The sequence below is a fragment of the Rutidosis leptorrhynchoides genome, chromosome 7 (assembly GCF_046630445.1).
Source record: "Rutidosis leptorrhynchoides isolate AG116_Rl617_1_P2 chromosome 7, CSIRO_AGI_Rlap_v1, whole genome shotgun sequence".
In the NCBI taxonomy this organism is placed as follows: domain Eukaryota; kingdom Viridiplantae; phylum Streptophyta; class Magnoliopsida; order Asterales; family Asteraceae; genus Rutidosis; species Rutidosis leptorrhynchoides.
The window spans coordinates 281,487,701-281,559,789 of record NC_092339.1 but is presented as its reverse complement, the minus strand read 5'-3'; the positions used below and the strand labels follow the sequence as shown (position 1 = coordinate 281,559,789).

The 72,089-nt window shown below is 33.1% G+C and overlaps 1 protein-coding gene and 1 long non-coding RNA gene across 2 annotated transcripts; both read left to right on the top strand.

Annotated features, from left to right (window-relative positions):
- Nucleotides 1-29,310: 29,310 nt before the first annotated feature.
- LOC139860045 (uncharacterized) lies at nt 29,311-32,777 on the top strand (the record flags this gene model as incomplete). The annotated part of the gene is made up of 8 exons (XM_071848819.1): nt 29,311-29,733; nt 30,375-30,533; nt 30,624-30,955; nt 31,070-31,409; nt 31,826-31,974; nt 32,059-32,152; nt 32,319-32,390; nt 32,477-32,777. Coding segments are annotated over 8 exons (1,614 nt in total), but the record flags the coding sequence as incomplete, so codon positions are not given.
- Nucleotides 32,778-34,318: 1,541 nt separating this feature from the next.
- On the top strand, nt 34,319-35,553 carry LOC139857212 (uncharacterized). The gene is made up of 3 exons (XR_011762391.1): nt 34,319-34,501; nt 34,985-35,052; nt 35,429-35,553. It is a non-coding gene; the product is annotated as an uncharacterized lncRNA (long non-coding RNA).
- Nucleotides 35,554-72,089: the final 36,536 nt, after the last annotated feature.

The window sequence follows — 72,089 nt, the reverse complement described above, 5'->3', positions numbered from 1 at the left end:
TATATTAAACATATCTAATTTGTTTTATATGAATATTTATGTAAAAAAAATTGTTAATATAAAATATTCATACATATATGTAATATTACTTATAAGTATATTTTTATATATTTAATAATATAGTAATTAAAAGTTGTAATTGAATATAATGATAATATTAATAATAACATTACTTATAATAATAATTATAATAAGAATCATAGTAATAATAGTAGTGACATTTATAATATTTGTAGCAATATTGGTTTTACTGTTATGATAGTCATGATATTAATTTTAGTACTTACCTACTAATAATATTCGTGATAATAATATTACTTATGTCAATATTACCACTTATATTATTTATAAAAAGATATTAATGCTAATGTTTACAAAGATGATAGTAATTTATATTACTTTCTTAATAATAATGATAATAAACATATTCTTGCTAATAATATTATAGTTTTACATTTAATAGTAATATCATTTTTAATACATGTAATAATATTAATAATAGATGTAGTACTTTTTATTATCAATTCTTATAATAACAATAATAATAACTACAACAATAGTAATTATCATGATAATAATAATAGTAATAATAACAATAATAACAATAATAATAATAATAAATATTAAAACTACCTTCAAGAGGAAATTGGCCCAAAAAGAATAAACTGTCCCAACAGGGACTCGAACCCACAACCTCTTCGAAACCCGACATCCCTCACAAACCGTTCCTCCAATGATGTCTTTCTGTTTTAATCGACTGTTAATAAATATATAACCTGTGACGACCCAGAAATTTCCGACTAAATTTAAACTTTGTCTTTATATTATTCTGACACGATAAGCAATGTTTGTTAAGTTAAATCTCAAGGATTTTAAACTATGTTTATACATTCATTTAAACCTCGACCAAATTCCAATGATTCACGAACCATTAAATGAACATATATGAATATGTATGTATATGTGTATATGTTATAAATTGAAAATGTCAATAAAGTATTTAAAAGTATAATGCTTTATATGAATGTATTTGTTTCAATATGATTATCGACGAAATTAAAATATATATATATATATATATATATATATATATATATATATATATATATATATATTAAATGATTGAATTATCAGAAACATTGAATTATGATTACAAGTCTCTGTTGAGAGGTCCACTATGATTTGAGAAATCTATTCCTCTTAACGATATTCGGAATAATTTGTAAAGCTATTTATAAATAAAAATAAAAAGTGTCATTTACGAAAGTTAGACAAAAGCTATTGGAGAATTGGTTTCCATAATATTCTATTAATCTATTTTCAAATGTACAAAAACTTTTTCAGTTTAAAAAGAAATTTATTATTAAAACGTATATAACTTTTATAAATATCTAGAATCACTTTTGACAACTCATTACTTAACCAGTATAATAAATATAACGATATTTATATTTTATTTCATTAAATATATATAACGATTTAAATTAATATTATATATATTTATACACGTATTATACATACATAGTTTTTATATTTTTACTATACTTTAACTTTACATTTACTTTACTTTTACTTTACTTTAACTTTAATAATTCACTTTAATAATTCATACTTTAATAATTCACTTTAATAATTCATACTTTAATAATTCACTTTAATAATTCATACTTTAATAATTCATTTTAATAATTCATACTTTAATAATTCACTTTAATAATTCAAAAATCTATTATAAATAGAATTCAATAGGTTTCATTATTTCATAGAAACTTGAAAATATTTTTCTCTAAACTCTCTCAATCGATTTACATATATATATTTACTCCGTATTATTTCAAGATATTATTAGTATACATAAAATATTACGACGAAGTGCTGTCCGAGTGATTTCGAAATAGTTTTTTGAATGAGTCGAAGCTAAGGAAATTATGGGTTATAGCTATGGAGGTGATGGGTATGGTTCATGGGTATGCTCGTGAGGTCAATCTATTGTTTATCATCTCCGTTGCGTCTACGTACTTTCCTGCAATATTGAATCTCAATATTGATACGTTCGTGAATCCGAGGCCAACCTTGCACTTGTTAAATGACGTTATATGTATTTTTACTACGAAATACAGTATGGTGAGTTTCATTTGCTCCCTTTTATATATATTTTTGGGACTGAGAATACATGCGCTGTTTTTATAAATGTTTTACGAAATAGGCACAAGTACTAAAACTAATTCTACGTGGGTTTAAACCAGAAATATACCCTTAGCTTGGTAACATTAAACTACTTGTCTATGTACGGTAGGCGCGAATCCTAAAGATAGATCTATTGGGCCTGACAAACCCCATCCTGACTATGGGATGCTTTAGTACTTCGAGGTTATTTTAAACACACCTGATCTGGTGTACTTCAGAGGGTAAAACATGAACGTTAAGGCTTGTTACCGGGTGCCTACAACTTATAGAATACTTTTATACACTTGCGAGTGTACATATATTTATAAACAAAAATCTTGTGGTCTATTAATATATTGAAATGATTATTATGATAAACCTATGAACTCACCAACCTTTTGGTTGACACTTTAAAGCATGTTTATTCTCAGGTATTAAAGAAATCTTCTGCTGTGCATTAGCTCATTTTAAGGATATTACTTGGAGTCATTCATGGCATATTTTGAAAGACGTTGTATTCGAGTCATTGAGTTCATCAAGATTATTATTATGTCAATTATAGTTGGATGTATTATGAAATGGTGTGCATTCCGTCAACTTTCGTTGTAAAGAAAGTTTGTCTTTTAAAAACGAATGCAATGTTTGTAAAATGTATCATATAGGGGTCAAAATACCTCGCGATGTAATCAACTATTGTGAATCGTTTATAATGTATATGAACGGGTCCTTTCAGTTGGTATCAGAGCGGTGGTCTTAGCGAACCAGGTCTGCATTAGTGTGTCTGACTGATAGTCGTTAGGATGCATTAATGAGCCTGGACTTCGACCGTGTCTGCATGTCAAAAGTTTTGCTTATCATTTTTGTCGGAAATTGCCTGCTTATCATTCTTAGTCTAGACACGTCTTACTGCATTGATTGCATGAATAGTGTATAGACAAAATTCATATCTTAGTGTATATGCTAATCCATATCTTAGCGTATCTGTTACTGTAAACTTTGCCTGACATATCCCGTAATTTCCTCCGTAATCTACGAAATCTTTTGCGCTATATATATAGATATTCTATGTAATTAGAATACCACCCGCTAGCCGAAAAATCATTTCATATCGAAAAATTCTTTATTCAATCGAACGAAATGGAATTCGTCATTAGTTCAAGTCCCTCGAATTCCGATATGGAATCCCACTCAAGCTCCGAAAGCAGTGTGACCGGAATGGATCAACCAATTAGCCATCATCTATTATGAATGAATTGGGGATAGGTTCGTAGCCTCCTCAATAATTTGAGACAAGAAGAAGGTGATCCCTTCCATCCACCACATTGCCCTCTAGGCGATGAACCTGAAGCACTTACCGGCGAATCGGTCCAAAACACCATTTTCTCTCTCATTTTCAGAGTATCTCGTCACGATTATATACTACTTCAAATTCTAGATTTTATTTATCCACTCGTCCGAACCGACAATCACCCCGATGTAATAGAAGAAGTCAACGAGCTTCACGCTCGAGTAGTGGCTTTAGAGAATATGGTGCAAGGGTTACAAACACCAACAAATAACGAAGTATTAATTCATAATTTCAATTTTATTGAATAAATACTCCGTAAAAGTTATGTAATTTCTAAAGTCTTTAGGGATTATTCAGTTCTAGTTTCAACCGTAAATCAAATGAGTTTAATTTAATATTAACTCATTAAATCTATATTACATCTGAAGAAAATATGCACATATATATTTTCATAAAGACTGTAATAAAATTCTGTTGTACAAAATATTAATTGTGAAAATTTTTTTTTAACGGGTAGGTAATACCCGAGAGATATATAAATTCACAATTAATATATTACATTTTTCGAATCTGATTAAGCAAATCATCAACTATACTCCCAAAATCTCACAACAATATACATTCTTGTATAGAAATCAAAACAACCATTCTCACCCAAATTTGATTACGCATTCTGATTTTGACAAATCAAAATTCAAGTCATGATTTAACAGAAGACATCACTCTTAGATTCCTACATCTTTCAAAGCTATACTTTGACTTCAAAACCGTGTTAGAACATCATATGTATATTAACAATTACAAACTGTGTTCAAACTCTCCGAAGTTTTCGAAGACACTTCAAATAATGAACAATCGAGATGATGATCCAACCACATATTACCCACATTTTATGTACCTAAAAAGCTCTCGAAGCCAAAGTCATAGTTCGACGCGTATCCATGTCAGACCCTTTGGCATTTATTAGCTAAAATGACTTTTCAATTCCTTTTCAAAGTAGACAGTTTTGTCACAGCTCCAGCAAGTCAACTTCGACTTTTCAGTCGGACTAGTCTTATTATAATCTCGATAGATACGTTGCCCTTTCATCATCGTTACTGGGGACCTTTCATATCTCGCCACCTTAGTAATAAACTTACCAACAACTTCAATTATCTTTGACTTTTCGAAAAATCATTATATTTATTGAAATCACATCATTTACTCATTCGCATCTTGTAACGAGAATTGTCATACGAATCATCGAAAAATAGTAACCAGTATTTTGAAATCTCACAGCATGTCTACGCCAACAGTTATATGTGTACGTAAAACGTCTATCTCCTGGACTTATATACTTTGAATGTGAAGTTCTGAAAAATATTCTGAACTGCAAACTAGTTCTTGAAATGCTGACGAAGCATCAAAAACTGTAAACGATCTTAACAGTAAAAAATTTGATGACAAAGAATAGTAAGGTGGTAAAGCTGAGAAAAAGAGAAGGTTTGGAACTGGAAAACGGATTGAACAGACTATGAAGGAGGCTGTGGACAAATCACAAAAACTAAATCTGCCTTCAAAGAATCTAAATGATTCAGTGCCTGCTAAAGTCATTAACGAATACCTTACTCTTTATTCTAAACCTTTACAGACAAATCTTCATCATCATCCATCAATATTAGAAATTCTAAGATATTATCATATCTTTCATTATAAATATCCGCGATATTTCTGAAGATATTTTCACAACTAATCTTATCTGAAGTCATTTATCTCTTTGCGCTATCAGTGTTACATCATATAAGAAACTATTAGTTTCTATATTCTATAAACTTTCGAGTTTAAATTATGAATGTTTTGAAGTAGTGTTGGGAACTGAAGCATGAGTTAGTATAATATAATGACACTTGATCAACGTGATTATATTACAGTAAGTCATGCTGAGTTTCTAATGGGACATGACGATTCACAGACCATGCCGTTATCATGTTCCATGTTACACGACTCTTGTATTATATTTAATCTCTAAAAATATCAAGAATATATTTTCTTGATGATTCGGTCTTTTCAGGGTATTCTTGTAAATTAACAAATCAAGATCGTGCCATTACCATTTCCTTCTTAGAACATTAACTATGTTCATTCTGAAATTCATATCTGCGAATACTGGACCATTACAAACGTTGCTTAATCGCAAGAAGAAGAAACGAAAGGACAAAACTCCAAAATAGAAATTGGAGTATAAATCGCAGCAAATAGAAGGGAGCATTAACTTGGATGTCAATGATTATAGAAGACAAAAGCAGGGGCTTTGAAATATAAGAGAAGATATAAAACCCAACAACCACCCAAAAATTATAAACCGTATATATCGATGCATATAGCAATATAAAGACACGGAAGAACTAAAAACACTATAAAACCGAGAGTATAGTAGAAGTAAATAGATTCTTCCGGAGGCAGATGAAAAAGAAGAACGACAGATATGAAAGTGAGGAGTATATCGAGAATCAGTACTGGATGAAGCATATTGACAAATATTTTAAAATATGAGTTGAGGAAGAAAGAATAGAAGGTGTGAGTTGTAAGGAAACGAAGAAGGTGGATTTATAGTGAAATACCCGACAGAGAAATCAAGATGGATTATCGTATTAATTCGAAGAGAATCATAATCTCCTTAATCACCGAAGCATCAAATCCAACATAGATTACAAAGATTTTCTTTAAATTCAGAGATCAATTGTGATGACGTCAAAAGATATGACGAATCACTATAATCTTATTTCCTTCATTTACGATAACTTCCCTCATACGCTTTGAGTAATCGAATTATTTTATCCATACTTCTTAGACATGATAAAACTTCATAATCGTCATAATAACATTCTCATTGTTACCCATAACGACCTCTATCAAATTTCAGGGACGAAATTTCTTTAACGGGTAGGTACTGTGACGACCCGGAAATTTCCGACTAAATTTAAACTTTATCTTTATATTATTCTGACACGATAAGAAATGTTTGTTAAGTTAAATCTAAAGGATTTTAAACTATGTTTATACATTCATTTAAACCTCGACCAAATTCCAATGATTCACGAACCATTAAATGAACATATATGAATATGTATGTATATGTATGTATATGTTATAAATTAAAAATGTCAATAAAGTATTTAAAAGTATAATGCTTTATATGAATGTATTTGTTTCAATATGATTATCGACGAAATTAAAAAAAAAATATATATATATTAAATGATTGAATTATCAGAAACATTGAATTATGATTACAAGTCTCTGTTGAGAGGTCCACTATGATTTGAGAAATCTATTCCTCTTAACGATATTCGGAATAATTTGTAAAGCTATTTATAAATAAAAATAAAAAGTGTCATTTACGAAAGTTAGACAAAAGCTATTGGAGAATTGGTTTCCATAATATTCTATTAATCTATTTTCAAAAGTACAAAAACTTTTTCAGTTTAAAAAGAACTTTATTATTAAAACGTATATAACTTTTATAAATATCTAGAATCACTTTTGACAACTCATTACTTAACCAGTATAATAAATATAACGATATTTATATTTTATTTCATTAAATATATATAACGATTTAAATTAATATTATATATATTTATACACGTATTATACATACATAGTTTTTATATTTTTACTATACTTTAACTTTACCTTTACTTTACTTTTACTTTACTTTAACTTTAATAATTCACTTTAATAATTCATACTTTAATAATTCATACTTTAATAATTCACTTTAATAATTCATACTTTAATAATTCACTTTAATAATTCATACTTTAATAATTCACTTTAATAATTCATACTTTAATAATTCACTTTAATAATTCATACTTTAATAATTCACTTTAATAATTCATACTTTAATAATTCACTTTAATAATTCATACTTTAATAATTCACTTTAATAATTCAAAAATCTATTATAAATAGAATTCAATAGGTTTCATTATTTCATAGAAATTTGAAAATATATTTCTATAAACTCTCTCAATCGATATACATATATATATATATATATGCTCTATATTATTTCAAGATATTATTAGTATACATAAAATATTACGACGGAGTGATGTCCGAGTGATTTCAAAATAGTTTTTTGAATGAGTCGAAGCTAAGGAAATTATGGGTTATAGCTATGGAGGTGATGGGTATGGTTCATGGGTATGCTCGTGAGGTCAATCTAGTGTTTATCATCTTCGTTACGTCTACGTACTTTCCTGCAATATTGAATCTCAATATTGATACGTTCGTGAATCCGAGGCCAACCTTGCACTTGTTAAATGACGTTATATGTATTTTTACTACGAAATACAGTATGGTGAGTTTCATTTGCTCCCTTTTATATATATTTTTGGGACTGAGAATACATGCGCTGTTTTTATAAATGTTTTACGAAATAGGCACAAGTACTAAAACTAATTCTACGTGGGTTTAAACCAGAAATATACCCTTAGCTTGGTAACATTAAACTACTTGTCTATGTACGGTAGGCGTGAATCCTAAAGATAGATCTATTGGGCCTGACAAACCCCATCCTGACTATGGGATGCTTTAGTACTTCGAGGTTTTTTTAAACACACCTGATCTGGTGTACTTCAGAGGGTAAAACATGAACGTTAAGGCTTGTTACCGGGTGCCTACAACTTATAGAATACTTTTATACACTTGCGAGTGTACATATATTTATAAACAGAAATCTTGTGGTCTATTAATATATTGAAATGATTATTATGATAAACCTATGAACTCACCAACCTTTTGGTTGACACTTTAAAGCATGTTTATTCTCAGGTATTAAAGAAATCTTCCGCTGTGCATTAGCTCATTTTAAGGATATTACTTGGAGTCATTCATGGCATATTTTGAAAGACGTTGTATTCGAGTCATTGAGTTCATCAAGATTATTATTATGTCAATTATAGTTGGATGTATTATGAAATGGTGTGCATTCCGTCAACTTTCGTTGTAAAGAAAGTTTGTCTTTTAAAAACGAATGCAATGTTTGTAAAATGTATCATATAGGGGTCAAAATACCTCGCGATGTAATCAACTATTGTGAATCGTTTATAATGTATATGAACGGGTCCTTTCATAACCCGTAATTGATTTTATGCTCAACTTCATCTTCTTCAATAAACCATTCACTTGAATTCATACCATTCAATACAGTAATACACTGATTTGTTTTAGATATGGAAAACGAACTATCAATAATAAGTAACAAGTCCGAATTCAAAAAAAAAAAACAAAATAAATGATAAAAAAAATATAGAAACAGCTGTGATGCTCGACGAGTAAGAAAAAAAATGATTTTTGAGATCGACAGCGTTATAGACAAAAATCATAATACGAAATGTGTTTCAAATACCTCCTATAAACTATAGAAATTATCAATTTAAATGGAAATTACCTCTAAATCTTCAATTCGACCGAAGAACAAATGTTTGACCTTTTACTCACAAACTTTGACTCAAAAATTCAGTTTCGATAAAACGAATTGGATTCTGAAATTTAACAGGTAGTTTGAATGGACGATTTCTAACAATCTTGCATCTACAGATTTTAAAATTCATTTGAAACGAGTTTTTGAGTATTTGCTACAAGTACAGGGGTAAACGTCTGTTAAAAGAAAATTAATTAAATTAAATTTAGTAAAAACAGATCAGAGTGATAATTGATAATGAAGATGAAGGTCTGAATGAATTCATATTATTACAGAATAATTCGTTTTACTTATAGCCCAATTTAGTCGATCTGTAATTATTCTATCAGACAAAACAAGCAGAAAAAAATAAAAAAATAATAAAGTGAAACAGACATTTAACATAATCGTACAATTAACTGTTATTGAATATTGACCAATTCATACAAGAACAAAAAATTAAATATTGAATAAAAGGAACGTGTAACATCCTCCCAATAGGGTCTGGAAGGAACGTCACTAATATCAAAACATACCAACATATTATAATAAACGAGAACAATACTAAATGATGAATTTAACTTTAATGAGTACGCAGCGGAAAATGAAATATCGTTACAATGACAGGAATAACTGTAACGTCCTCCCAATAGGGTCTGGAAGAAACGTTACTAATATCAAATAAACCAACATATTATAATACGAGAACAATACTAAATGATAAAATTAACTGGAATGAGTACGCAGCGGAAAATGAAATGTCGTTACAAAAGAAATATGTAATTGTTTAAATGCAGTAGTAATAAATGCGATAATCTCTTGATCCTATGTCCAAGTAGCATCACATAAGCAGTAGATAGGAAAGCTTGAATTAAACATCACCTGAGACAAAACATGCTAAAGTGTCAACCAAAAAGGTTGAGTGAAGTTCATAGGTTTAACAAAAGTAGTTATCGTTGTTTTTAGACCACAAGATTTAGTTGTAAAGTTGATCTCCCGCAGGATCAAAAAGTAGATCTCGCAGATCCAAAAGTTATGCCAGTGCGTGATATTTAGACTAAACATTCAAGTTTGCCCCATAACAAGTTGTGTCTGTCCTTGTCGGTTTAATTTCATTATCAAGTAATACAAAGACTTAGTCAAATGTATCGGGGACGTTACTCCCGATAGGCCTACCCCCAATAAATAAGCATGCTGCAGCACTTAAAAATATCACTGTAGGGACTTAGTCGGACATAGCCGGGTATAGCATAGTTTTAACAGTTGGTACTTGTGTCTAAATTGTAAATAGTAAAAGCAGCATGTGTCTCACCCCAAAAAGTTAAATAAGTTTGCTAGCAATAAAGAGTGGGGCTATGAATTCACCTTAGTAAGTAGAGAGAGAGTTATTCCTCGGATTAAAGAGTTGAACGAGTGAGCAGGAAAGTCAACCTATTGACATTTAAGAGTAGTTAAGTGTTTTGCCCATGTTTAAGTTTAAGTATGTGTTTAAGTATAGTTTGTTTTACTAAGTTTCTATTCCTAGTAAGTTACTATTTTTATAAAGTTTCCATTTTTAGAAAGTTTCTTATTTTACTAAGTTTCTATGACTAGAGAGTTTCTACATTTATGAGTGTTTTCCATTTTAGGATACTTGCTGTATTAGATAAGCTTCCAATCACCCCTTTCCCTTCGAATGGCTAATTTAGATCTAGGGGCTTGAGCCATAGGACCCTTTAAATCGAAAATCCAAACCCTCTGCCTAGAATCTCGTAGAAACCATTCGTCAAGAAAGTTCGAAGATCTATACATCTCTAATACATATCCCAAAATGTTTTTGTGCTACAATATAAGTAGTAGGTTATAGGTGCTAGTAATAGTAATAGTGTATACATGTTAAGTACTAGTATAAGTAGTATTAGGGTTTAAGGTTTTAATATGTATATGTATATATAATTCGTATATATATGTATATATATATATAAAAATATATTTTTTTTACATGTATATATGTATATATAAATCTAGGTGTGTTTATGTATATACTTATGAATAACAAGTCTATAATATGAATATGAATTAACAAAGATTAAAGTTTATGTAAATAGTTTAGGGTTTATGTTATACCTTTGAAGATTCAAGATAATTAACAAAGAAAAGATGAACACGATGAAGATGGAAGATCAAAGCCTTGAAAATCTTGAAGAAATCCTTGAAGATTCTTGAAGAACACGAAGAACAAGCTTGAAGATCCGAATACCACAAGAGAGGGAGAGGGAGAGATTGTTTTTGAGAGAGGATTTTGGTGTGATTTGTGAATGAGAAACTAGGAGTCTAGGAGTATTTATATAGTGCAAGTATTAGAGTGTTAGTCAACATAAGGATGTTCTAATTAATGATTTTATTTTGTTTTATAATTTTTAGTCAACAAAAGGTGGTACTAGTTTATAATTAGTCAACATAAGGATGTACTAGTTTATACTTTATTTTTAGTCAACATAATGATGTAATTGTTTAAGATTCTTTAGTCTCATTATTATTACTATTATTATTATTATTATTATTATTATTATTATTATTATTATTATTATTTACATTTACTACATGATAAGTATTATTTTCTTTTTACTAATTCATGACTTGTATTTATTTTTATTTAGTTCCCAATTGTTTTATTATTTATATAAATGTCACTTTTTATTTATTACTTATAGATTAATAGTTATAAATAATATTACTGAAATGCATAAATTTTAATTAGCAGTGAGTGTCGAATAAAAATTTATTATTTGGTCAACGTTAAATTGATTATGTATATAACAACCCTTAAATAATTAATACGTATAATCAGACAGTAAACCCTAGGGTCATTTCAGTAATTTTAGAAGTCAAAAAGTGAGGGTTGTTATAGTACCTCCCCGTTACCTAAAACTTCGTCCCGAAGTTTTAGGTAGACTTCTCGGATGCATCAGCAGTTGAGAAGAGATGGGGATATTTCCGTTTCATATGGTCTTTGCATTCCCAGGTATATTTGGGGCCTCTACGCGAATTCCAACAGACTTTAATGATAGGTATGTTGCTTTTACGCGTTTGTTTGACCTCTCCTTCCATGATTTCTATAGGTTCTTCAACGAAGTGCATTTTATCATTAATGCGAAGATCATTCAAAATGATGATGTTATACAAGTCATTTCAGTAAATTGGATACATGAAATGTGTTATGAATAGTATTGAGCTCATTTAAAACCTTGAGCATTTTATGCCACGATATTAGGGCAGACAAACAGAGAAGAGTTCGTGAAAATCACAGTCATGAAATTTGATAGAGATCTTCATTATTTACAACAAGAATATTTTAATGATGAATATAAGTTGAAATATAAAGTTTTATCACTATTGGATAATATGGATAAAACGATTCGTTTATAGGAAGAGTATAAACGAAGTAATCATAAAAGAGTGAAATGAGAAAATTAAATATTCGCCTTAACTTTTGACGTAGTCACGATTGATTTCCGGAATTCAAGGAATTAAAGGAAATCTTCGTAATCTATAAGATTTGATTCTCCGGTAATTAAGGAATTTGAGATTTTGTTTGATTAAATGCGGTAGATTGTCTCGATTGTTGTGTTTGGAATTTTGCTATAAATTAGCTTCTTCCGTTTCATTATCTTCACCACTTCTATACTTTCTTCCTCAATTCAAACTTCCAAAAGATTAAGAAAATGCTTAATCCAGTTCTGATCCTGGTTATTATATTGACCATATATGCAGTCATTCTTCTTTTTCTTTTACCGCCAGAGGAATCTGTTTACTTCTACTATGCTCTTGGGGTTATAGTGTTTTTAATTATCCCGTGTCTTTATATTGCTATACGCATTGATATACACGGTTTGTAATTTCGGAGTCGTTATCGGGCTTTATATTTTCCCTTATATGTCGGAGCTTTATGCTTTTGTTTCTTCTTCTTGACTTCAAGTCAAGCGAGTAATGGTCCAGAATTCATAGGTATGAAGTTTAAAATGATCATAATATATAAAGTAGAAAGGAAAGGTAATAGCACGATTTGATTTGTCATATTACCAGAATATCCGGAAAAGACTGAATCATCAAGAAAAATATTTTCTTGATATGTTTAGAGGTTAAATAGAATGTAAGAGTCGTGTAACATGGCAAATGATGATTATAAAATCTATGAATCATCATCTTCCATTAAAAACTTAGCATGACTTACTGTAATATAATCACGTTGGCCTGACGTCATTATATTATACTAACTCATGCTTCAATTCCCAACACTTCTTCAAAGCATTTATAATTTAAACTCGAATTTTACAGAATATAGAAACTAAAACAGTTTCCTTTATAAAGATATCGCAAAGAGATACTTAATTGCGGACATGAATCGTTATGAAGATATCTTCCGAAATATAGAGGATATTTATGATGATATTTTGGAATTTCTAAGTTTGAAAGTTGATGAAGAAAAATTTTCCGCAAGCTTTTAACATGACTTCGGAGCAAGATATTCTCTAAAGATTTCACCGGATCCAGAATTACCTGGATTCTTTGAATATAGGGTTTGGCCCTTGTGTTTATCCTTGGTCTTCTCCATGGTTAGCTCAATCCGTTTTTCAGTTCAAAATTTTCTTTTGAGCTTTTCCAACGTACCATTCTTTATTATCAAACTGTTGGCCCTTAAGACCATCTACAATTTTTCTGTTTCCTCTGCATTTAATGCAGCCATATTTGAATCATCGGTTATCAATCCGAGATGGTTTCAAGAAATTTCATTTTTAGATGATTAAACGCTGATTGCGATCGTCAAGATTCAAAGGATGTTTTCAAGAATTTTGAATTTGAAGTGTTTAAGCGTAAGATGCATCCATCAATGGATCTAACGGTTGACGAAGAAATGTTGTGATTTTCAAAAGTAAGGAATGGTAAGTTCGGTGGTTTGATGTGATAATTCATCATAGAATACAAATGAATATAATTCATGAATGTAGTGATCTTTAGGAAGATAACACTTGCTAAAGCTTTACTTAAGTTCCGATATGTCAAAATCAGAATATGTAACTGAATTTGTATGAAAATGGTTGTTCTTTGGTGAACATATACATATATCATGTGAATGTAAGTAGTATAGTTAACAACTGCTGAATCAGAATGGAAGAATGTACAATGTAACATATTTATATGAGATATGAATATCTCTCGGGTTTTACCTACCCGTTAAAATATTTTTCACAATTACAAAAGAGAATATATACGTTCATATATGTATTCTTCAGATGTAATCATGGTTTTAATGAGTTAATATAATATTAAACTCATTTGATTTGCTGTTGAAACGAGAATAAATAATCTCCAAAACCTTTGAGATTTCATAATTGTCGTGAAATATTTCGCTAATGAAGTTATGAATCAATACTTCATCATTCATTATTATTGATATACTTCGGTATATGATGTTGGTGCTCGTGGAATTCTTGTGAAATTCATAAGGCACTAATGATGTTTTCTAGAAAGTTTCGAGTACATCGAAAATTAAAGTATACAATCAATCATGTATTTGAGTAATACACTTGGTTTATTACGAAATGGAGTTTATTGTGTTGAAGCAATGATTAACGATTGTTAAGTTATTAACAAAAGATGTACATCATAGCATATTATGATATGAATTAACCATGTAGTACATACTAGTTAAGATTCACACGTAATAGCTTAGTACGAAAAGATTTATTATTGTTCCAATCCATATATATAAAGTATACATATGTAATTCTTCAGGAAGAATGAGTCAATACATCTTAACTCATTATTACTAATATTCCTTGGTATCTATGGGGTGTATGATGTTGATGTTTGAGGTACTGAGTGTGATGTTGAGGCGTGGAATGCGGATGTTGTCGTTGGTGAAGCTGGTGATGTTGGTGGTGATGCCGATGGTACTGGTGGTACTGGTTATGCTGCTGGTGCTGCTGCTGGTGTTTGTAGGTTTCGCACCATATTCTCCAGAGCCACTACTCGAGCGCGAAGCTCGTTGACTTCTTCTATTATTCCGGGATGATTGGCGGTTCGGACAAGTGGATGAATAAGATCTAAAATTTTAGATATTATATATTCGTGACTGGATATCCTGGAAATGAGGGTGAAAATAGTGTTCCGAACGGGTTCGCCAGTAAGTGCTTCAGGTTCTTCACCAAGAGGTGAATTCGGTTGGTGGAAGGGATCACCTTCTTCTTGTCTCCATTGATTAAGTTTACTACGAACCCATCCCCAATTCATCCAAAATAGATGATAGCTGATTGGTTCATTCATTCCGGTTACGCTACCATTGGAGCTCGAAGAGTTCGAGGAATCCATATTATGTGTTTGGAATAGGGTTTTTGATATGAGATTAGTGTTGAATACTGGATGATATATTCGTCTCCTCGAATACGTGTATATAGCAAAAAGATTTCCGTAATTTACGGTGGGAATTTAGGAAAAGTGTTAGACAAAATCTATTGGGATAGATACGATAAGATATAATAAGATATGATATGTCTATACTTTAATAATGGCAGTATGACGTGTCGAGATCATAAAGTGATAAGTATTTAATCTAATAATCTTTTGATTAAAGACTTTTAATTCGTATACTGTGATAGCCCAATGACATTTTTCGATTCGCAAACCGATGCATGAAGGCATAAGGCATATAGGTACGTGATATAATAGGGAGTTATATACGTTTGATTGTGAGTAGTAACAATTATAAGAGTTTCAAAATCATGGATAATATTTCATGTAATACATATGTAATACACATAACCATGATAGATGACTTATGAATGTCAAGAATTTCTGAAATCATTGTGTCGCATTTAGATGTGGTGGTGTAATTGGATAGTACTCAAGAAAGTGAGCAGAGTTCTTAGATTAGCTCGGCATTCTAAGATAAGTAAAGTTTCTAAAGTATAGTGTAGCATTTAACAGTTAAAGGCAACAATTAAAGGCACTATGGTCAAGGAAAGTTGTAGTCCTACATTAGGAAAGAGACTTTGATTAGAATCTTTAAGTCAAGTTTGGTAAAACATGATTGTTAAGATTATAAGGCAATCCTAAGTGTTTTAAGTCTAAGGCAGGAAAGGTTATAGTTTCCTAGATTGCTAATGCACCCTAGCTAGCAAGTAAGGCACACATAAAAATGCAATCCTGGTTCTCTATAACAGCCTGGTTATGCTCTGATACCAATCTGTAACGTCCCAGGTAAAACGTTCCCCGTAGCATGATATTGTCCGCTTTGCAGAGATAGGGACGTACCCTTGTCTCCCCCGTAGGTTGCTCACGGATTTTTCTTGGCGACCAAACACGACGAGCACTTTCCCAGTAGGTTACCCATCCTGGTAGTGCTCTCGCCTGAGCACGCTTAACTGCAGAGTTCTCATGGGATCTGCTGCGCTTGTGGTCCCAAAACGCGTCATGCTAGGAAAGGTCTCCACACCCTTATAAGGCATGCTTCATTCCCCTCTCTAACCGATGTGGGACGGATGTAACACGGGTGTTACCTGTAACACCCCAGGTAAAACGTTCCCCGTAGCATGATATTGTCCGCTTTGCAGAGATAGGGACGTACCCTTGTCTCCCCCGTAGGTTGCTCACGGATTTTTCTTGGCGACCAAACATGACGAGCACTTTCCCAGTAGGTTACCCATCCTGGTAGTGCTCTCGCCTGAGCGCGCTTAACTGCAGAGTTCTCATGGGATCTGTTGCGCTTGTGGTCCCAAAACGCGTCATGCTAGGAAAGGTCTCCACACCCTTATAAGGCATGCTTCGTTCCCCTCTCCAACCGATGTGGGACGGATGTAACACGGGTGTTACAATCCTCCCCCCTAATGGGACACAGCGTCCTCGCTGTGCACGTTTGGTCCGGGGCCTGGCTCTGATACCAATCTGTAACGTCCTCCCAATAGGGTCTGGAAGAAAGGTTACTAATATCAAATAAACCAACATATTATAATACGAGAACAATACTAAATGATAAAATTAACTGGAATGAGTACGCAGCGGAAAATGAAATGTCGTTACAAAAGAAATATGTAATTGTTTAAATGCAGTAGTAATAAATGCGATAATCTCTTGATCCTATGTCCAAGTAGCATCACATAAGCAGTAGATAGGAAAGCTTGAATTAAACATCACCTGAGACAAAACATGCTAAAGTGTCAACCAAAAAGGTTGAGTGAAGTTCATAGGTTTAACAAAAGTAGTTATCGTTGTTTTTAGACCACAAGATTTAGTTGTAAAGTTGATCTCCCGCAGGATCAAAAAGTAGATCTCGCAGATCCAAAAGTTATGCCAGTGCGTGATATTTAGACTAAACATTCAAGTTTGCCCCATAACAAGTTGTGTCTGTCCTTGTCGGTTTAATTTCATTATCAAGTAATACAAAGACTTAGTCAAATGTATCGGGGACGTTACTCCCGATAGGCCTACCCCCAATAAATAAGCATGCCGCAGCACTTAAAAATATCACTGTAGGGACTTAGTCGGACATAGCCGGGTATAGCATAGTTTTAACAGTTGGTACTTGTGTCTAAATTGTAAATAGTAAAAGCAGCATGTGTCTCACCCCAAAAAGTTAAATAAGTTTGCTAGCAATAAAGAGTGGGGCTATGAATTCACCTTAGTAAGTAGAGAGAGAGTTATTCCTCGGAATAAAGAGTTGAACGAGTGAGCAGGAAAGTCAACCTATTGATATTTAAGAGTAGTTAAGTGTTTTGCCCATGTTTAAGTTTAAGTATGTGTTTAAGTATAGTTTGTTTTACTAAGTTTCTATTCCTAGTAAGTTACTATTTTTATAAAGTTTCCATTTTTAGAAAGTTTCTTATTTTACTAAGTTTCTATGACTAGAGAGTTTCTACTTTTATGTGTGTTTTCCATTTTAGGATACTTGCTGTATTAGATAAGCTTCCAATCACCCTTTTCTCTTCGAATGGCTAATTTAGATCTAGGGGCTTGAGCCATAGGACCCTTTAAATCGGAAATCCAAACCCTCTGCCTAGAATCTCGTAGAAACCATTCGTCAAGAAAGTTCGAAGATCTATACATCTCTAATACATATCCCAAAATGTTTTTGTGCTACAATATAAGTAGTAGGTTATAGGTGCTAGTAATAGTAATAGTGTATACATGTTAAGCACTAGTATAAGTAGTATTAGGGTTTAAGGTTTTAATATGTATATGTATATATAATTCGTATATATATGTATATATATATAAAAATATATTTTTTTTATATGTATATATAAATCTAGGTGTGTTTATGTATATACTTATGAATAACAAGTTTATAATATGAATATGAATTAACAAAGATTAAAGTTTATGTAAATAGTTTAGGGTTTATGTTATACCTTTGAAGATTCAAGATAATTAACAAAGAAAAGATGAACACGATAAAGATGGAAGATCAAAGCCTTGAAAATCTTGAAGAACTCCTTGAAGATTCTTGAAGAACACGAAGAACAAGCGTGAAGATCCGAATACCACAAGAGAGGGAGAGGGAGAGATTGTTTTTGAGAGAGGATTTTGGTGTGATTTGTGAATGAGAAACTAGGAGTCTAGGAGTGTTTATATAGTGCAAGTATTAGAGTGTTAGTCAACATAAGGATGTTCTAATTAATGATTTTATTTTGTTTTATAATTTTTAGTCAACAAAAGGTGGTACTAGTTTATAATTAATTAACATAAGGATGTACTAGTTTATACTTTATTTTTAGTCAACATAAGGATATAATTGTTTAAGATTCTTTAGTCTCATTATTATTACTATTATTATTATTATTATTATTATTATTATTATTATTATTATTATTATTATTATTATTATTATTATTATTATTATTATTATTATTATTATTATTATTATTATTATTATTATTATTATTATTATTATTAGTATTATTATTATTTACATTTACTACATGATAAGTATTATTTTCTTTTTACTAATTCATGACTTGTATTTATTTTTATTTAGTTCCCAATTGTTTTATTATTTATATAAATGTCACTTTTTATTTATTACTTATAGATTAATAGTTATAAATAATATTACTGAAATGCATAAATTTTAATTAGTAGTGAGTGTCAAATAAAAATTTATTATTTGGTCAACGTTAAATTGATTGTGTATATAACAACCCTTAAATAATTAATACGTATAGTCAGACAGTAAACCCTAGGGTCATTTCAGTAATTTCAGAAGTCAAAAAGTGAGTGTTGTTATAATAACAATATCGTAAATGTTCACATGCAGAAGTAATAAATGCGATATCTCTTGATCCTATGTCAAAGTAGCATCACATAAGCAGTAAGTATAAGAGCTTGAATCAAACAGTACCTGAGACAAAACATGCTAAAGTGTCAACCAAAAAGGTTGAGTGAAGTTCATAGGTTTAACAAAAAGTTTGTCGTTGTTTTAGACCACAAGATTTAGTTTGTAAAGTTGATCTCCCGCAGGATCAAAAAGTTATGCCAATGCGTGATATTTAGACTAAACGTTCAAGTTTGCCCCATGACAAGTTGTGTCTGTCCTTGTCGGTTTAATTTCATTATTAAGTAATACAATGACTTGGTCAAATGTATCGGGGACGTTACTCCCGATAGGCCTAACCCCAATAATTAAGCATGCCGCAGCAATTAAAAATATTACTGTAGGGACTTAGTCGGACATAGCCGGGTATAGCATAGTTTATCAGTTTGGTACTTGTGTCTAAAGTGTAATAAGTAAAAACAGCATGTGTCTCACCCCAAGTAAAAGTAAGTAAGTTTGCTAGCAATAAAGAGGGGCTATGAATTCACCTTAGTAAGTAGAGAGAGTGTTATTCCTCGAAATAAAGAGTTGAACGAGTGAGCAGGAAAGTCAACCTATTGACATTTAAGAGTAGTTAAGTGTTTTGCCCATGTTTAAGTTTAAGTATGTGTTTAAGTATAGTTTGTTTTACTAAGTTTCTATTCCTAGTAAGTTACTATTTTTATAAAGTTTCCATTTTTAGAAAGTTTCTTATTTTACTAAGTTTTTATGACTAGAGAGTTTCTACTTTTATCAGTGTTTTCCATTTTAGAATACTTGTCGTATTAGATAAGCTTCCAATCACCCATTTCCCTTCGAATGGCTAATTTAGATCTAGGGGCTTGAGCCATAGGACCCTTTAAATCGGAAATCCAAACCCTCTGCCTAGAATCTCATAGAAACCATTCGTCAAGAAAGTTCGAAGATCTATACATCTCTAATACATATCCCAAAATGTTTTTATGTTACAATATAAGTAGTAGGTTATAGGTGCTAGTAATAGTAATAGTGTATACATGTTATTTATTTTATTTTTAATTGCATATAATTTATAACATTATTTACATATTTCGATAAAAATAATAACCGAAGTAAAAAGTAAAAAGTAAAAAGTAAAAAGTGAAAAGTAAAAAAAATAAAAAGTAAGAAAAGAATACTTACTAGTAGTAATTCTTCAAAGAGAGAATGAGAGAAATTTTGGTGTGAGTTTGAATGAGAAATGAGGGGTATTTATACTTGAAAAAATCAGGTAAAAAGAATAAAATAATTAAAAGAAAAAGAAATATTTAATTCTTAATGGGATTTTAAAATTAAAAAAGTATTAAATGTTAGGTCATGGGATAATGCATAAAATAAAATAATAAAAGTAGTTTTTCCATTAAAATTTTTAATTAAAAAGTAATTTATTTATTTATTTTTTATTTATTTAAGGATTTTTTTTATGTAAATAAACAAATTTATTTAATGTTTTTCCAAGAATATTTGTCAATAATATTTTTTTTATTTTTTTTATTTTTGTTTTATTTAATTAATAAATACAAATTTTGCATAAAAATAATAAATAATTCGATATTTTGTATTTTTAATAATAATTATGATTTTAATTATTAAACTATAGTTTTAGTAAGTTTGTAAATATTATTACATTTATATATAATTGGATTTATTATATAGTTAAATATATAATACATTAACTAAATAATAAAAGTGATACAAAGTTTAGTTAAATTATGTCAAATTATATAAATTAATAATATATTATTTATTTAAGCGTACATTGTTGACTAAAAATTATAATTCGGTCAATATTTAATTGTATATAACAACCCTTAATACATATAGTCAGACATATAACCCTAGGGTTAATTCAGTAATTTAGAAGTCGAAAAGTGAGGGTTGTTACAGTACCTCCTCGTTAATAAAAACTTCGTCCCGAAGTTTTAGGTAGACTTCTCGGATGCATCAGCGGTTGAGAAGAGATGGGGATATTTCTGTTTCATTTGGTCTTCATGTTCCCAGGTATGTTCGGGGCCTTGCGTGTTTTCCAAAGGATAGAATATTGTTTTGTTTCAAGCGTTTATGTCATACAAACCATAATCTCTATAGGTTCTTCTACGAAGTGCATTTTATCATTAATGCAGAGATCATTCAAAATGATGATGTTATGCAAGTCATTTCAGTAAATTGGATACATGAAATGTGTTATGAATAATATTGAGCTCATTTAAAACCTTGAGCGTTTATGCTGCAATATTAGGCAGACAAAACAGAGAGGAGTTCATGAAAATCATAGTCATGAAATTTGATAGAGATCGTCATTCTTTATAACAAGAATGATGAATTAGAGTTTTATCGACATTAAATAATATGGATAAAGTAATTCGATTATAGAAAGAGTATAAACGAAGCTATCGTAAAAGTGTAAATGAGAAAATTAAATGTTTGCCTTAACTTTTGACGTAGTTACGATTGATTTCCGGATTTCAAGGAATTAAAGAAATCTTCGAAATCTTTATAAGATTTGATTTTCCGGTAATTACAGAAATTAGGATTTTCTTTAATTAAAGGCGGTGAATTGCCTCGATTGCTGTGTCTGGAATTTTTGCTATAAATTAGCTTCTTCCGTTTCATTATCTTCACCACTTATATACTTTCTTTCTCAATTCATACTTCCAAAAGTTTTGTTAATATGCTCAATCCAGTTCTTGTCTTTGACATTATATTGGTTATCACCACAATCATCCTTCTTTTCCAACTCCCACCAGAGGAGTCTGTTTACTTCTACTATGCTTTAGAATTTATTGTGTTTTTAGTTCTCCCGTGTCTTTATATTGCTATACGCATTGATATACACGGTTTGTAATTTCAGTGTTGTTATCGGGATTTATATTTTCCCTTATATGTCGAAGCTTCATACTTTTGTAAAGCAAGTAACGGTCCAGAATTCGTAGGTATGAAGTTTCGAATGATCAGGATATTCAAAGCAGAAGGAAAGGTAATAGCACGATTTGATTTGTCATATTACCAGAATATCCGGAAAAGACCGAATTATCAAGAAAAATATTTTCTTGATATGTTTAGAGTTTAAATAGATAAGAGTCGTGTAACATGGCAAATGATGATTATAAAGTCTATGAATCATCATCTTCCATTAAAAATTTAGCATGACTTACTGTAATATAATCACGTTGGCCTGACGTCATTATATTATACTAATTCATGCTTCAATTCCCAACACTACTTCAAATCATTCATAATTTAAACTTAAACTTTACAGAATATAGAAACTAAAACAGTTTCATTTATGATGTGATAAAGATATCGCAAAGAGATAATTAATTGCTGATAAGAATCGTTATAAAGATATCTTCAGAAATATAGATGATATTTATAACGAAAGATACAGTGATATCTCGGAATTTCTAAGTTCCAATGACGAGGAAAATTCTTTTGTTTCCTCTGCATTTAATGCTACCATATCTGAATCATTGGTTATCAATCCGAGATGGTTTCAAGATTTTTTTTTAGATGATTAAACGCTGATTGTAATCGTCAACGGATCTAATGGTTAACGAATAGGCGTTGTTGATGATAATTTTAGTGGTTTGATGTGATAATTCATCATAGAATACGAATGAATATAATTCATGAATGTAGTGATCTTTAGGAAGATAACACCTGCTAAAGCTTTACTTGAATTCTGGTATGTTAATTTCAGAATGTGTAATTAAATTTGTATGAAAATGATTGTGTATCACAGTGAAGGCAGTGAGTATAATTAATGATTTATGAATCGAAATTGAAGAATGTACAGTGTATTTATGTGAGATGTAAATATTTCTCGAGTATTACCTACCCGTTAAAATATTTTCACAATTAACAGTTTTTACAATCTTTATGAAGATATACGTTCATATATGTATTCTTCAGATATAATCATGGATTTAATGAGTTAATATATATTAAACTCATTTGATTTGCGGTTTGGAACGAGAGTAAATAATCTCCAAAATCTTAGAGATTTCATAATTGTTGCGAAATATTTCGCTAATGAAGTTATGAATCAATACATTCATCGTTATACTTGATTTATTATGAAATGGAGTTTATTGTGCTGAAGCAGTGATTAACAATTATTAAGTCATTAGCGAAGGGTGTACATCATAGCATATTAGTGATATGAATTAACCAAGTAGTACATACTAGTTGAGATTCTCACGTAATTGCTTAGTACGACAAGATTTATTATTGTTCCAAATCATATATATATAAGGTATACATATATAATTCTTCACGAAGAATGAGTCAATACATCTTAACTCTTTATTGCTAATATTCCTTGGTATCTATGGGGCGTATCATGTTGATGTTTGAGGTACTGAGTGTGTTGTTGAGGCGGGGGATGCGAATGTTGTTGTTGATGAAGCTGATGCTGTTAGTGGTGATGTTGATGGTACTGGTGGTGATGCTGGTTATGCTGCTGGTGCTGCTGCTGGTGTTCGTAGGTTTTGCACCAGATTTTCCAGAGCCACTACTCGAGCGCGAAGCTCGTTGACTTCTTCTATTATTCCGGGATGATTGGTGGTTGGAACAAGGGGGTGAATAAGATCTAGAATCTTCGATATTATATATTCGTGACGGGATACCCTGGAAAGAAGAGAGAAAATGGTGTTTCGGACTGGTTCGCCGGTAAGCGCTTCAGGTTCTTCGCCAAGAGGTGAATTCGGTTGGTGGAAGGGATCACCTTCTTCTTGTCTCCATTGATTGAGTCGGCTATGAACCCATCCCCAATTCATCCAGAATAGATGATGGCTGATTGGTTCGTTTGTTCCGGTTACGCTGCCGTGAGAGCTTGAAGAGTTTGAGAAATTCATATTATATATTTGGAATAGGGTTTGATATGAAATGGGTATTGAATACCGAATGATATATTCGTCTCCTTGAATATGTATTTATAGCAAAAAGATTTCCGTAATTTACGGAGGAAATTTAGGATAAGTGGTAGACAAAGTTTATAGACATGATAATATATGATAAGATATGATGTGTCATCCATTTATGTAATAATGGTGGTATGACGTGTTGAGATTTGTAACCAGATATTGATTAAAGAATTTCAATTCGTATACTGTGATAACCCAATAATATTTTCCGGTTCGCAAACCGATGCATAAAGGCATAAGATACGTGAGTGTTTGAAGTAGTAGCAGGAGCTTGTGGACGAACCGTTATCTTCAATAACATATAGAAGTTTGATAAACTTGATAGGTCATAAGTTTGAAAAAAAAAAATTAAGTGGAATAAAGATGAATATGATATAAACGAAACACTTTATTTTATTAAGAACAAGGCTTTAAACAAGCCTTCTTATTACACGATTCGGGGATAGAAATAGTTTAAGGCCTAGCCTTTGCATAGATAGAAAATAACTAGGAAATATTAAGATTGAAGTAGTCTTCATATTTCTTCTTCTCGTCCTCAACCTCCTTCATAAACTTCTCAAACTTGTCGTTCTTCTCCTTTTGTTCCTCATAAAGATACTCGATGTTATCATAAAGATTGGAAACATCATTGTTGATTACATGGTACTTGTGGTCCCTCATAGAAAGTTGATTATTCACGCGGTTTTCCTCCATCTTCAATCTAAAGTCAACATCTTCTCTTAGGTAGGAGAGATATTGCTTCCCCCATCGGGCATTTCTTGTAAGGGTGCAAACCAAAGTCCCACATCGGTCATGGGATAAAACAAATGTATGTATATAATCTCTTTCTTTAGCTCAGCATTTTCCTTCATGAGCTTCTTGATCACTAGGTCTTTTTCCTTCATTTGAGCATCGATCCTTGCAATATGGCGAATTAGGCCTTCGGTAGTTCTTCGCAGATTCATGATCTCGTACTTGACATCAACTTAATCGTAGGAAGGAGATCGGGATCTTTTCCTTGACGGGCCAGTTTCTTCAAGACGTTTTCTCTTGTCTTTATTTCTTGGGGTTGGATAGTATTGAGGAGACCCATGTGAATCAAGATTAGTATTTGGGCTATAATTTGGTGATGGAGGACCACCAAAGCTATAAGGTGGGCTTTAGACTGGTCTTTCAGTGGAAGATCTTTCACTATCTTTTTCGGTTGGCTCGAAAAGATTCATTTTATTCGCTTGATGAGAATTAGACATCCTAATATTAGGAAAGAGATTTTGATTAGAATCTTTAAGTCAAGTATATTAAAGCATAATCGTTAAGATTATGGAGCAATCCTAAGTGCTTTAATTCTAAGGCAGGAAAGGTTATAGTTTCCTAGATTGCTAAGGCACCCTAGCTAACAAGTAAGGCACACATAAAAATGCAATCCTGGTTCTCTATAACAGCCTGGTTATGCTCTGATACCAATCTGTAACATCCTCCCAATAGGGCCTGGAAGGAACGTCACTAATATCAAAACATACCAACATATTATAATAAACGAGAACAATACTAAATGATGAATTTAACTTTAATGAGTACGCAGCGGAAAATGAAGTATCGTTACAATGACAGGAATAACAATATCGTAAATGTTCACATGCAGAAGTAATAAATGCGATATCTCTTGATCCTATGTCAAAGTAGCATCACATAAGCAGTAAGTATAAGAGCTTGAATCAAACAGTACCTGAGACAAAACATGCTAAAGTGTCAACCAAAAAGGTTGAGTGAAGTTCATAGGTTTAACAAAAAGTTTGTCGTTGTTTTAGACCACAAGATTTAGTTTGTAAAGTTGATCTCCCGCAGGATCAAAAAGTTATGCCAATGCGTGATATTTAGACTAAACGTTCAAGTTTGCCCCATGACAAGTTGTGTCTGTCCTTGTCGGTTTAATTTCATTATTAAGTAATACAATGACTTGGTCAAATGTATCGGGGACGTTACTCCCGATAGGCCTACCCCCAATAATTAAGCATGCCGCAGAAATTAAAAATATCACTGTAGGGACTTAGTCGGACATAGCCGGGTATAGCATAGTTTAACAGTTTGGTACTTGTGTCTAAAGTGTAATAAGTAAAAACAGCATGTGTCTCACCCCAAGTAAAAGTAAGTAAGTTTGCTAGCAATAAAGAGGGGCTATGAATTCACCTTAGTAAGTAGAGAGAGTGTTATTCCTCGGAATAAAGAGTTGAACGAGTGAGCAGGAAAGTCAACCTATTGACATTTAAGAGTAGTTAAGTGTTTTGCCCATGTTTAAGTTTAAGTATGTGTTTAAGTATAGTTTGTTTTACTAAGTTTCTATTCCTAGTAAGTTACTATTTTTATAAAGTTTCCATTTTTAGAAAGTTTCTTATTTTACTAAGTTTCTATGACTAGAGAGTTTCTACTTTTATCAGTGTTTTTCATTTTAGGATACTTGTCGTATTAGATAAGCTTTCAATCACCCCTTTCCCTTCGAATGGCTAATTTAGATCTAGGGGCTTGAGCCATATGACCCTTTAAATCGGAAATCCAAACCCTCTGCCTAGAATCTCATAGAAACCATTCGTCAAGAAAGTTCGAAGATCTATACATCTCTAATACATATCCCAAAATATTTTTATGTTACAATATAAGTAGTAGGTTATAGGTGCTAGTAATAGTAATAGTGTATACATGCTATTTATTTTATTTTTAATTGCATATAATTTATAACATTATTTACATATTTCGGTAAAAATAATAACCGAAGTAAAAAGTAAAAAGTAAAAAGTAAAAAGTGAAAAGTAAAAAAAAATAAAAAGTAAGAAAAGAATACTTACTAGTAGTAATTCTTCAAAGAGAGAATGAGAGAAATTTTGGTGTGAGTTTGAATGAGAAATGAGGGGTATTTATACTTGAAAAAATTAGGTAAAAAGAATAAAATAATTAAAAGAAAAAGAAATATTTAATTCTTAATGAGATTTTAAAATTAAAAAGTATTAAATGTTAGGTCATGGGATAATGCACAAAATAAAATAATAAAAGTAGTTTTTCCATTAAAATTTTTAATTAAAAAGTAATTTATTTATTTATTTATTTTTTATTTATTTTAAGGATTTTTTTTTATGTAAATAAACAAATTTATTTAATGTTTTTCCAAGAATATTTGTTAATAATATTTTTTTTATTTTTATTTTATTTTTGTTTTATTTAATTAATAAATACAAATTTTGCATAAAAATAATAAATAATTCGGTATTTTGTATTTTTAATAATAATTATGATTTTAATTATTAAACTATAGTTTTAGTAAGTTTGTAAATATTATTACATTTATATATAATTGGATTTATTATATAGTTAAATATATAATACATTAACTAAATAATAAAAGTGATACAAAGTTTAGTTAAATTATGTCAAATTATATAAATTAATAATATATTATTTATTTAAGCGTACATTGTTGACTAAAAATTACTATTCGGTCAATATTTAATTGTATATAACAACCCTTAATACATATAGTCAGACATATAACCCTAGGGTTAATTCAGTAATTTAGAAGTCGAAAAGTGAGGGTTGTTAAACGATTTTTAATTATAAAACTTAATTTTAATGAAAATAATTCTATTATTATTAAATAATAAAAATACTGATTATTATTAATAATAATAATATTCATAATAATTATCCTAATAATAACAATTTTAGAATAATAATACTAATAGTTATAATAATGTTCTAAATGATATTTTTTTTATAATATTAATAATTAGTATTATTGGTATATAATAATAATAGTAGTAATAATACTATCAATAATTATCTTTATAATATTACTACTGGATTCCTAACATGTATCTGTATAGCTCTATTTATATCTGTGTTTGTATATCTTTTGTATTTATATATATTTATAATTCTTATAATTATAATTATAACTATAATATCAATACTCTAAATAATGATACAAATTTATAATAATAGTATTAATAATATTACTAACGATAATTATAATAACTTCTATAAAAATGTATACTATAATATTGTTAATAATGATAATACTAATAATGCCAATATTATTAATAATAATGATTACATGAATATAGTTCCAAACTTTTTGAGACTTAACATGACAGACTTTGCTTATCATTTCGGAAACTATATAAAGATTAAGTTTAAATTTAGTCGAAAATTCCCGGGTCATCACAGATATGGTGTAATATGAATTACCTAAGGGTGTGTGATAATTAGTAGAAATCGTAACTGTTTGTTGTTACAATACATACAATATTACAATTTTATAAAATATATGTAAAATTAACGGTTTACGAACAAAATTTTAGTATTCCCTTTCAAATACTACATATTTTTAAGCTAATTAACCAATTTGCCCATTTGTATAAGTTTATGACAATATTTAAACAATAAAATATTGCAGGAATATCCATATAAATCTCAATCGCTTGCGTCTGGATGGTTGTCGGGTCGCAATGGATTATTTCAACATAAGAGTTCCTATTTGTTCTATTCTATTGGTAAAGATTGACAAAACTCTTCCTTGCTATGACCCAACTCTTTGAGGCCGGTCGATCCCCTCGTGTATATAGTTGCCAATTTCTTCCTCCGATTTCTTTTGCCACCTCTGACTTCTTTTGCCACTTCCGGCTTCCCCGCTTTCGCATATGTCGTATTCAGGAGAGCTTGCTTCGTGCCGAAGCATTTAGCAATGCTAGCAGCCTTGTGAGGGCTGGCTGTCTGGGGAAATTTTAAGGTAGGGAGCTTGCTTCTTATGAGATTGGGTAAGGGAATCGAAAATGGGCTAATAAATCGGGCGGACTTTTAGGCACGCGGAAAATGGGAAGTGGATGGAGGGTTCTTCTCAGCTAGAGTTTGGGGTGGGGTCGCTATAGTGGCATGCTTGTAACACTTTTGCTTCTTTTGCGATGTAACATTCTTATTCTTTTATTATCTTTAATAAAAGCTCATTGGAGTAACCCTTTACCCAAAATAATGTGTGGTACGTAAAAGCCCAATTAAGTTTCTAAAAAAATGTACTAAAAGCCCAACTATTGTAAGGCTCTAATATTAACGGCCCAACTAAATAAAATCCTTCCATCCGATCCGATAAGACGATACCCTTTAATCCACACACCACCCTAGTTCTATCTTTCTAGGCAGTCGGAACCCTAATTTGTTAAAACTAACAGCGGCGGCCGGCGGCGGTGGTCACGATTACGAAGAACGATTACAATCATCTTCAACAATGGATTACGATCCATCATTCGTACCGGATCCAGTGAAATCATTCGTGGTTCACATGTACCGTCACATTCGAGAGAAAAACGTGTACGAGATTCATCAGATGTACGAAACTTCATTTCATACCCTAAGTGACAGTATGTTTAAAGATACGCCATGGCCGTCAGTTGAAGCTGTTGCTCAGTATGTTGATAATGATCATGTGTTTTGCTTGTTGTATAAAGAGATGTGGTTTAGGCATTTATATGCTAGGTTATCTCCAACTCTTAAACAGAGGATTGATTCTTGGGATAATTACTGCATGCTCTTTCAGGTGTTCTATATTTTTATTTATTTATATTATTTAATTTAAGTAATTATTATTTGGATGGATAAGATATAGATGTATGTGTGTATTCATACTTAAGTGCTTATGTAGTCTTGCTTAGGGTTAAATTGCCTCTACTATTTTATTTTATATATCTTTACTTTGCTTATTGTATATATCACAAACCTGGTGGTATCATGATGTTAAGTATGCTGGATAACTGATTTGATTTGGCCGTGTGCGTAAACAGCGTAAGATTGTATTAAAATGTAGATAAGATCAATTGAGCAAAATGTTGTATTCAGATTTGTGTAAAGGTTCATATATTACAGAAGTTTTGAAGAAAATTGTATCGAAATTATTTGAATAATGAATAATTGTTAGTGAGAATAAAAGATGAATTAGAATGTTGTATTGAGTGCCTTTGCAATACTCAAACCAAATTGACCATTTAGGCAATTTGTAAACGCAGTTATGCTTATACAAGTGTGTTTTTTTATCGTGGCGAATTTTTTGCTCCTACAAGTCTCGATTGCTGGCAGATAATATATACTGCTTATTAATGTGAATTTTGAGCTGTATTTAGCTCTGTTTATGTATCAGGAAAGTGCGTGTGCTTAATTATTTATTATTAATTATTATTGCAGGTGGTGCTACATGGAGTTGTGAACATGCAGTTGCCAAACCAGTGGTTGTGGGACATGGTCGATGAGTTTGTGTATCAGTTTCAGTCTTTCTGTCAGTACCGGGCCAAAATGAAGAACAAAACAGAGCAAGAAATTGCTCTACTAAGGGAACACGACCAGGTAATAATCAAAAACACCCGAACTGTTTTCGTTCTGTATATACCTTATTATATAATTGGGATTGGATCATAATGTTGTACCCCTTTATAGGCCTGGAACGTGTACGGTGTTCTCAATTTCTTGCAAGCTTTGATGGAGAAATCATCGATAATTCAGATTCTAGAACAGGAAAAAGAAGGACTTGAACAGTTTACATCAACTGATGGGTATGATTATAATGGTGGAAGTAATGTTTTGAAGGTTTTGGGTTACTTTAGCATGGTTGGTTTGCTTCGAGTTCATTGTTTATTGGGAGACTATCAAACCGGCCTCAAGTGCTTGCTTCCTATTGACATTACGCAACAAGGAGTGTACACCAGCGTAATTGGCTGTCACATTGCCACCATCTATCATTATGGATTTGCCAATCTTATGCTGCGAAGGTGTTGTTTTCTATGTCTATTTAAATAAATAATCTATCTGTTTTTATGTGTTTATATTGATAGATAATTGGGTGTTAGTTAAAGTTCATAGCTTAATGATTACTTATCATCTAGGTATGTTGAAGCTATACGCGAGTTCAACAAAATACTGTTATACGTGTACAATACGAAGCAGTATCACCAGAAATCACCACAATTTGAGCAGATTCTGAAGAAGAATGAACAAATGTATGCTCTTCTTACAATATGCTTATCACTCTGTCCTAAAGTGAAACTTGTTCACGAAACTGTTAACTCTCAACTAAGAGAGAAAAATGGTGAAAAGATGTTGAGAATGCAACGAAACGATGATGAATCTTTTGCCCTTTATGATGAGCTTTTCTCATATGCGTGTCCCAAGTTTATCACACCATCTGCTCCTAGCTTTGAAGAGCCACTCGTTAATTACAACCAGGTTCTTTTTTCGTTCAACATATTTAAATTTAAATGGTTTATGGTTACGATTAGAGGCCACTATCTTTACCCCTTATGGATATGTCTGTTAGTTTGTATAGGTGTGTTTTAATTTTGAATTTTGAGTGGGATACAAAAGGTTAGCTAATATAATATTGAGTTAAAAGTCACCTAATCTATTTTAATTCTTTTGGGTTGCGTTGATGAAGCTGTTGTAATGTTAATAAATCTTTTATCATTGTGACATAAGTAAACAAAGTGTGCCATTAAGTGTTTGCAGGTCAATCCCGCTTGACCAATATAAATAGAAGTTCTTTACCACATTAACCATAGGATACAATACCTATCCTACTCATATTGACACCTCTAGTCTTTTATGTTGTTGACATTTTTCTGTGTGGGTCAATGTGGTTATAGGATGCATATAGACTTCAGTTAAAGCTGTTTCTTATTGAAGTAAGTCAGCAGCAGCAACTGTCAGTTTTGAGATCTTTCTTGAAAGTTTATTCAACAATTTCTCTTGAGAAGCTTGCTAGTTACATGAAAGTGGACGAACCGACTTTAAGGTTAGTTATTGTATTTAATAATGTTCATTTTAATATATTCTTTTAGTCATGAACGGAATAATTTCATGTAGCATTTCTTTACAGGTCAATCTTGATGACATACAAGCACAAGACACATTCTGTTGGAGCTGATGGGAAAACTGTATCCAATGCTGATATTGATTTCTATATTAATGATGTAAGGCTATCTCTCATGTTCTGAAGGGACATATTTTTGTTTCATTTTATTCTATTTTATGGTTTTAATACATTTTAAGTTGTAGGAACTCAGGGCGATAGAACTGTTCTGCATTTGTAAGCTTTTTCACATGTATCATATTTGAATCGATGGTATGTTATTGCAGGATGTGATTCATGTTGTTGAATTGAAGACTCCAAAGCGATATGGTGATTACTTTTTGCGTCAGATTGTTAAGGTTTGTCATTAATTCTGTTCTTGTTCTACTTCAAACAGTTGTAATCTTGTTTATATCATTAATGTATGTTTTATTTTCTATTGCAGCTTGAAGCAGTGATTGGAGATCTGGATAGAATAAAGCTGGAATGAAATATTTACCCTCATGCCAAATGATGATCAATCTTGGTTGTTTTTCTTCCTTTTCTTTTTGTAATGTTGCTCAGTTGTTGGTTTAATTTGTACGCACGTACTAGTGTTCATCTATTTGAAGAATACCATGCGTTGGATATTATTTGTGGCTGAGTATAACTCATGAGTTTAAGAATCTGACGTTCGAAATTTCGCTACCCTGTAATGTTGAAAGCTAAGCTCATCACCTCAATAATGCTCATAAATTATTGTTTGCAAGTGGATGCCTGAGTGAATATGTTTGGGTATGGAGGGTGATGATTAAATCATAGATTTATTATTCATGCACCAAAATTATGCATTGGTGGCTTTACCATATGGCTCACTTTTGAATGTTATTTAAACTGTAGATCTGAACTGCCTCACGCCTCTGACTTCATGCCAGAGGTCTCAAATGCTCCCACAACCCTAGCTACTTTTATTGAAAGTCGTGCCGTTTACCCAAAAAAATGCACTAGTTTTCGTTAACATCATATAATGTTTCAGGGTATTTTCTTCAATCGAAGATGCTTACTTCGCAAGAATATTTCAGATATCACTGATCTAGTACGCCGTTCGGTGTGCGTTGTTAGACCATTATTAACGCGGCCTGTTCAGACCGTTTTTTCACCCAGCACGCCGGAGCGTGAAGCCGCGTGTTGATCGACGTGTTCTGTTCTGTTTGGCTACAATTTCAACGGATACCCCATTGTGTTCTGTTCTGTTTGGCTACAATTTCAACGGATACCCCATTTTAAATTGTAACGGCCGAGTATATATTAACAATTAAATAAAATGAATAAAAAATAATCTTTATATCTATGTTAAACATCTCAATTTCTGAGACTTTTTTCTATCATTCACTATGAATCTGTTATTTATTACACTTAGGCACATTACGGTAGCCAATTTGATTATGAATTGACAAATTATTCCTGCGGCTACAAAACATCGTTCAATATTGATACCAGTGGTGAAGCATGAATATTTTTCACCGGGGCGAAATTTTTTTAAAAGCGTAGCAATTTTTTTGGGTAAAATATGGAGGTTTTTGGGTAAAATACGGAAGTTTTTAGGCAAAATACGAAAGTTTTTGCACCGAAAATTACAAATCCACTGGGGACGGGTGCCCCACCCTGCCCCACACATATTTCCGCCCCTGATTGATGCCAACGTAAGGCCGTTTTTCTTACAGATAATGAAGATTGGTATGCTCTGGTAGGGATCCATGATACGTTATGAAACAATTATGTTGTATATTGAATTGATGATAGCGCTGAAGTTGGCGATGATAGTGATGAACCTGGTTCTTATGTGAGTGAGGGATGGGTGACTAACAGTATAGTCAATAATGTGTGTGTGTGTGTGTGTATTCATACTTATTTAAGTGCTTATGTAGTCTAGTTTAGGTATAAATTGGCAGGACTATATTATATATCATTTCTTTGCTTATTGTATAGTAACAAATGCTATAATAATTAAGCTAGATCACAAACCTGGTGGTATCATGATGTCAAGTATGCTGGATAACTGATTTGATTTGGCTGTGCACGTACAAAGCGTAAGATTGTATCAAAACGTTGATAAGATGTAAGACCCCAATATTTTAAAGGTATATTTTATTAATTATAAGTGTTAGTTAATTTAGTTTTGGTTAAGGAAAAGGACCAACCTTGTAAGACACTAAGTGGAGGAGGGTCAAAATTGTAAATATGATAAAACTTACCTCTTAAAAATCTGGAAAATCACTTCATTGTTACAGCAAGTTAAAAATAAATATAGAATAAGTGAGGGAGTACTTGTGAGTGGCGATTTTTGGGGATCAAGACCAAGAACCCTAGATTTTCTTCATGCAACTAAATTAAAGGGTGTAATCAACCTTTTTAACACCATTGAAGCTTGTGATTTTCTTAACTTCTCATCATCTCTATAGAAATTGGGGGTTTTATAACCTAACTTGAGGTATGAGCTTTTTATATCTTTAAATCCGAAATTTTGTTGATAGATGACTTTGTTATTGTTAGAAATTAAAGTTTTAGTTTCATTGAAACCCTAATTCGAAAATTAGGGTTAGGGTTTATGATTTAGGGATTTTATAAAAATGATGAACTAATCAAATAGAAACTAGTAATTGTGACTTGATGGTGTGAGTTAAAACTGACTTTGACTCGGGTTGACTTAAGTAATTAGTTAGTAAATTAGTAAATTATATATATATATATATATATATATATATATATATATATATATATATATATATATATATATATATATATATATATATATATATATATAATGAAGTAAAAAGACTTACAAAGTCTTGTGTTTTTGGTTAAATGGTGTCAAAATGGGCATTACGGGTCTTTGAGGAAAACCCTGGTGATTTTGGTTTTAATGACCAAGTATGAATAGATTGTGATGTATGTATATGAAATTGTTGTTTAGGTGATTGTACTTGAAGCTTGTGACCTGTCTTGCTTGGAAGTGTGTTAACCATTTTGCTTGGAATTAAGGTGAGTATAATATACATATATAATTTGGCAAATTTGACTGTTGTATGTCGATTATGCAATATTGTTGTTGAGGGTTGAAACCCTACATGACATCGGGGAGATGTCTACATGACATCGGGGAGATGTATACTTATACATCGGGGAGATGTCTACCTGACATCGGGGAGATGTCTACCTGACATCGGGGAGATGTCCACCTTTACATCGGGGAGATGCACTTCACATCGGGGAGATGTACTTTATGTTGGAAGATGATTTGTATGCTTATTAAATTGTGAATGTGATTTGTGTACTTATAGTTAAGCTTATCTTTTATATACGTATATTGTATTCACTAAGCGTTTCGCTTACTCTGTTGTGGTTTAACATTTTGTAGGATCAAGTCACGATAAGGGTAAGCAAGTGGAGACGATAGATTGAGTGTGGATGTTTGAAATGCTTAAGGACTTGACTAGATGCTTGTTGTGCTTTTGGCTTTGCTATGACGTTATGTGAACACTTTTTGCTTGCTTCTTTGGGTTGTGATCGTATATGGGTAGATGATCCCGGAACTCACGCTCTAATGCTCGTTATGTTGATGTTTGTACATTTTGTGTCTTTGGTGTCATATGTCGAATGGGTCAAAATTACTACTTCTGTTATGTGATGGGTCATTGTAGTTAGTCAACGGTTGTAAACGTGTTAACTTTTTGAGATGTTGGTTCTATGTGTTTAATGACTCAAGTACATGTTGTGTGTACATGTTAATTGTCGGAGTTTAAAACGGGACAGGTGTCGTGATGGTTAAATAGGGTTAGATCTTTTGATCCCACTTGGGAATTTTAAAGTATTTGGGCAGAATTTGGGATCCCATTGGGATCTCCTAAAAAAAAAAAAAAAAAAAAAAAGTTGTCGTTTTTCGGGAAATGAGTCTTGGTCGTTTCAAGTGGTATCAGAGCGTGGTTTAAGGGATCTAGGGATTTATTGTAGAATAAGATTCATAGACTTAAACCATAGGAGATAGTTGTATGAAATTGTTGGGACCGAATACGTGATGTATATTTAGAATTGTTATGAAGTAGTACTTGCATTGTATATATGATTGACATGCTTATATGCTTAATGTGTATGTGTACATGAGTTTGTGTTATTGATTGTTCACATACTATTTTAACCTATGTAAAGTACTTAATGTGTTGTGCAAGGGCGTCAAGGAACCTGTTTGTAATAGTGCCTGATCACCACTATTACAATCACGCATCTTGTCGTTTAAGCACAATGTATTTAAGTACCGAGCGGGTGAAACGTGACATAAGTAGGAGAATCGAATATGTGCGAAGAATTATGGGATTATATGCTAATTATTTGTAAATTTTTCAGTATGGCAACAAACGAAGAAAGCGAGACTCACCAAAAAGACGATGACACCCAAAATGACGGGGGTGACGATTTGAAAACCTTTATTGGGAAAGCTCTCCAGGGTTTCTCTCTTTTTATTGTTAAACAAATAAGGGAAACGATGGAGGAGGCGGTTAATACTACCATTGCCTTAATGATTAAAGATACGGTTAAAGAGGAACTTGATAGGCGTTTCCCACAAGTTCTAGATGAAGAAGGAGACCCAAAAGTTAACGAAGAAGTACGGGTTAATTGCGAAATCGCTCCTTTAAAGCAATATAGCTTGAAGGACTTCAAGTTGGGCTACCCGCCTACTTACGAGGGAGACCTTGATCCAATCATGAGTAGCCGATGGGTTACCGATATGGAGGCATGTTTTAGAACAACTAGATGTCCCGATGAGTTAAAGACCACATTTGGGACGAGTATGTTTAGGGGGGTTGCACAAAGATGGTGGAATGACATGTTGGCTATAAACGGGAATGATTACCTCGATAAAATAACCCGGGAAGAGTTCAAGACCGAGTTCTTCAAGAACTTTAGGTCTGAGTCTGAAGTCGAGAGGTTGAAGACGGAGTTACAGAACACTCGTCAAGGCTCAATGGACTTGATTACTTTTCGAACCCATTTCATAGATCGACTTCAATTTAGCCCCGAATATATTAATAATTAGATGAGTAAGTGTAGGTTATTTCATGGGTTGTTGCGTAACGAAATTAGAAAAAGAATCATCATATCCCAATTTAGATCCTTCACCGCCTTGTTTGATGCGGCAAGGGATATTGAAGATGAAATAAAAAGGGAATGCAGAAAAAGGAGAGTTTTAATTCCAAAAGAAAAGTTGAACAAAGTAATTCGCCCAAGAAAAAGGGTAAGTTTAGTAGTGATGGGAAGAAGGGAGGTAATAGTACTCCGCCCCGAGTGTGTTTCACTTGTGGTAAGCCCGGCCACATTTCTAAAGATTGCACCACTCCTACTACGAAACCCTTCATGTGTTTCAAATGTTTTGAAGAGGGTCATAAAAAAATTGATTGTCCAAAATTATCTGAGTCAGAAAGAAAAGAGGAGCAAAGAAAAGAAGTCATAAGAAAGTTAGAAAGGTCGGCGGGTGCTCCAAAAGGAAGGTCTTTTCAAATGACAGTTGATGAAGCTAGAAAATCATCAGAAGTTGTGTCAGGTACCTTTCTTGTTAATTCCATACCCGCTAAAGTAATGTTTGATTCCGGTGCCGACCGTTCTTTTGTAGCAACTAGATTTGCTCCGCGTTTATGTAAAGTGTTATCTACTCTTAAGTCCCCACTAGAAGTAGAAATCGCCGATGATAAAACCAAGCTAGTGGTAGGCGTTTATAAAAATTGCAATCTTGATATAAATTCTGTAATGTACAATGTTGACTTAATCCCCATGGCAATGGGTGAGTTTGATGTGATCGTAGGAATGGATTGGCTTAGTCGAAATAGAGCCAATATTGTCTGTGATGAAAAGATTGTTTGGGTGAAAACCCCAAGTGGGGAAGATATGATTATCCAAGGAGAAGGGCAAAGATGACCTGTTTCTATATGTACATTCGCCCGTGCACGTCGTCATGTGTCAAAGGGGTGTGCGGCATTTTTGGCTCATGTCATTGATTCTCGAAAAGAACCAAAGTCCATTAGGGATATTCCGGTAGTTAATGAATATGAAGATGTGTTTCCGGATGATCTTCCCGGTGTTCCTCCTGAAAGACAAGTAGAGTTCCGCATTGAGTTGGTTTCGGGTGCTTCACCCATCGCTAAGACCCCTTATCGTTTAGCGCCAACTGAAATGCAAGAATTGATGAGTCAACTGTAGTGACCCGAACTTTTCTATGTTTATATATATATTAAATGAAATTGTTATTTACATGATTAAGTGTTTTCAACATGTTAAGCAATCAAACTTGTTAAGACTTGATTAATTGAAATAGGTTTCATATAGACAATTGACCACCCAAGTTGACCGGTGATTCACGAACGTTAAAACTTGTAAAAACTATACGATGACATATATATGGTTATATATATAGTTAACATGATTTTATTATAAGTATGTATCTCATTAGGTATTTTAACAATGAGTTATATACATAAAAATGAGACTATTAATTTAAGAAACTCGAAAACGATATATATAACGATTATCGTTATAACAACGTCTTACTAGGTACATATGAATCATATTAAGATATTGATACACTTGGTTAATTATGTTAAATGATAAGTAAATATATTATTAAGTGTATTAACAATGAAATACATATGTAAAAATAAGACTACTAACTTAATGATTTCGAAACGAGACATATATGTAACGATTATCGTTGTAACGACATTTAACTGTATATATATCATACTAAGATATATTATATATCATAATATCATGATAATATAACAATTTAACATCTCATTTGTTATAATAAACAATGGTTTAACAACAATCAACAAGATCGTTAACCTAAAGGTTTCAAAACAACATTTACATGTAACGACTAACGATGACTTAACGACTCAGTTAAAATGTATATACATGTAGTGTTTTAATATGTATTCATACACTTTTGAAAGACTTCAAGACACTTATCAAAATACTTATACTTAACAAAAATGCTTACAATTACATCCTCGTTCAGTTTCATCAACAATTCTACTCGTATGCACCCGTATTCGTACTCGTACAATACACAGCTTTTAGATGTATGTACTATTGGTATATACACTCCAATGATCAGCTCTTAGCAGCCCATGTGAGTCACCTAACACATGTGGGAACCATCATTTGGCAACTAGCATGAAATATCTCATAAAATTACAAAAATATGAGTAATCATTCATGACTTATTTACATGAAAACAAAATTACATATCCTTTATATCTAATCCATACACCAACGACTAAAAACACCTACAAACACTTTCATTCTTCAATTTTCTTCATCTAATTGATCTCTCTCAAGTTCTATCTTCAAGTTCTAAGTGTTCTTCATAAATTCCAAAAGCTCTAGTTTCATAAAATCAAGAATACTTCCAAGATTGCAAGTTTACTTCCAAGTTTTCTAAATCCATTTCAAGTAATCATCCAAGATCAAGAAACCTTTGTTACTTACAGTAGGTTATCTTTCTAATACAAGGTAATAATCATATTCAAACTTTAATTCAATTTCTATAACTATAACAATCTTATTTCGAGTGGAAATCTTACTTGAAATTGTTTTCGTGTCATGATTCTGCTTCAAGAACTTTCAAGCCATCCAAGGATCCTTTGAAGCTAGATCTATTTTTCTCATTTCCAGTAGGTTTATTCAAGGAACTTGAGGTATTAATGATGTTCATAACATCATTCGATTCATACATATAAAGCTATCTTATTCGAAGGTTTAAACTTGTAATCACTAGAACATAGTTTAGTTAATTCTAAACTTGTTCGCAAATAAAAGTTAATCCTTCTAACTTGACTTTTAAAATCAACTAAACACATGTTCTATATCTATATGATATGCTAACTTAATGATTTAAAACCTGGAAACACGAAAAACACCGTAAAACCGGATTTACGCCGTCGTAGTAACACCGCGGGCTGTTTTGGGTTAGTTAATTAAAAACTATGATAAACTTTGATTTAAAAGTTGTTATTCTGAGAAAATGGTTTTTATTATGAACATGAAACTATATCCAAAAATTATGGTTAAACTCAAAGTGGAAGTATGTTTTCTAAAATGGTCATCTAGACGTCGTTCTTTCGACTGAAATGACTACCTTTACAAAAACAACTTGTAACTTATTTTTCTGACTATAAACCTATACTTTTTCTGTTTAGATTCATAAAATAGAGTTCAATATGAAACCATAGAAATTTGATTCACTCAAAACGGATTTAAAATGAAGAAGTTATGGGTAAAACAAGATTGGATAATTTTTCTCATTTTAGCTACGTGAAAATTGGTAACAAATCTATTCCAACCATAACTTAATCAACTTGTATTGTATATTATGTAATCTTGAGATACCATAGACACGTATACAATGTTTCGACCTATCATGTCGACACATCTATATATATTTCGGAACAACCATAAACACTCTATATGTGAATGTTGGAGTTAGCTATACAGGGTTGAGGTTGATTCCAAAATATATATAGTTTGAGTTGTGATCAATACTGAGATACGTATACACTGGGTCGTGGATTGATTCAAGATAATATTTATCGATTTATTTCTGTACATCTAACTGTGGACAACTAGTTGTAGGTTACTAACGAGGACAGCTGACTTAATAAACTTAAAACATCAAAATATATTAAAAGTGTTGTAAATATATTTTGAACATACTTTGATATATATGTATATATTGTTATAGGTTCGTGAATCAACCAGTGGCCAAGTCTTACTTCCCGACGAAGTAAAAATCTGTGAAAGTGAGTTATAGTCCCACTTTTAAAATCTAATATTTTTGGGATGAGAATACATGCAGGTTTTATAAATGATTTACAAAATAGACACAAGTACGTGAAACTACATTCTATGGTTGAATTATCGAAATCGAATATGCCCCTTTTTATTAAGTCTGGTAATCTAAGAATTAGGGAACAGACACCCTAATTGACGCGAATCCTAAAGATAGATCTATTGGGCCCAACAAGCCCCATCCAAAGTACCGGATGCTTTAGTACTTCGAAATTTATATCATATCCGAAGGGTGTCCCGGAATGATGGGGATATTCTTATATATGCATCTTGTTAATGTCGGTTACCAGGTGTTCACCATATGAATGATTTTTATCTCTATGTATGGGATGTGTATTGAAATATGAAATCTTGTGGTCTATTGTTACGATTTGATATATATAGGTTAAACCTATAACTCACTAACATTTTTGTTGACGTTTAAAGCATGTTTATTCTCAGGTGAATACTAAGAGCTTCCGCTGTTGCATACTAAAATAAGGATAAGATTTGGAGTCTATGTTTGTATGATATTGTGTAAAAACTGCATTCAAGAAACTGATTTCGATGTAACATATTTGTATTGTAAACCATTATGTAATGGTCGTGTGTAAACAGGATATTTTAGATTATCATTATTTGATAATCTACGTAAAGCTTTTTAAACCTTTATTTATGAAATAAAGGTTATGGTTTGTTTTAAAAATGAATGCAGTCTTTGAAAAACGTCTCATATAGAGGTCAAAACCTCGCAACGAAATCAATTAATATGGAACGTTTTTAATCAATAAGAACGGGACATTTCAGTTGGTATCCGAGCGTTGGTCTTAGAGAACAAGAAAATTTGCATTAGTGTGTCTTATTGAGTTTGTTAGGATGCATTAGTGAGTCTGGACTTCGACCGTGTTTTCTTTAAAAATGATTGCTTAACATTTTTGTTGGAAACTATATATTATTAACATGTATATATTATGTGATATATTAATCTCTTAACATGTTTGATATTATGTGATAGATGTCTACCTCTAGCACAAATCCCATTGACTCACCTAATAATAACGAAGAGTCGAATATGTATTGGACTGATTCACAAGTTCCCAAAGAGGAACCGGAAGAAGAATCAGAACCGGAAGAAGAATCAGAACCGGAAGAGGAGGAACCGGAGGAGGAAATAGAACCGGTGGGGGAAATAATAAAACGGTTAAGTAAAAGAAAATCCTCAACCAACCGACCAAGGTTAATTATGGTCAATGGTGTTTCCGCCAAGGAAGCAAAATATTGGGAGGATTACCAATTCTCCGATGAATCGGATTCCGACGAGAATTCCGATGATGTTATAGAAATTACCCCAACTGAATTTAAAAAGGCAAAAGAAAATAATAAGGGAAAGGGCATAAAAATAGAGAAATCTAATTCCAACCCCGATGAACTTTATATGTATCGTCAACCCCCGAAGCCCTTAAGTTGTAACAATGACCCGGGAACCTCTAAACCACCAGGTTTTTCTAAACCAATGTGGAAAACGACGGTAGGGGAACATCATATATCCCTAGAAACTTGGCAAAACGAACCAAAATCGAAGAAGAAGAAACGAGCGAGTCGGAATAAGATAGTTGTATTCGTGTGGTGTAATATATGTAATATAGTGTGCTTATGCTTTATGATATATGTAAAAATTGCTTGTATTAATAAGTAATTTTTTTTATGAATCTAACTCTTGTCTATTTTACAGTTTAAAAACACAAAATGGATAGACAACCCAATATTTTAAGAGACCTACCCGGAGACATGATTGATGAAATCTTGTCTAGAGTCGGTCAGAATTCCTCGGCACAACTATTTAAGGCGAAATCAGTTTGTAAGACATTCGAAGAACGTTCCAAGAATGTCTTGGTTTATAAGAGACTTTCGTTTGAAAGATGGGGGATATCACATTGGGAAACCCATAAGTTACGATGTGTTTACTTTGACGCATATATTGCGGGGAACCCAAATGCTATTTTACGCAACGGGTTAAGAAATTATTTTGACTCAATGTATCCGAATATAGGACTTCATGATTTAGAAAAAGCAGCTAACATGCAACATAAAGAAGCATGCTATGCTTACGGGTTAGTAATGTTCGCTTATCACCAAAGTGAGAACAAGAACATCGGGCTACAACTATTAAACAAAAACGTTCCCACAAGTAACGGAGTCGGTAATTGGGGTAAGAAATGAGGTTTTTAGATTGTTACGGGACTGTTGGACATTACGTAACCCTCGTCCCTTTGACGACGTTACAACACGCTGTCTTATCAACGGCCATAACGGTTATGTTCCACAAGACCAAGGATGGAAAGTAGTCCTAGTAAAACCAGAATGCATGACATGTTTCTGGACGTATGAATTACTTGTCTTTATTGCCTTTGCTGAACGACTTGTGTACTAGCTAGAATTATCTTCACAACTATCTTGTATCAAAGTTATTGTGTGCTATATTTCATGCTTTATGTAAAATAAGCGGTATTGTAAGTTTGTAAAATATTGTATAAAAGTTTGAACGCGAAATATTATTATAATCAGTTTTTCATATAGAATTTTAGTAGTTAAATTGTATATTAGCTACTAAGTATGAACTTAACGGGTAGGTACTACCCGAATTTAAACTTATAAAACGCTAATATGAAGAAAAAGCTTTTATAAATGAGTTCATATTATGCTACGAAATACTATTAACTACTCTTAATATTCTGTATGATTAACTATTCCATTTGACTATTTTGAAGGAAATGGCACCGACTACTCGACACACCGTGAATATGAATGAAGAGGAATTCCGTACTTTTCTAGCTTCAAACATAGCCGCAGTACAGGCTGCGCTACATACCAACAATAACCTTGGATCTAGAAGTACAGGAAATCGTGTAGGATGCACCTACAAAGAATTCACTGCCTGCAAACATTTGGAATTTGATGGAACCGAAGGACCGATCGGATTGAAACGGTGGACCGAGAAGGTCGAATCGGTGTTTGCCATAAGTAAGTGTACTGAAGAGGACAAAGTGAAGTACGCTACGCATACCTTCACAGGTTCTGCGTTAACATAGTGGAATACCTATCTAGAGCAAGTGGGACAAGATGATGCGTACGCACTACCGTGGTCAGCATTCAAGCACTTGATGAACGAGAAGTACCGTCCCAGAACCGAGGTCAATAAGCTCAAGACAGAACTTAGAGGGTTACGAACCCAAGGATTTGATATTACCACGTACGAAAGACGATTCACAGAATTGTGCCTATTGTGTCCGGGAGCGTTCGAAGATGAGGAAGAGAAGATCGACGCGTTTGTGAAAGGATTACCGGAAAGAATCCAAGAAGATATAAGTTCACACGAGCCCGCCTCCATACAACAGGCATGTAGAATGGCTCACAAACTAGTGAACCAGATTGAGGAAAGAATTAAAGAACAGACGGCTGAAGAGGCCAATGTGAAGCAAGTCAAAAGAAAGTAGGAGAAAAACGGTGATAAGAATCACCAATACAACAACAACAGCAATTACAATAATAATCGCAACAATTATCCCAACAATCGCAACATCAATCGCAACTACAACAAACGGCCCAACAACAACAACAACAACAACAACAGCAACTACAACAATCGTCCCAACAACAATAACAACCGCAACAACAACAACAATCAGAAGCAGCTATGCCAAAGGTGTGAAAAGTATCACTCGGGGTTCTGCACCAAATTTTGCAACAAGTGTAAAAGAAATGGTCATAGCGCGGCGAAGTGTGAGGTCTATGGACCAGGGGTTAATAGAACGAAAGGAACAAATAGTGTCAGAACGAGTAATGGCGGAGCAAGTATTGTCGGAGCAAGTTATGCCAATGTAGTTTGTTATAAATGTGGAAAACCGGGCCACCTTATTAGAAATTGCCCGAACCAGGAGAACACGAATGGACAAGGCCGCGGAAGAGTTTTCAATATTAATGCGGCAGAGGCACAGGAAGACCCGGGGCTTGTTACGGGTACGTTTCTTATTGACAATAAATCTGCTTACGTTTTATTTGATTCGGGTGCGGATAGAAGCTATATGAGTAGAGATTTTTGTGCTAAATTAAGTTGTCCATTGACGCCGTTGGATAGTAAATTTTTACTCGAATTAGCAAACGGTAAATTAATTTCAGCAGATAATATATGCCGGAATCGAGAAATTAAACTGGGTAGCGAAATATTTAAGATTGATTTGATACCAGTAGAGTTAGGGAGTTTTGATGTAATAGTTGGCATGGACTGGCTGAAGAAGGTGAAAGCAGAAATCGTATGTTATAAAAATGCAATTCGCATTGTACTAGAAGAAGGAGAACCCTTAATGGTGTACGGAGAAAAGGGCAACATGAAGCTACATCTTATTAGTAATTTGAAGGCACAAAAACTAATAAGAAAAGGTTGCTATGCTGTTCTAGCACACGTCGAGAAAGTACAAACTGAAGAAAAGAGCATCAATGATGTTCCCGTCACAAAAGAATTTCCCGATGTATTTCCGAAAGAATTACCGGGACTACCTCCACATCGATCTGTTGAATTTCAAATAGATCTTGTACCAGGAGCTGCACCAATAGCTCGTGCTCCTTATAGACTCGCACCCAGCGAGATGAAAGAACTGCAAAGCCAACTGCAAGAACTATTAGAACGTGGTTTCATTCGACCAAGCACATCACCATGGGGAGCTCCTGTTTTGTTTGTCAAGAAGAAGGATGGTACATTTAGGTTGTGTATTGACTATAGAGAGTTGAACAAACTTACCATCAAAAACCGTTATCCACTGCCGAGAATTGACGACTTATTTGATCAACTACAAGGCTCGTCGGTTTATTCGAAGATCGATTTACGTTCTGGATATCATCAAATGCGAGTAAAGGAGGATGATATTCCAAAAACTGCTTTTAGGACGCGTTATGGTCATTACGAGTTTATGGTTATGCCGTTTGGATTGACTAACGCACCAGCTGTGTTCATGGACCTTATGAACCGAGTGTGTGGGCCATATCTTGACAAGTTTGTCATTGTTTTCATCGATGACATACTTATTTACTCAAAGAATGAACAAGAGCACGAAGAACATTTGAGAAAAGTGCTAGAAGTATTGAGGAAAGAAAAACTGTACGCTAAGTTTTCAAAGTGTGCATTTTGGTTGGAAGAAGTTCAATTCCTCGGTCACATAGTGAACAAAGAAGGTATCCAGGTGGACCCGGCAAAGATCGAAACCGTTGAAAAGTGGGAAACCCCAAAAACTCCGAAGCATATACGTCAATTTTTAGGATTGGTTGGTTACTACAGAAGATTCATCCAAGATTTCTCCAAAATAGCAAAACCCTTGACTGCATTAACGCATAAAAGCAAGAAATTTGAATGGAAGGATGAACAAGAAAAGGCGTTTCAATTATTGAAGAAAAAGCTAACTACGGCACCTATATTGTCATTGCCTGAAAGGAATGATGATTTTGTGATTTATTGTGACGCATAAAAGCAAGGTCTCGGTTGTGTATTAATGCAACGAACGAAGGTGATTGCTTATGCGTCTAGACAATTGAAGATTCACGAGTAAAATTATACGACGCATGATTTGGAATTAGGCGCGGTTGTTTTTGCATTAAAGACTTGGAGGCACTACTTATATGGGGTCAAAAGTATTATATATACCGACCACAAAAGTCTTCAACACATATTTAATCAGAAACAACTGAATATGAGGCAGCCTAGGTGGATTGAATTGTTGAATGATTACGACTTTGAGATTCGTTACCACCCGGGAAAGGCAAATGTGGTAGCCGACGCCTTGAGCAGGAAGGACAGAGAACCCATTCGAGTAAAATCTATGAATATAATGATTCACAATAACCGTACTACTCAAATAAAGGAGGCGCAACAAGGAGTTTTAAAAGAGGGAAATTTAAAGGATGAAATACCCAAAGGATCGGAGAAGCATCTTAATATTCGGGAAGACAGAACCCGGTATAGGGCTGAAAGGATTTGGGTACCAAAATTTGGAGATATGAGAGAAATGGTACTTAGAGAAGCTCATAAAACCAGATACTCAATACATCCTGGAACGGGGAAGATGTACAAGTGATATTATGCGAGGTGTATATAAAATAGCTTTATATTTCAGCAGGAAATACTATTAAATACGATACAATTTTACACAAGATATTTATTTATTTAGAGAATGGATATACTTAAACCTTGCTACAACACTTATAGGCAGTGTACCTAATCGTACAGTAGTGTAGTTTTTAGTAAGTCCGGTTCGTTCCACAGGGAAAATCTTTAAACAAAGCTTAACGCTATATTAGTTTACTTTTATAAAAATACAAATATATATATAAGTAAAATTATTATTATAAAGGGGGATTTTTACCGTTTAATGACCGGTTTGTCGATTTTAAAACTTTAGTCGCAGTTAAAACCAAATGTAAAATAATAAATAAATACAAGACTTAATTTAAAGCGTAAAGTAAATAACGATAATGAAATTCGGAATAATAAAAGTGCGATAATTAAAAAGTACGATAATTAAAAGTGCAATTAAATATAATAACAATAAATAAAAGTGCTATAATTAGAAGTGTAATTAAATATAAAATAAAGGAAATAAAATATGAAATAAAAGAATTATGCTTATTTAAACTTCCGTAACCATGATGTTTGACGTGTTGATTTTAGTTTTATACCCATGGGTTAATTGTCCTTTGTCCTGGATTATTTAATATGTCCGTCTGGTTTTTGTCCATAACAGTCCATCAGTCATAAATATAAAGTGCGAGTGTCCTCGTCAAATTATCCTTATACCCGAAGTTAAATATTCCAACTAATTGGGGACTTAAACTGTAACAAGATTTTAATACTTTGTTTAATAATTACACCAGGATGTCGACTGAGTGTAACCCAAGGTTTTAATATTTTGTTATCAATTATACCAAGTGTCCTTGTACATAATTTCACCCCTGTTTTAATTATTCTAGTGGCTATTAATCCATTCCCGTGTCCGGTTAAATGAACGATTATTCGTACATATAAATACCCCGCCCATCGTGTCCGATCGAGTGTATATGGTAATTTATAGGGACGCCCAATTGTAAATCTTTATATTAACATTAACAAACTATCATTTAGTTAAACAAATATAAAGCCCATTAATAGCCCATATTCTAATTTCCACAAGTGTCGTTCTTTTGTCCAAATCCCAATTATGGTACATAGCCCAATTACCCAATTTTAGTAATTAGCCCAACATCATGATTACTGCGGATTAAATAAGCATAATAATAACTTAGCTACGAGACATTAAATTAAAAAGGTTGAACATAACTTACAATGATTAAAAATAGCGTAGCGTTACACGGACAGAATTTCGACTTACACCTTTACAACATTTGCTAACATACCCTTATTATTAGGATTTTAAAATTAAAATTAAAATTAAAATATAAATTATATATATATATTTACGTATATATTGAGAGAGAGATAGATTATGGATTCATTTTTTTTACGATCAGAATGCGCGAGCTTTATAGGCAGTTTCTAAATTTGGGGCTCCGCGACTCGCTGCAATTTTTGCCTTCAAACTCCGCGAGTCGCGGAGTTTGAAAATACAGCTCACCCTCCTTTGGCTTCTTTCTTGCCGATGATTTATAAATATATTATAATATATATATTAATTTTAAGAATTAATTATATATTATATTATATTTATGTACATAGTTGACTTGTAATTTTTAGTCCATTGCGTCGAGCGTTGAGAGTTGACTCATGTCCCGGTTCCAGATTTTCGAACGTCCTTGCGTACAATTTTATATTTTGTACTTTGCGTTTTGAATCTTGTACTCTTGTAATTTCGAGACGTTTCTTATCAATAATTGGAACCTCTTTGATTGTATTTTGTACTTTTGAGCTTTTTGGACCTTTGCGTCTTCAATTCATCGAATCTGTCTTTTGTCTTCACCTTTTATTATTTAAACGAATATCACTTTTAAATAGAACAATTGCAACTAAAAGCTTGTCTTTCTTGAGGAATAATGCTATAAAATATATGTTCATTTTTAGCATTATCAAATATTCCCACACTTGAGCGTTGCTTGTCCTCAAGCAATATCGTCTTGAAATACTAGAATCACTTCTTTATTCTTCACACTTTGTACATCAGTGATTTCTATACGGCGGTATAAACAATGGTAGTAACGATATGGTTTACAGTCCCACATGACTATAAAAATTTAGATCCATTAAGGAAATTGGATCTTTATGAAAACATTTGATCTTTTGAAAATTAAATCTAGCTTTTACCCTAGATAAGTTTTTCGGAATAACCCTTCACCGGTGTTTGCAAAATATTTTTGTGGGTTTGGTGGGTTTCAGATTTGAAAATTTTAGCTCAAAACTTATGGTTTTGTGTCACCCACTTGCTAACCTTGTATTTGGAAAGCAACACGTCCAGTTTACTTGTCCCGTATATTACCTTTCGGTAAACTACCGTCCGGTTGTAAAGGAAAGCGTTGAACAAGCAACTGTTAAGGCAATGTCCCCTGACATGCTTTTAATTATGGTCTATAACGTGTCGGACGCAATTACTATCCTTGGTAGGAGCATTAGTAAAGCTTACCCTTATAATTTTTCGGTCTGGCACAAGGTCCTGTCTTTGACCACTATGCAACCACCGTTCTTACGGTTGACACCCGATTTAGTTCAGGTGACCTAATGAATTCCAGGTGAATTCCTAGGATTTTACGTTCAATGGTAATGAACGCATTGAAAATGGGTTTTTAGAAAACAAATCGGTTTGTAATTTTATCAAAATATTTTCTCGTTCAAGCTCGAGTTTAGATATCATTGAATTCCATGAGTTTGAATTCTCAATCTTTAAGGTCAATCTCTAGGATTGAGTAATATCAGGCTTAAAAGCTGATTTTTAATCTTTAAGGAGATTATCCTTTCTGGGGATCTGATTCATTAGTCTTATCCAGCTAATTTGCACGGTGCCCCCCCCATTGTACGAGATAAATCCTTCTCATGGTTAGGATAAATCTGACCACTTGGCGACCCTGTTTGATGCTGAGGTCCGTAGATTTCCTGCTGATTTTAGTGATGACTTTTCTAGGTTTTTCGTCAACCTACAGCTGGTCTGGACGACAACTTCCTGACCTAAATCAAGAAGCGTGTGTCTTTTTCGGAAGACTTTACTTCCTTTTAATGATGGAATTGATTCATCGTGTAGATCCATCTTTCTTACAGTAAATCAGGTAAATCTTTTTAGTTTAGTCCAAAGCAAAAGTATTTTCAGTTATTTGTACAAAAATATGTGACATATGTTTTGAATAACTTGGAGAATTTTTCCACACTTGGCTTTTATTTTCCTTTTTATTGTCCTCTATTTCATTTTAAATGAATTTTAACATTTTGGTTTGTTTCTCAATTTATGTCATTTCCGAGGTAACAATAATTTCGGTGTTAACACCTAGTTTTATCGTTCATAAATATGTATAAACTTGATTTTGAGTTCATTTAATTGAAAATTTTTAAAATTTTTACTAGAATTGGGTAGTCAGTATATAAGACTAGGGCTGTTCTTTATTATCAGAGAGCACTAGATTCTAATACAACTACTACTTTACTAGTATTTTTTTTAATGGTAACCAAGTGTTTAAGATAAAAATTTTAAAAATCCGAAAGAATTTAACCCCTTCCCACACTTAAGATCTTGCAATGCCCTCATTTGCAAGAAATCAGTAACAATTTAAATTATTGAGGGTGATTTGTGTGAAAATGATTAAATTTTACCAAAGTTTCCAAACATATTTGTGTTTGCTTGCTGAATGATAAATGGTGCATATCATTTGTTCATTCCGTCTTGTTGTTATTTCACATATATTTTGCATCTTGTCGTCAAAATTAGTTGCTTTTGCTGAACTTAATGCCAGTCTTTGAAAATGCGTTGTTTTACCCTGTTGTGTACATAAGATAAACTGCAAACATATATACATATTTTTGAAGTTTGGTATATTACCCCACATTCAAAAAATTATTTAAAATCTAAGAATAAAAGTTAGAAAATTATAAAAACTATTACAATATTAACATAAGTATTAAACGTATCAACATTACAAATTACAAAATAAATAAAACTAAGTAGACTAGGGATGATACTGATACCAGTAGGGGTTCCATGCATAACCATAGATGCTATAAAATGCTTCGGCTGGGTTATACGTAGGATACGGTGGTTGAATCTCTATAGACCAGGGAGGGAATATGGGCTTTGGAGTAGGAATATAGTTTCTACCTATATGTTGGCAATAAGCTATGATTTGGTTTTGATGAACTTGCCAATCTTCAAATGCTCTCTGTCTAGCATTTTCGTACTCCTGTGAAGCTATATGTAGTGACCCGAACTTTTCCATGTTTATATATATTAATTGAGATTGATGTTTACATGATTAAATGTTTCCAACATGTTAAGCAATCAAACTTGTTAAGACTTGATTAATTGAAATAGGTTTCATATAGACAATTGACCACCCAAGTTGACCGGTGATTCACGAACGTTAAAACTTGTAAAAAAACTATATGATGACATATATATGGTTATATATATAGTTAACATGATATTATGATAAGTAAACATATCATTAATTATATTAACAATGAACTACATATGTAAAAACAAGACTACTAACTTAATGATTTTGAAACGAGACATATATGTAACGTTTATCGTTGTAACGACATTTAATGTATATATATCATATTAAGAGATATTCGTACATCATAATATCATGATAATATAATAATTTAAAATCTCTTTTGTTATTATAAACATTGGGTTAACAACATTTAACAAGATCGTTAACTTAAAGGTTTCAAAACAACACTTACATGTAACGACTAACGATGACTTAACGACTCAGTTAAAATGTATATACATGTAGTGTTTTAATATGTATTTATACACTTTTGAAAGACTTCAATACACTTATCAAAATACTTCTACTTAACAAAAATGCTTACAATTACATTCTCGTTCAGTTTCATCAACAATTCTACTCGTATGCACCCGTATTCGTACTCGTACAATACACAGCTTTTAGATGTATGTACTATTGGTATATACACTCCAATGATCAGCTCTTAGCAGCCCATGTGAGTCACCTAACACATGTGGGAACCATCATTTGGCAACTAGCATGAAATATCTCATAAGATTACAAAAATATGAGTAATCATTCATGACTTATTTACATGAAAACAAAATTACATATCCTTTATATCTAATCCATACACCAACGACCAAAAACACCTACAAACACTTTCATTCTTCAATTTTCTTCATCTAATTGAACTCTCTCAAGTTCTATCTTCAAGTTCTAAGTGTTCTTCATAAATTCCAAAAGTTCTAGTTTCATAAAATCAAGAATACTTTCAAGTTTGCTAGCTCACTTCCAATCTTGTAAGGTGATCATCCAACCTCAAGAAATCTTTGTTTCTTACAGTAGGTTATCATTCTAATACAAGGTAATAATCATATTCAAACTTTGGTTCAATTTCTATAACTATAACAATCTTATTTCAAGTGATGATCTTACTTGAACTTGTTTTCGTGTCATGATTTTGCTTCAAGAACTTTGAGCCATCCAAGGATCCATTGAAGCTAGATCCATTTTTCTCTTTTCCAGTAGGTTCATCCAAGGAACTTAAGGTAGTAATGATGTTCATAACATCATTCGATTCATACATATAAAGCTATCTTATTCGAAGGTTTAAACTTCTAATCACTAGAACATAGTTTAGTTAATTCTAAACTTGTTCGCAAACAAAAGTTAATCCTTCTAACTTGACTTTTAAAATCAACTAAACACATGTTCTATATCTATATGATATGCTAACTTAATGATTTAAAACCTGGAAACACGAAAAACAACGTAAAACCGGATTTACGCCGTCGTAGTAACACCGCGGGCTGTTTTGGGTTAGTTAATTAAAAACTATGATAAACTTTGATTTAAAAGTTGTTATTCTGAGAAAATGATTTTTATTATGAACATGAAACTATATCCAAAAATTATGGTTAAACTCAAAGTGGAAGTATGTTTTCTAAAATGGTCATCTAGACGTCGTTCTTTCGACTGAAATGACTACCTTTACAAAAACGACTTGTAACTTATTTTTCCGACTAGAAACCTATACTTTTTTTGTTTAGATTCATAAAATAGAGTTCAATATGAAACCATAGCAATTTGATTCACTCAAAACGGATTTAAAATGAAGAAGTTATGGGTAAAACAAGATTGGATAATTTTTCTCATTTTAGCTACGTGAAAATTGGTAACAAATCTATTCCAACCATAACTTAATCAACTTGTATTATATATTATGTAATCTTGAGATACCATAGACACGTATACAATGTTTCGACCTATCATGTCGACACATCTATATATATTTCGGAACAACCATAGACACTCTATATGTGAATGTTGGAGTTAGCTATACAGGGTTGAGGTTGATTCCAAAATATATATAGTTTGAGTTGTGATCAATACTGAGATACGTATACACTGGGTCGTGGATTGATTCAAGATAATATTTATCGATTTATTTCTGTACATCTAACTGTGGACAACTAGTTGTAGGTTACTAACGAGGACAGCTGACTTAATAAACTTAAAACATCAAAATATATTAAAAGTGTTGTAAATATATTTTGAACATACTTTGATATATATGTATATATTGTTATAGGTTCGTGAATCAACCAGTGGCCAAGTCTTACTTCCCGACGAAGTAAAAATCTGTGAAAGTGAGTTATAGTCCCACTTTTAAAATCTAATATTTTTGGGATGAGAATACATGCAGGTTTTATAAATGATTTACAAAATAGACACAAGTACGTGAAATTACATTCTATGGTTGAATTATCAAAATCGAATATGCCCCTTTTTATTAAGTCTGGTAATCTAAGAATTAGGGAACAGACACCCTAATTGACGCGAATCCTAAAGGTAGATCTATTGGGCCTAACAAACCCCATCCAAAGTACCGGATGCTTTAGTACTTCGAAATTTATATCATATCCGAAGGGTGTCCCGGAATGATGGGGATATTCTTATATATGCATCTTGTTATTGTCGGTTACCAGGTGTTCACCATATGAATGATTTTTATCTCTATGTATGGGATGTGTATTGAAATATGAAATCTTGTGGTCTATTGTTACGATTTGATATATATAGGTTAAACCTATAACTCACCAACATTTTTGTTGACGTTTAAAGCATGTTTATTCTCAGGTGAATATTAAGAGCTTCCGCTGTTGCATACTAAAATAAGGACAAGATTTGGAGTCCATGTTTGTATGATATTGTGTAAAAACTGCATTCAAGAAACTGATTTCGATGTAACATATTTGTATTGTAAACCATTATGTAATGGTCGTGTGTAAATAGGATATTTTAGATTATCATTATTTGATAATCTACGTAAAGCTTTTTAAACCTTTATTTATGAAATAAAGGTTATGGTTTGTTTTAAAAATGAATGCAGTCTTTGAAAAACGTCTCATATAGAGGTCAAAACCTCGCAACGAAATCAATTAATATGGAACGTTTTTAATCAATAAGAACGGGACATTTCAGTTGGTATCAGAGCGTTGGTCTTAGAGAACCAGAAAATTTGCATTAGTGTGTCTTATCGAGTTTGTTAGGATGCATTAGTGAGTCTGGACTTCGACCGTGTTTTCTTTAAAAATGATTGCTTAACATTTTTGTTGGAAACTATATATTTTTAACATATGAATATTATGTGATATATTAATCTCTTAACGTGTTTGATATTATGTGATAGATGTCTACCTCTAGAACAAGTCCCATTGACTCACCTAATAATAATGAAGAGTCAAATGTAAATTGGAATGATTTGTGGACTGATTCACAAGTTCCCGAAGAGGAACCGGAAGAAGAGTCGGAACCGGAAGAAGAATCGGAACCGGAAGAAGAATCGGAACCGGATGAAGAAATAGAACCGGCGGGGGAAATAATAAAACGGTTAAGTAAAAGAAAATCCTCAACCAACCGACCAAAGTTAATTATGGTCAATGGTGTTTCCGCCAAGGAAGCAAAATATTGGGAGGATTACCAATTCTCCGATGAATCGGATTCCGACGAGAATTCCGATGATGTTATAGAAATTACCCCAACTGAATTTAAAAAGGCAAAAGAAAATAATAAGGGAAAGGGCATAAAAATAGAGAAATCTAATTCCAACCCCGATGAACTTTATATGTATCGTCAACCCCCGAAGTCCTTAAGTTGTAACAATGACCCGGGAACCTCTAAACCACCAGGTTTTTCTAAACCAATGTGGACAACGACGGCTCGTATTAGGGGAACATCATATATCCCTAGAAACTTGGCAAAACGAACCAAAACCGAAGAAGAAGAAACGAGCGAGTCGGAATAAGATAGTTGTATTCGTGTGGTGTAATATATGTAATATAGTGTTCTTATGCTTTATGATATATGTAAAAATTGCTTTTATTAATAAGTATTTTTTTATGAATCTAACTCTTGTCTATTTTACAGTTTAAAAACACAAAATGGATAGACAACCCAATATTTTAAGAGACCTACCCGGAGACATGATTGATGAAATCTTGTCTAGAGTCGGCCAGAATTCTTCGGCACAACTATTTAAGGCGAGATCAGTTTGTAAGACATTCGAAGAACGTTCCAAGAATGTCTTGGTTTATAAGAGACTTTCGTTTGAAAGATGGGGGATATCACATTGGGAAACCCATAAGTTACGATGTGTTTACTTTGACGCATATATTGCGGGGAACCCAAATGCTATTTTACGCAACGGGTTAAGAAATTATTTTGACTCAATATATCCGAATATTGGACTTCGTGATTTAGAAAAAGCGGCTAACATGCAACATAAAGAAGCATGTTATGCTTACGGATTAGTAATGTTCGCTTCTCACCAAAGTGAGAACAAGAACATCGGGCTACAACTATTAAACAAAACGTTTCCACAAGTGACGGAGTCGGTAATTGGGGTAAGAAATGAGGTTTTTAGATTATTACGGGACTGTTGGACATTACGTAACCCTCGTCCCTTTGATGACGTTACAACACGCTGTCTTATCAACGACCATAACGGTTATGTTGCACAAGACCAAGGATGGGAAGTAGTCCTAGTAAAACCAGAATGCATGACTTGTTTCTGGACGTATGAATTACGTGTCTTTATTGCATTTGCTGAACGACTTGTGTACTAGCTAGAATTGTCTTCACAACTATCTTGTATCAAAGTTATTGTGTGCTATATTTCATGTTTTATGTAAAATAAGCGGTATTGTAAGTTTGTAAGATATTGTATAATAGTTTGAACGCGAAATATTATTATAATCAGTTTTTCATATAGAATTGTAGTAGTTGAATTGTATATTAGCTACTAAGTATGAACTTAACGGGTAGGTACTACCCGAATTTAAACTTATAAAACGCTAATATGAAGAAAAAGCTTTTATAAATGAGTTCATATTATGCTACGAAATACTATTAACTACTCTTAATATTCTGTATGATTAACTTGTTCCATTTAACTATTTTGAAGGAAATGGCACCGACTACTCGACACACCGTGAATATGAATGAAGAGGAATTCCGTACTTTTCTAGCTTCAAACATAGCCGCAGTACAGGCTGCGCTACATACCAACAATAACCTTGGATCTAGCAGTACAGGAAATCGTGTAGGATGCACCTACAAAGAATTCACTGCCTGCAAACCTTTGGAATTTGATGGAACCGAAGGACCGATCGGATTGAAACGGTGGACCGAGAAGGTTGAATCGGTGTTTGCCATAAGTAAGTGTACTGAAGAGGACAAAGTGAAGTACGCTACGCATACCTTCACAGGTTCTGCGTTAACATGGTGGAATACCTATCTAGAGCAAGTGGGACAAGATGATGCGTACGCACTACCGTGGTCAGCATTCAAGCACTTGATGAACGAGAAGTACCGTCCCAGAACCGAGGTCAATAAGCTCAAGACAGAACTTAGAGGGTTACGAACCCAAGGATTTGATATTACCACGTACGAAAGACGATTCACAGAATTGTGCCTATTGTGTCCGGGAGCATTCGAAGATGAGGAAGAGAAGATCGACGCGTTTGTGAAAGGATTACCGGAAAGAATCCAAGAAGATATAAGTTCACATGAGCCCGCCTCCATACAACAGGCATGTAGAATGGCTCACAAACTAGTGAACCAGATTGAAGAAAGAATTAAAGAACAGACTGCTGAAGAGGCCAATGTGAAGCAAGTCAAAAGAAAGTGGGAGGAAAACGGTGATAAGAATCACCAATACAACAACAACAGCAATTACAACAATAATCGCAACAATTATCCCAACAATCGCAACATCAATCGCAACTACAACAAACGTCCCAACAACAACAACAACAACAACAGCAACTACAACAATCATCCCAACAACAATAATAACCGCAACAACAACAACAATCAGAAGCAGCTATGCCAAAGGTGTGAAAAGAATCACTCGGGGTTCTGCACCAAATTTTGCAACAAGTGTAAAAGAAATGGTCATAGCGCGGCAAAGTGTGAGGTCTACGGACCAGGGGTTAATAGAACGAAAGGAACAAATGGTGTCGGAACGAGTAATGGCGGAGCAAGTAGTGTCGGAGCAAGTTATGCCAATGTAGTTTGTTATAAATGTGGAAAACCAGGCCACATTATTAGAAATTGCCCGAACCAGGAGAACACGAATGGACAAGGCCGTGGAAGAGTTTTCAATATTAATGCGGTAGAGGCACAGGAAGACCCGGAGCTTGTTACGGGTACGTTTCTTATTGACAATAAATCTGCTTACGTTTTATTTGATTCGGGTGCGGATAGAAGCTATATGAGTAAAGATTTTTGTGCTAAATTAAGTTGTCCATTGACGCCTTTGGATAGTAAATTTTTACTCGAATTAGCAAATGGTAAATTAATTTCAGCAGATAATATATGTCGGAATCGAGAAATTAAACTGGTTAGCGAAACATTTAAGATTGATTTGATACCAGTAGAGTTAGGGAGTTTTGATGTGATAATCGGTATGGACTGGTTGAAAGAAGTGAAAGCGGAGATCGTTTGTTACAAAAATGCAATTCGCATTATACGAGAAAAAGGAAAACCCTTAATGGTGTACGGAGAAAAGGGCAACACGAAGCTACATCTTATTAGTAATTTGAAGGCACAAAAACTAATAAGAAAAGGTTGCTATGCTGTTCTAGCACACGTCGAGAAAGTACAAACTGAAGAAAAGAGCATCAATGATGTTCCCATTGCAAAAGAATTTCCCGATGTATTTCCGAAAGAATTACCGGGATTACCCCCACATCGATCCGTTGAATTTCAAATAGATCTTGTACCAGGAGCTGCACCAATAGCTCGTGCTCCTTACAGACTCGCACCCAGCGAGATGAAAGAACTGCAAAGCCAATTACAAGAACTTTTAGAGCGTGGTTTCATTCGACCAAGCACATCACCGTGGGGAGCTCCTGTTTTGTTTGTCAAGAAGAAAGATGGTACATTCAGGTTGTGTATCGACTACCGAGAGTTGAACAAACTTACCATCAAGAACCGCTACCCACTACCGAGAATCGACGACTTATTTGATCAACTACAAGGCTCGTCTGTTTATTCAAAGATTGACTTACGTTCCGGGTATCATCAAATGCGGGTGAAAGAAGATGATATTCCAAAGACTGCTTTCAGAACACGTTACGGTCATTACGAGTTTATGGTCATGCCGTTTGGTTTAACTAATGCACCAGCTGTGTTCATGGACCTTATGAACCGAGTGTGTGGACCATACCTTGACAAGTTTGTCATTGTTTTCATTGATGACATACTTATTTACTCAAAGAATGACCAAGAACACGGTGAACATTTGAGAAAGGTGTTAGAAGTATTGAGGAAGGAAGAATTGTACGCTAAGTTTTCAAAGTGTGCATTTTGGTTGGAAGAAGTTCAATTCCTCGGTCACATAGTGAACAAAGAAGGTATTAAGGTGGATCCGGCAAAGATAGAAACTGTTGAAAAGTGGGAAACCCCGAAAACTCCGAAACACATACGCCAGTTTTTAGGACTAGCTGGTTACTACAGAAGGTTCATCCAAGACTTTTCCAGAATAGCAAAACCCTTGACTGCATTAACGCATAAAGGGAAGAAATTTGAATGGAATGATGAACAAGAGAAAGCGTTTCAGTTATTGAAGAAAAAGCTAACTACGGCACCTATATTGTCATTGCCTGAAGGGAATGATGATTTTGTGATTTATTGTGACGCATCAAAGCAAGGTCTCGGTTGTGTATTAATGCAACGAACGAAGGTGATTGCTTATGCGTCTAGACAATTGAAGATTCACGAACAAAATTATACGACGCATGATTTGGAATTAGGCGCGGTTGTTTTTGCATTAAAGACTTGGAGGCACTACTTATATGGGGTCAAAAGTATTATATATACCGACCACAAAAGTCTTCAACACATATTTAATCAGAAACAACTGAATATGAGGCAGCGTAGGTGGATTGAATTATTGAATGATTACGATTTTGAGATTCGTTACCACCCGGGGAAGGCAAATGTGGTAGCCGATGCCTTGAGCAGGAAGGATAGAGAACCCATTCGAGTAAAATCTATGAATATAATGATTCATAATAACCTTACTACTCAAATAAAGGAGGCGCAACAAGGAGTTTTAAAAGAGGGAAATTTAAAGGATGAAATACCCAAAGGATCGGAGAAGCATCTTAATATTCGGGAAGACGGAACCCGGTATAGGGCTGAAAGGATTTGGGTACCAAAATTTGGAGATATGAGAGAAATGGTACTTAGAGAAGCTCATAAAACCAGATACTCTATACATCCTGGAACGGGGAAGATGTACAAGGATCTCAAGAAACATTTTTGGTGGCCGGGTATGAAAGCCGATGTTGCTAAATACGTAGGAGAATGTTTGACGTGTTCTAAGGTCAAAGCTGAGCATCAGAAACCATCAGGTCTACTTCAACAACCCGAAATCCCGGAATGGAAATGGGAAAACATTACCATGGATTTCATCACTAAATTGCCAAGGACTGCAAGTGGTTTTGATATTATTTGGGTAATAGTTGATCGTCTCACCAAATCAGCACACTTCCTACCAATAAGAGAAGATGACAAGATGGAGAAGTTAGCACGACTGTATTTGAAGGAAGTCGTCTCCAGACATGGAATACCAATCTCTATTATCTCTGATAGGGATGGCAGATTTATTTCAAGATTCTGGCAGACATTACAGCAAGCATTAGGAACTCGTCTAGACATGAGTACTGCCTATCATCCACAAACTGATGGACAGAGCGAAAGGACGATACAAACGCTTGAAGACATGCTACGAGCATGTGTTATTGATTTCGGAAACAGTTGGGATCGACATCTACCGTTAGCAGAATTTTCCTACAACAACAGCTACCATTCAAGCATTGAGATGGCGCCGTTTGAAGCACTTTATGGTAGAAAGTGCAGGTCTCCGATTTGTTGGAGTGAGGTGGGGGATAGACAGATTACGGGTCCGGAGATTATACAAGAAACTACCGAGAAGATCATCCAAATTCAACAACGGTTGAAAACCGCCCAAAGTCGACAAAAGAGCTACGCTGACATTAAAAGAAAAGATATAGAATTTGAAATTGGAGAGATGGTCATGCTTAAAGTTTCACCTTGGAAAGGCGTTGTTCGATTTGGTAAACGAGGGAAATTAAATCCAAGGTATATTGGACCATTCAAGATTATTGATCGTGTCGGACCAGTAGCTTACCGACTTGAGTTACCTCAACAACTCGCGGCTGTACATAACACTTTCCACGTCTCGAATTTGAAGAAATGTTTTGCTAAAGAAGATCTCACTATTCCGTTAGATGAAATCCAAATCAACGAAAAACTCCAATTCATCGAAGAACCCGTCGAAATAATGGATCGTGAGGTTAAAAGACTTAAGCAAAACAAGATACCAATTGTTAAGGTTCGATGGAATGCTCGTAGAGGACCCGAATTCACCTGGGAGCGTGAAGATTAGATGAAGAAGAAATACCCGCATCTATTTTCAGAAGATTCGTCAACACCTTCAACAGCTTAAAATTTCGGGACGAAATTTATTTAACGGGTAGGTACTGTAGTGACCCGAACTTTTCCATGTTTATATATATTAATTGAGATTGATGTTTACATGATTAAATGTTTCCAACATGTTAAGCAATCAAACTTGTTAAGACTTGATTAATTGAAATAGGTTTCATATAGACAATTGACCACCCAAGTTGACCGGTGATTCACGAACGTTAAAACTTGTAAAAAAACTATATGATGACATATATATGGTTATATATATAGTTAACATGATATTATGATAAGTAAACATATCATTAATTATATTAACAATGAACTACATATGTAAAAACAAGACTACTAACTTAATGATTTTGAAACGAGACATATATGTAACGTTTATCGTTGTAACGACATTTAATGTATATATATCATATTAAGAGATATTCGTACATCATAATATCATGATAATATAATAATTTAAAATCTCTTTTGTTATTATAAACATTGGGTTAACAACATTTAACAAGATCGTTAACTTAAAGGTTTCAAAACAACACTTACATGTAACGACTAACGATGACTTAACGACTCAGTTAAAATGTATATACATGTAGTGTTTTAATATGTATTTATACACTTTTGAAAGACTTCAATACACTTATCAAAATACTTCTACTTAACAAAAATGCTTACAATTACATTCTCGTTCAGTTTCATCAACAATTCTACTCGTATGCACCCGTATTCGTACTCGTACAATACACAGCTTTTAGATGTATGTACTATTGGTATATACACTCCAATGATCAGCTCTTAGCAGCCCATGTGAGTCACCTAACACATGTGGGAACCATCATTTGGCAACTAGCATGAAATATCTCATAAGATTACAAAAATATGAGTAATCATTCATGACTTATTTACATGAAAACAAAATTACATATCCTTTATATCTAATCCATACACCAACGACCAAAAACACCTACAAACACTTTCATTCTTCAATTTTCTTCATCTAATTGAACTCTCTCAAGTTCTATCTTCAAGTTCTAAGTGTTCTTCATAAATTCCAAAAGTTCTAGTTTCATAAAATCAAGAATACTTTCAAGTTTGCTAGCTCACTTCCAATCTTGTAAGGTGATCATCCAACCTCAAGAAATCTTTGTTTCTTACAGTAGGTTATCATTCTAATACAAGGTAATAATCATATTCAAACTTTGGTTCAATTTCTATAACTATAACAATCTTATTTCAAGTGATGATCTTACTTGAACTTGTTTTCGTGTCATGATTTTGCTTCAAGAACTTTGAGCCATCCAAGGATCCATTGAAGCTAGATCCATTTTTCTCTTTTCCAGTAGGTTCATCCAAGGAACTTAAGGTAGTAATGATGTTCATAACATCATTCGATTCATACATATAAAGCTATCTTATTCGAAGGTTTAAACTTCTAATCACTAGAACATAGTTTAGTTAATTCTAAACTTGTTCGCAAACAAAAGTTAATCCTTCTAACTTGACTTTTAAAATCAACTAAACACATGTTCTATATCTATATGATATGCTAACTTAATGATTTAAAACCTGGAAACACGAAAAACAACGTAAAACCGGATTTACGCCGTCGTAGTAACACCGCGGGCTGTTTTGGGTTAGTTAATTAAAAACTATGATAAACTTTGATTTAAAAGTTGTTATTCTGAGAAAATGATTTTTATTATGAACATGAAACTATATCCAAAAATTATGGTTAAACTCAAAGTGGAAGTATGTTTTCTAAAATGGTCATCTAGACGTCGTTCTTTCGACTGAAATGACTACCTTTACAAAAACGACTTGTAACTTATTTTTCCGACTAGAAACCTATACTTTTTTTGTTTAGATTCATAAAATAGAGTTCAATATGAAACCATAGCAATTTGATTCACTCAAAACGGATTTAAAATGAAGAAGTTATGGGTAAAACAAGATTGGATAATTTTTCTCATTTTAGCTACGTGAAAATTGGTAACAAATCTATTCCAACCATAACTTAATCAACTTGTATTATATATTATGTAATCTTGAGATACCATAGACACGTATACAATGTTTCGACCTATCATGTCGACACATCTATATATATTTCGGAACAACCATAGACACTCTATATGTGAATGTTGGAGTTAGCTATACAGGGTTGAGGTTGATTCCAAAATATATATAGTTTGAGTTGTGATCAATACTGAGATACGTATACACTGGGTCGTGGATTGATTCAAGATAATATTTATCGATTTATTTCTGTACATCTAACTGTGGACAACTAGTTGTAGGTTACTAACGAGGACAGCTGACTTAATAAACTTAAAACATCAAAATATATTAAAAGTGTTGTAAATATATTTTGAACATACTTTGATATATATGTATATATTGTTATAGGTTCGTGAATCAACCAGTGGCCAAGTCTTACTTCCCGACGAAGTAAAAATCTGTGAAAGTGAGTTATAGTCCCACTTTTAAAATCTAATATTTTTGGGATGAGAATACATGCAGGTTTTATAAATGATTTACAAAATAGACACAAGTACGTGAAATTACATTCTATGGTTGAATTATCAAAATCGAATATGCCCCTTTTTATTAAGTCTGGTAATCTAAGAATTAGGGAACAGACACCCTAATTGACGCGAATCCTAAAGGTAGATCTATTGGGCCTAACAAACCCCATCCAAAGTACCGGATGCTTTAGTACTTCGAAATTTATATCATATCCGAAGGGTGTCCCGGAATGATGGGGATATTCTTATATATGCATCTTGTTATTGTCGGTTACCAGGTGTTCACCATATGAATGATTTTTATCTCTATGTATGGGATGTGTATTGAAATATGAAATCTTGTGGTCTATTGTTACGATTTGATATATATAGGTTAAACCTATAACTCACCAACATTTTTGTTGACGTTTAAAGCATGTTTATTCTCAGGTGAATATTAAGAGCTTCCGCTGTTGCATACTAAAATAAGGACAAGATTTGGAGTCCATGTTTGTATGATATTGTGTAAAAACTGCATTCAAGAAACTGATTTCGATGTAACATATTTGTATTGTAAACCATTATGTAATGGTCGTGTGTAAATAGGATATTTTAGATTATCATTATTTGATAATCTACGTAAAGCTTTTTAAACCTTTATTTATGAAATAAAGGTTATGGTTTGTTTTAAAAATGAATGCAGTCTTTGAAAAACGTCTCATATAGAGGTCAAAACCTCGCAACGAAATCAATTAATATGGAACGTTTTTAATCAATAAGAACGGGACATTTCACTATAAACCTTTGCATTTCTTGCATTTCATTTCCCCCTCCTACATTACCTTGCTGTTGGTTTCTCTCAACCTGTGGATGTCTACCATGGTATTGTACTGCGGCGTTATTTCGCCTCTTCAAAACTTTCGCACCATGGTATACATTTAAACCTATTGTATCGCGGGGTTCTGGTTCTTCGACTAATAATCCCCCCGACTTATATCCACACCGAGATATTCAGCAATCAAAGTAATAAATATACCACCTCCTATTATGCTATGCGGTCTCATCCCCCTAACCATAGCTGATAAATAATAACCCACACAATAAGGTATACTTACAGCGCTTTGTGGGTCTCGAATACACATATGGTAAAACAAATCCTGTTCATTTACCCTTTCCTTGTTCTTACCTCTTTGTGTAATCGAATTAGCTAAAAACCTATGAATTACTCTTAATTCAGCTCTATCTATATCCAAATAAGAGTAATTTCCCCCTTTGAATCGGTGATGGCTTGTCATTTGACTCCATACACCATGTGTATCAAAATTTTCATCTATCTTTCTACCATTTAGTATCAACCCTCTACAATCGGAAGATGCTAACTCCTCAGGCGTATATATACGTAAAGCCTGCGCCATGTCTAGTAAAGACATGTGGCGCATCGAACCTCCTAACAAAAATCTAATAAAAGATCGATCGGTTAAACTAGCTACCCGATCATTTAATTCTATACTACACAACAATTCTTCACACCATACTTTATATACAGGTCTACGCATGGTGAATAAACATACCCAGTCGTTAAAAGTAGAATTACCATACCTCTGTGCAAGTAATTCCCTAATTGGCCCGGCCAATTCTACAGCTTCTAATGGTCCCCATTCTATGACCCTAGGTACCTCAACAACTTTAGAATGAAGAGTATGCAAACCCCTTTGGTATTTTGGATAATCTATCCAAACTCTGTCAAATCTCAGGTTCGGGTGCAAATCTTCCAAGTGCATATCAGAAAATGTCATGAATGGATGAGGTATATCTTATTTGTAGTAGTTATCCACCTCCTGTTGTTCCGCATTCTCAGCAGGAGCATTGAGAGCTTGGGATGAAGATTCACCCCTTTCAGTCTGCAAAACACATCAAACACAATTTTTGTGCATCCAAATATGCATTAGTGTCAGCAAAATCATCAATCAAAATAATTACAATGACATGATCAATTTATATCAAACTTAAGCTCATTTTCATATTTTTATCAAATCTACACTTTTTCAAATAAGCATATACGAAAATGTTCGCCAAGTTCATAAGCATTTAACTCAAATAACATGTCAAAATAATCATTACTAGCAATTAAACAAGTTTCAAATGGCATTATCTTTCAAAAATCAAGTTCATGAATTTTAGACTTGAAAAAGTCCACTTTTATTCTCAAAATCATGTTTAGGCTCAAAGTTTGGATCATTTAACTACCTAAACATGTTACACTACTTAATTTAGCAATAATTCATGACAAAAATCGGCCATAACCTGTTTATATCAAAAAGCCCTAAATTGCTCAAGAACACAAACCCTAGATTACTCAAAATTTGAAGTTTAAGGCTTCTAATCATGTTAAATAGCATCAATCTAGGTTATACAAGCATAATACATAAGCAATTTAAGCATAATTACACTAAAAAGCATCAAAATCGAATTGGGTATAAAATTGCTCAAGAACACTAATTTTCGGATTAAATGGTGTTTAGGTGTAGAAATTTACCGTTTTTCATGAGTAATTCCTTGATAGCATCCTTCTCAACATGATTTTAGTAAAAGATTTGATGATTAACGGTCAAAAATTGTGAATTTAGGGGTGTTTTTTCGGGGTTTTTCGGCTGTGTTTCGCAGTATTTGTGGTATGGGGGTGTTCAACTGATCAGTTTTTGCGTTTTTATTTTTTTCTGAGTTTTGGTCCCTCCGCGAGTCGCGGGGTTTTTACCCTTCAAACTCCGCGAGTCGCGGAGTTTGTATATATATATATATATATTTTTTTTTACATAATCCTTAACTTGTAAAATAAATATAAAATAAATTTAAAATTTTGTTTTCCTTTGTTTTAGGACGAGGTCGTTTCGGATCGATGTCCTAGTCCGTCCTACGACAAAATTTTAAAATTTGTCTTTTTCAAGCGATTGTTTTAAAAGCTTAGATTTTTTTAGTTTTTTTTTTTAATGTTTTTGGCATACTTTAATTCAATAAGATTAAAAATAATGATAATAAAAGTTCTCGTTCCTCCCTCGGGTAAAGCAATTTCGGTTCAACGACATAGTCTTCAACTTACGACGAATTTTAAAAATCATATTTTTAACTTAATGAGATAAAGTAAATTTTTGTTTTTAAATTCACACCAAACTTAAAATTTAAAATACATAAAATTAAAAATTCATATTTTAAAAATTAAAAATTCACACCAAACTTAATTTAAAAATTCATATTATAAATTCACACCAAACTTATATTAATTTTTCAAATATTTACAATTTTAAATATATTGATTTTACAAAGTTTACAATATTAATTTAAGATTTATATATTAATTTTAAAAACATGGTAAAAATAAAATTAAAAATCTTTTTGGCTTTTTATCCCACTTTAATCAATCAAATATTATCAAAAATATGCGCCCCTCTTTTCGGTAAAGTAATTTCGGTTCCAAGACCTAATTTAACTCATGACAAATTTTTGAAATATTTTGGGTTTGATTTGATTAAAGATATTTATACCTTAAGAATAAACGTTAAATTTCGCAGTGATGTAATAAATTTTTGAATGATATCAATAATTTCGGTCGCCAAACCTAATTTTATTCAATACCAATTTAATACTTTATAGCGAACAAATTAGCGTTTATTATCAAAAGGTTAAAAAAAAAAAACTGTACAAACATACCTGTGAAATAGATTTCTTAGTTATATGATCTATCCCATTCATAAGATAGTCGGTTTAATTGGTTTTCCATGGCTACATAGGCGTAACCTCGAGCATTCAGTGTTTTTTCTTCTAAACATATGAACGGTCCGTCTCTGCATAAAGTAACAAATTCGGTGTTTGAATAGGTTTGATTATTTGAACATTTACCTCCATGTGACCATTTTCCGCATTTGTGACATCTTTCTAGGTGTCGTGCTCTTCTTTTCGCTGCGGATTTTGATTTTCCTTTACCAAATTGTAACTTATTATCTTCGCATCTGGATTCTTTTCTAACTCCGTCCAATCTTTCTCTGATTACCGATACTATTTCACTCGGAAGTGTGTCATTATTACGTTTAGTGATCAAAGCGTGTAGCATTAGACCATGGTTTAGTTCACAGGCAGTCTTCATTTCCTAAAAAAAATAAAAATTCAGAATGGGGGGAGAAGACTAGTTCTTTAGGGTCTGCTAGGGAAAGACCGTTCGGGTTCCATTTTCGAGAACTACACGAAAACAGACAATCTAACTCTAACAGAAATACATAAACCCCCTATACTTAGTTAGCTGTGGTATCGAAATTGTGATTAACTTCATTGTCTTCTTCCATCGGACCATGTATGTAATGTTTAACTCTGTGACCATTAACTTTAAATTCAATCCCATTTGAATTTATTAATTCTATCGTTCCGTATGGGAAAACTCTTTTGACTATGAATGGTCCAGACCATCTTGATTTCAATTTTCCAGGAAATAGCTTGAATCGTGAATTGAAAAGAAGAACTCTGTCTCCTTCTTTAAATTCTTTCGAACTTCTGATTCTTTTATCATGCCATTTCTTCCTTCTTTCTTTATAGATTAACGAATTTTCGTATGCTTCATGTCTTAATTCTTCTAATTCGTTTAGTTGACTTAATCGTAGACGTCCGGCTTCATGTAAATCAAGATTACATGTCTTCAAAGCCCAAAATGTTTTGTGTTCAATTTCTACTGGAAGATGACATGCTTTTCCATAAACAAGTCTAAAAGGTGTGGTTCCAATTGGAGTTTTGTAGGCTGTTCTAAAAGCCCAGAGTGCATCCTCCAATTTAATGGACCATTCCTTCGGATTTGATCCTACGGTTTTCTCTAGAATACGTTTTAAAGCTCGGTTGGTATTTTCAACTTGTCCACTTGTTTGTGGATGATATGAGGTGGAGATTTTATGAGTTACTCTATATCTTTTAAGAACTTTCTCAAGTTAATTATTACAGAAATGAGTACCCCGATCACTTATTAAAGCTTTCGGTGTTCCAAACCTTGCAAAAAGACGTTTTAAAAAGTTAACTACAACTCGTGCATCGTTAGTTGGGAGAGCTTGTGCTTCCGCCCATTTAGATACATAATCAATGGCTACGAGTATATATAGATTATTATGAGATTTTGGAAATGGACCCATAAAGTCAATACCCCAAATGTCAAATACTTCACATACTTGGATGACATTTTGTGGCATTTCATCACGTTGACTTATTTTTCCGGCCCTTTGACAAGCATCACAGGACTTGCAAAGAAGGTGTGCATCTTTGTAAATTGTAGGCCAATAGAATCCAGCATCATAAACTTTTCTTGCTGTTAGTTGAGGCCCATAATGCCCTCCTGTTGGTCCTGTGTGATAATGGTTTAAAATTTTACTAGCTTCATCTCCAAATACACATCGGCGTATTATTCCATCGGGACAACTTTTAAACAGATGTGGATCTTCCCAAAAATAGTGTTTTATATCACTGAAGAATTTCTTTCGTTTTTGGTACGATAATTCTTTTTCAAGGAATCCACATACTAAATAGTTTGCATAGTCTACAAACCATGGAATTTCATTATAATCTATCTTCAATAGATATTCACCAGGAAAGTTGTCTTGTATGGCCGATTCATTTAGAACTTCTAATTCGGGATTTTCAAGACGAGAAAGATGATCAGCGGCGAGATTTTCTGCTCCTCTTTTATCTCAGATTTCAATATCAAACTCTTGTAAGAGTAAGATCCAACGGATTAATCTTGGTTTAGCATCTTGTTTTGAAAATAGGTATCTAAGAGCAGAATGGTCGGTATAGACCACCGTTTTTGCTAGAACGAGATATGATCGAAATTTGTCAAAAGCAAAGACAATAGTAAGGAGTTCTTTTTCAGTAGTTGTATAGTTCGTTTGTGCTCCTTGTAACGTCTTACTAACATAATATATAGGTTGAAATCGTTTTTCAATCCTTTGTCCTAAAACGGCTCCCATTGCAAAATCACTTGCATCGCACATTAGTTCAAATGGTAGATTCCAATTTGGTGTTATCATGATCGGCGCATTAGTGAGTTTCTCTTTAAGAATATTAAAAGATTCGATACACTCATCTGAAAAGATGAATGGAGCATCCTTTTCTAGGAGTTTATTCATAGGAGTGGCAATTTTAGAAAAATCTTTTATGAAACGTCGGTAAAAACCGGCATGCCCTAGAAAACTCCTAACTCCTCTAACATTGGTGGGATGTGGAAGTTTAGCAATTACATCTACTTTAGCTCTATCCACTTCAATTCCTTCTTTTGAAATTTTATGACCAAGAACGATGCCTTCTTTAACCATAAAATGGCATTTCTCCCAATTAAGAACTAGATTTGATTGTTCGCATCTAATAAGCATTCGTTCCAGATTAACTAGACATGATTCAAATGTATCACCGAAGACTGAAAAGTCATCCATGAAAACTTCCATGCATTCTTCTATCATGTCGTGAAAAATCGCCATCATACACCTTTGAAAGGTTGCAGGGGCGTTACAAAGTCCAAATGGCATGCGTTTGTAAGCAAAAGTACCATAAGGGCACGTGAATGTGGTTTTCTCTTGATCTTCGGGTGCTATTGGAATTTGAAAATATCCGGAAAATCCATCTAGAAAACAATAGTAACTATTTCCGGCTAATCTTTCCAACATTTGATCTATGAAAGGTAAGGGAAAGTGATCTTTTCTGGTGGCGTCATTTAATTTTCTATAATCAATACATACACGCCATCCTGTTACAGTCCTAGTAGGAATAAGCTCATTTTTCTCATTTGTAATGACAGTCATGCCACCCTTCTTAGGCACACATTGAACTGGGCTTACCCATGGACTATCAGAGATTGAATAAATTAGACCTGCATCTAGCAGTTTAATAATCTCTTTCTTAACTACATCTTGCATATTAGGATTTAGTCTTCGTTGGCGTTGCACATACGTTTTATGACCTTCTTCCATAAGGATTTTATGTGTGCAATACGAAGGACTTATTCCTTTAATATCATGAATCTTCCATGCAATGGCTGGTTTATGAGCTTTCAACACAGAAATGAGTTGTGATTTCTCATTTTCAGTAAGAGAAGACGATATTATTACAGGTAATTCAGATTCACCATGTAAATAAGCGTATTCCAAATGGTTTGGAAGTGGCTTTAACTCTAATTTCGGAGGTTCTTCTATCGATGATTTATATCGATATCTGTCTTCTTCTTTTAGCATTTGAATTTCTTCTGTTGTTGGTTCATATCCATTAGCTATAAGTGTAGCTAACATTTCAGCTTCATCAATTTGTTCTGTTCCTTCTCCTAAAGAACATTCTCCTGTTCCTTGTAATTCTGGAAATTCTTCTAATAATTCTGCATGTGCATCTATAGTTTGAATATAATAACATGTATCATCTGCAGATTGTGGTTGTTGCATTGCTCTATCAACTGAAAAGGTAACACTCTCATCCTCTATACTTAGGGTCAATTTCTTACCGAACACGTCTATCATTGCTTTAGCCGTGTTTAAGAATGGTCTTCCTAATATGAGAGGAACTTGAGAATCTTCTTCCATGTCCAGAACAACAAAATCTACTGGAAATACTAAAGTACCAACTTTAACTAGCATGTTCTCCATTATCCCTCTAGGATATTTTATTGATCTATCGGCTAGTTGTATACTTATTCTAGTTGGTTTCAATTCTCCAAGGTCTAGTTTAGCGTATAGTGAATATGGCATTAGATTTATACTAGCACCTAAGTCTGCCAATGCTTCTATTGAACTAAGACTACCCAGAAAACATGGAATTGTGAAACTTCCTGGATCAGATAATTTTTCTGGTATCTTATTCAACAGCACTGCTGAACAATTAGCGTTCATAGTAACAGCCGAGAGTTCTTCCATTTTCTTTCTATTTGAGATTAGATCTTTCAAGAATTTAGCATATCTAGGCATTCCTGAAATCACATCAATGAAAGGAAGATTTACATTCATCTGTTTAAACATATCCAAGAATTTGGATTGCTCGGCTTCAAGTTTCTCTTTCTTTATTTTACTCGGGTAAGGAAGTGGTTGTTGGTATGGTTTAACATAAGGTTTAGCCTTAACTGTGTTATCTTCATTAACCTTTTCAACTACCGGTTCTTTTTCCTTATCTTGATTAGGTTGTGGTTCTTGTGGAGTAGGAATAGCTTCATCAGAAGTTACAGGTATTTCAGGTGGTTTAAGTGTTGTACCACTTCTTGTGGTAATGGCTTTAGCTGTTTCATTCCGGAGGTTAGCATTTGTATCACTAGGTAGACTTCCCGGTTTTCTTTCACCTATTAACCTTGCTAGGTTACTTACTTCTTGTTCCAGATTTTGAATAGAAGCTTGTTGATTTCTAAATGCTTGAGCATTTTGTTCATTGGTTTGTTTTTGAGATGTGAAAAACTGCGTTTGAGTTTCAACTAGCTTT